We start from the raw sequence: 72,089 nt of genomic DNA on the forward strand, positions 1-72,089 counted from the left end.
CGACCTTGATGGGATTGTATCCTTCCCGGACCTTAAAACGACTTTTGACCTCCCCGAAATGGAACAGTTCCACTACCTGCAGCTACGGCATTGGCTCCTCCAGCCAGAGGTGAGTCCAAAGGTGAGTACGAAAGGTGGTTGGTGAACAAGACAACAGATAAGAAAATGATCTCTGAACTGTACAATATAACATGCCCACAAGCTCCCCGGGTAGCCCTACAGCCAGCCAGAAACTACGGGCAAAGAAATTGGGTGGATACCTTACCCCAAAAGAATGGAAATATAGTTATTATCGAGCAAACCATATGGTGCTTAACACTGCTAGCAGGGAGACAGCAGTTATGGCAGCCACATATTGGTACCTCACACCAGTCTGCCTAAATAAAGGGAACCCAGAAGGTATTCTGCCTGCAGGAGGGTTTGCGGGGAGAGGGGTACACTTTTTGATTTGCTCTCGGAGTGTAAAGATTTGGCGGGATACTGGCAGGCGATTTTGGATGAGGTTGATAGACAATTTGATATGCAAATACCGAGATTCCCAGCCTATGTAATACTTGGATTACCTAACCCCCTAGCATACTCTTAGAGATCTTAGAGATTGGCCTTGTATTGGGGGCCTCCCCTTAAAACGTCTTATCGCACTGGGGTACAAAGATAAAACCAACATACATAGGTTTATTTTTCTTTTTACAGAGTTTTATACAGTGCAAAGTTTACCCGAATCGTGTATCAGAGCGCTTTACATAGCACCAGTTGCATTACATGAGAACACATTCATCTTGTGTTGTTAGGCACAGGGATATTAAGTGATTTGCCCAGAATCACAGGATGTTCAGCGTCTTTGCTGAGACTCAAACCAAGTTCCCCAGATTCAATTGGCCTAGCCATTAGGCTAACTCCCCACCCTGGTTGCACAGGTTGTGGTATATTCTGGGGATGGAAATGATACAGGCCTCTCTCACTAACTCCATGACAAATTTCAACAACATCTGGCAACCAATAGTATCTTTACTGGCCACTGAGATGAATGAGGTCACATGTCCAAGGTACCTCCAACTCCTCCTCTTACAGACCCAATTACACCACCTGCCGGCTCCTGAATCTTACCCTTGCTCCTGTCAGAAAGAAAATTCAAAGTAGGCCTCAAGCACATCAGTTCGTGGGAGGGAGGGGATGGGGTGGGGATTATGTTCTTATTTCGTTTTTCTTGTCTCTTTTTTGACATAGCTGCTTAACTAGGATCGATTATGCTGCTGGCGCACACAGAGACTACATGGACTTTCTTATGGCTGAAGTCGGGAATGACTCAAGAGGCTCTGGTGTCTCATCAACAGATCTTGATATTTATGGGCCCTGTAGGGCAGACAGGCTGGGGTGTGGTCACAGTACTGTTATAAATGTTGTTTTATTGCTGCAGAATGTCAATAAAATCAAAATCAAACTTACTTGCACTACCTTACCTTTCACTAACACATACTTTCCTACTTGCACTACCTACTGTCTCCATAACACACTGTCCTACTTGCAAAACTGCCCTACTTGCACCAAGCGACCTCTCTCTTACACACTGTCCTTCTTGCACTAACATATCTCACGTTAACACATTGTTCTACTTGCACTATCTAAGCTCTAATTAACACAATTTTTTTCTTACACTGACTTACCTCTCAGTACCACTGTCCTATTTCCACTTCCTTATCTCTCATCAACACACTGTCCTACTTGTACTACCTTCCCTCTCAGTAATTCATTGTCCTACCTGAACTGCCTTACCTCTCACCAACACACTGTCTTACTTGTACTACCTTACCTCTCCTTAACAAACTGTCCTGTTTACACTGCCTTACCCCTCACTAGCGCACTGTCCCACTTTCACTACCTTATCTTTCATTAACACTGTCCTACTTGCACTACCTTACCTCTCACTAACATACTGTCCCGCTTACACTATCTTACCTCTCATTTACACTGACCTACTTGTGCTACCATATCTCTCATTAGCACACTGTCCTTCTTGCACAGACCTACCTCTAATTAACTATCCTACTTGCACTTCCTTACCTCTCATTAACCCACTGTCCTACTCACACTATCTTACCTCTTATGAACACTGTGATGATTGCACTACAGTACCTTTCACTCATGCCCTGTCCTACTTGCACTACCATATCTCTCATTAGACCACTGTCTAACTTGTACTACTTTACGTCTGATTAACAGACTGCCCTACTTATACTACCTTACCTTTCACTAACACACTGCCCTCGTTGGGAAACATCCTTTACAACGCAACTTTTACAACGCACTACCATTACGTCGCAACTTTTACAACACATTGCGCTGGGGGGCGCTCTAGGACAGGGAATAGTTTAATTACTATCCAACACATTCTCTACTATCCACGGGGACTGGAGTTGGAATAGTAAATTAAACTATTCACTATCCAGCGCCCCCCAACGCAAGTCGTTGTAACGACTTGCGTTGTAAAACCTGCATCGTAATGGCATGCGTTGTAAAAGCATGCGTTGAAACGTCATACATCCCCCTCGTTGAACTACCTAGCCTCTCACGAGCACACAGTCCTCATTGCACTATTTTCTCTCTCCTGCACACTACCTTTAGTATATAGAAAAATTTTGTCTTATATTTTCACCAATTTTCGCTGGCAGTCGCGGCGTGATAACACATTTTGTGCATGATTTAAAAAACAATTTTGGACGGATAACTGGTGTCCCTAAGACCCCCATTTCACAGAAATGGGGTCAGAGTACCTCCACCCTGACTCCTTATGTTAGCTTTCACAGACATTGATTAAATATCAGCCGTTACTTTCTGTTCAGGTTGCATTCAGCCAGTCACAGCATTCTTGATGGCACATGCATTTGCTATTACTCAAGAAATCTTTGCAATATATCCACAGCTGGAGATATCACCATGATTTTCAACTTAAATTTCTTAAAAGCAACTGAATGGGTTTGCACAAAATACCAAAAAGAACAATCCGATTAACAGCACCTACCTTTCTGCCTAAATTGTGTACTTCCATTCAGTGATTAGGGCTGTAGTTGTGTTGTCAGGTTCCTATGGCAATTAACAATAAACACACACCCTTTTTTCAACCTCTTTTTTTCTCAGGCCTTCACATCATGAATCCCTGCAACACTTTCCACTTGCAAGAAGAATCACCGGAACACTTGTTTTGTGACAATTTTGTGAAGATTCGTCAAACTGCACCAAAGTTAATGGCAAGATGAAAAACTGTTTTCCAATGGAAACGTGGTCCTAGCTATAACGACTTACGGGCGTGAAGTAAGGGTGCGTTGGTAATGTTAATTCCTATAGGAATGCATTGTTCAACTTTCAGCCAGAACCACTGGACGGTAAAGCACCAAATATGGCAGAAAGATAGATGGTGTTATGCAGATTGTCCCTTTTGTTAGTTTTGAAAAATGTCAGCCAAATTCATAGATATAGTTCTGGCTGCGGTTATTTCAATTCCAATGAAAATGCTCTGATTGGCTGGACGCAGCATAATTAGGAAGTTGTGGCCACCATTTTATCTATGGGGAATGTTACCAGGGCCAAAGTTTTCTGTGAAAGCAAATATAAGAAGTCAGGGTGGAAGTACTCTGTCCCCATGTTTGTAAAATGGAATTTTTTGTGACACAAGCTATGTCTCCAAAATTGATTTCTTACATTATGTGTGATATTCGCAACAGCAATGTGGTCCCATGCATTGCCCCCTGTACTATTGTAGCGACATCATGAATATTGGTGGAAATATTTTAAAAAAATATCAGTAAATCATTGATTTATATTGAGGTACTGATAAATGTTTTTATGGAGTTACATACGTAGTGATTTATCTAGTGTGATTGATTGAATCAAATATATTGTTATATTTTTTAAATATGGTGGAGGCTTTTGAATTCCTGCTTTTGCTTTATGGATTTCACAACGTATCAGCGGGGATCATGCTTACCGACATCAACATGATCTCCGGTCGACACACAAAATACATAAAATAGGGTGTAGAGATAGTTGTTTTAGAAAAACACTGGAGAATCATGAGTTCGTAGGGTACAGTAATAAACCCCTAGTGTGTAATATCCTGTAATATGTGTGCATATATGTGTTTTTCACTTCATGGCAAAGCGCAAATAACCGCAAAAATGGAAAATAGGTCTTAAAGATGGATTTTAAAGAAACTTAGAACAAAAACTTGTGTTTCAACATGTTTAAAGAAGCATAAATAAACAAAGTCATTTAAAAAATATGAGTGGACATTTCCAAAGATTACAAAATAATGAAACTAAAACTCAAACTATAATAAGAATAACAGTTTACAAAATCTATATAACAAGAAAGGAAAGCATGGAACATAGATGGACACACCTTAACCAGAACACAGAAGCAGTTTCAGGAAATCCGAGCCAGGATGTTTCATAGTAGAGTAGTAATAAATCTACTGAGAACTATGAAAAAGTATAGAAGCAGGGGAGAGGCACTGAAACAGAAAGAAAGAACAAGTTGAAAGAATAGTTAATAAGGCCTTTGCGTTGAAGAGGAAGCTTTTCATTTTCTATTCTTAACAAAATGGGTGTGTACATGAGGAGACAAATCCAGAAGAAAAGATTAGTGAGTAGAAGTAACTTGTATATAGTTTTTAATGGAGAAGGGATACATACTTCTACTACTGTGCCTTTCTTTAATGAAGACAGCTATATCCAAGATAAAACAATGGTTCATGCTTTTAATTACATGGCACCATGCCATGAAATGTAGAATGGCACTCCTATAGCGAAACAGGTGATGGTACCTACAAATGTGGAGCAAGTTATTGGAGGAGAGGTACAAGGAAGGGGGAGTCAGGCGCCTGTATACACATGGAAGTGTAGCAGTGTTTGTAGTATTAGACAGCAATCCATTGATATAATAATGACATTTCTATTCATATTTCCACGGCGAAGTTTAAAACATAAAATAGGTACTTTACAAGGAGTGGATCCTTGCAAGATTAGAAAGCTTACACAGTTGCAGGGACACTCACTATCTTGTTTATCAAAGAAAGTGTTCCAAAGAGGAGGACTTGCAGAACAGGACACAGATAAAACAGTTGATAGTTTTGAAGAGATTTGAAAGTGTATCACAGTGTGGTGTGAAAACCAGAGAAATATTATGATTGTATATGTGTCCACGCACTCACTACAAGATTCAAACATAGACTGTTGACTTTTATTTAAAAAAGTGAAAAGGAAATAATGATGACTGGACAGAATTAACTGCATATTTAACTGTAGAGAAACGCTTTTACTTGTCACAATGGCAAGTTATATATGTATGTACTGTTACATTAAAGTAGAAGATAATAAAATGCCTAGTAATGTCGAAAAACTATGAAGGGCCAAAAATTAAAAATAAAATCAACATTTGTGATTCTTTGCAGCATTGCAAAGAGCTGGTATTGACTGCTCTCAGGCACTCAGTCCACTCCACATATTATGCAGTATGATGCCATCCGGGAAAACTCTGGAGCCAAATCTTGAAGTTGAGATTGGACATCTGAAGGGACTCTCTTTCCGGAGTTGTTGTGGCTTCTATTTAAGTTGTGGGTCCTTCAGTCTTCAGTTGGCTTGTTGGTGCTTTTAAACAATGGCATGGTATGTTTTTAGATAGTAAAGCAATGACATAGTCCAAAGAATATTTTTTATTTGTACCCCTTGACAATGTCTTTTTAAACCAGTGAAAGTACTTTGTTTTGTAGTTGTGTTCCAATGTTGAAAGTTATTTTTTTAAACTGTTGCTTTTTTACAAATGTTTTGGTAAAATAAAGTTTAACCATAATGTTACTAAACAGCTAGACTCAAATATTTTTGTAAGATATTTTTATATCTCTTTTTTACACTTCATCAAAAATAGACAGTATTTGCAGTGTGTCCTTTGCAATTGCACTCATAACATCACACAAGCATTACCTATGCAATCACACAATCACTCAGGCACTACTCATGTACTTAGTAATTACCCAACAATTAAACACTCACTCACAGACCCATACAGATATTCAAACACCTAGTCACCGACCTATACAGCCACTCACACACCCACAGCCAAAGTTTACAGTTAGGAAATAAAATATAAAATACCTTTGAAATTCACTGAAAAAAACAAAGGTTACAGGGACATTATAGTTAAGAATTAGCATTTAAAGAACCTTTAAAATGTACTAAAAAACAGAGGTTACAGGGACGTTGTAGTTAAAAAAATATAGTTAAAAAACCTTAGAAATTCACAGAAAAAATAAAGGTTACTGAGACATTATATTTAGGCTCAAGTTTCACTGGTACAAAACCCTTGAAAATCAGCAGTTATAGTTAGCTGACCTAACTATAACTCGCACCCTGCTATGCCCTGCTTATAACCTCACATCACTCTTCACTTCGTCAGTGACATCATTGATGACATCACTGATGATATCTTGAATGTCATCACTGATTACATCACTGGTAACATCATCCACTTACTGGGAGTGTTTTTTTAAAAGTGTTACATATATATACCAAGGTGTATTGAGGAATCAGTTGGTGTATGTGTGCCAGTATGGATGATTCAGTGAGTGTGTGACTGACTGTATACGTGGGCTATTATGTGTCTCAGTTAGTGCATGGGTAATTGACTAAGTTGTGTGAATGTCTGTATCAGTTGGTGTATAAGTGGCTGGATAGGTGTGAGTGGGTATGTGAAAGGTTTTATGATTGATTCAGTGGCTGTCTGCGTACCTGTATGGATGTATGAATGTCTGTGTGGGTGGGTGAGGATATGTGTGACTGCCTCTTTGGATTCGTGAGTGGGGGGGGTCAGTGGCTGTATGGTCAGTGAGTGCATCTGTGAGGATCTGTGAGGAGCTGTATAGATGAGTGGGTGAATGGATTTGTCAGTGGTATAACAGTGAGTAATTCTATATGTGAAAGGAAGTATATGTCAGTGTTGGAGTACATAAAGTGACTGTGTGAGTGAGTGATTGTGAGAGTAGTTGTATGGGTGAGTTTATACTTGTGTCACTGACAGTAAGTGTATGAAGGCCTGGTTTGCAATGTTATCCAATAGGCTTGTTTTGAGGGTTGTCAAGAAGTGCTTTTTAGGGGATTCTACTTGCTCGGAGGAAACAGCTTCTGTTAATGATGGGTTTGGATGTTTGGAGTCTGTGCAATTTTTTGGAGCGGAATCAATCCATGGGAAGGGTGTTTGTAAGCAATGTCCAAATTGACTCTGTGAGTGAGTGAGTAGGTATGTGAGTTGCTCTATGGTTGACTGACAGTGTGTGAGTGTCTCTATGGGTGTATACATGGTACTATCAGTGGCTTTATTAGTGAGTGAGTTGGTGTATGAGTAGCTATATGCATGCATGAGTGGAAGTGGGTGTGGACCTATGGATCCGTGAGTGTGTGTGTAAGAACTGGTACTGGTCAATGGTTTTGAAAATGGTAGTGTGGGATTTGGATTGGTTGTAAGAACAGTGATATGGGGGTGTGAGTGGTGCATCAGAGTTTCTGTGGATGATGTCATCATTGATGTCATCAGTGATGTCATTTGAGATGTCACTGACCATGTCATCAGTGATGTAATATGTGGGCCATAAGCAGTGTATTGCTGGGGCATGAGTTATCTCTCAGCTAACTATAACTGCTGGATGTCACTAGTTTTGTAAAAGTAAAACTTGAGCCTAACTATAATGCCTAGCCTGAAGGGTCCTGCAGTCTCTGCTGGCTTCCTGCCTCCTGCAGGAGCCGGCATTGCTTCTAAACGGAGGGAGCTGCAAGTCCAAAAGCAATTTGGCTCCACTTGTCCTCCGAAGATCTCTCAGCAATCATGCTGTGTGGGCTTTCTTGGAGGTAATAGAATGGCATGTTGGCCGTCAGGAACCCTCTGGAACCAAGGGGACTTCATACTGCAAAGATCAGTGCATCGGGAGATGTGTTTGCAGAGCGGTGGAGAAAGGGGGCGTGGCCTCCAATGACCTCTCAGCAATCCTGAGGGTCCTTGGGGTGAACAAACACTCCTTTTATCTCCAGTAAGTCTACACAGTGAGATTGCTAAGAGGTCTTTGGAGGTCAAACCCCCTTTCTCCACCACTCCGCAAATACATCTCCTGGTGCACTACTGGTTACGGAATGAAGTCCTCTTGGATGCTGAAGGACCTTGGGATCAAGAAACCCTCCTGGTACTTTCTATAAGTCCTACTCAGTAGAATTCCAGAGAGCTGGTCAAAGTCCACCCCTTTATCCACCACCCCGCAATGCCAATCCTACTAAAAAATTTAGAAATTCACTGAAAAATCCAAAGGTTACAATGACGTTTTAGCTAGCAATTGTAATTTAAAAAAAAAACTTTGACATTAGCCGAAAAAAACAAAGCTTGCAGGGCTGTCATTTAGTTATGCTAATGTTTCTCTTGTACAAAACGGGTGAAATTCAGCAGTTATAGTTAGCTGAGCAGACATTTGCCATTTTCCATGCGGACAAGAAAATTATGCAAGTGTTGGGGATGATGGCAATCATGAGGAAGGGGTTAAGGGCTTTCTAGGCTGAAAATGTTTACAATCAATGCAGTGGGTGTTTTTGAGGTTGTTTGATACTTAAGAGGCCTTTTAAAAATATCTTTAAAATGGAGCTAAAATATCAGGACTAGAGACAAATTATCTACTTGACCTAAGGTTAATGCACTCATCCCTTAAACTGGACACACTTTGGTTTTGAATCATTATGTAATTTGGCTTGCACAAACAATATATAGTCAGTAAAGCTTCGATGAAAATGTGAGCTGCGTAGTGAGGGACGTGTCAGAGCGAGAGTTAACATTACAAGCTCTCCAGCCAAGTCAGAGGCAGAGGGCCTCGCTGAGATGAAAATGGGGTTGGATGTTTTATTGACGTCCGGCTAAAAGTAGGATCTTATCTTATCTTATCTTATTCGGGATTTGTTAAGCGCACGGACACCCAGAGGTTTCATGGCGCTGAGAGACAGATGGTGACTAAAGAGACAGATGGTAACAATGCTCTAGCCGTGCGCTTGTATGAATAGCCAGGTCTTCAAGGCTCTCCTGAATTCTACTAGCTTAGTGCAGTTCCGAATAGACAGGGGAAAGGAGTTCCAAATTTTAGGGGCAAGGTAGGCGAAACGAGATCCACCTAGTCGTTTCTTTTTAAACATGGGCAGCGAGAGAAAGGACAAATGGGCAGAGCGAATATCCCGGGTCGGTTCGTATTTATTAATGAGATGATTGACGAACTTGGGGCTTTTGCCGTGGAGGGCTTTGAAGGTTATGCAGCCTACCTTAAAGGTGATCCGTTGGGCTATAGGGAGCTAATGGAGGGAGGCTAGCAGAGGTTTGGCCGACTTCCTTCGATTGCTCTTAAAAATTAATCTGGCCGCTTGATTTTGGGCAATCTGCATGCGTTTAACGAGCGCGAGGGGTAAGCCCAAGTAGATGGAGTTTGAAAAATCCAGTATTGAAAGGACCAAGGCGATTACCACCTGAATGAGAGCAGAATGAGTTAGCAAATGAGCTATTTTTTTGATCTTTCTTAACTGAAAAAAACAGGAAGAGATCACTGTTCCGACCTGGGTTTTCAATGAGAGGTCGGAGCAGAGAGTGACCCCGAGGCTTTTCACTGACTGAGAGGGGGAGGGAGGGGTACCCATCGAGACTGGCCAAAAGTGGGGGCCCCAGCTTAAGGCGCTGTTACCGGGGAGAACAAGCTCGGTCTTTCCTGGGTTAAGCTTAAGATGGTTTTGGTCCATCCAGCTCTGGATGTGCAGCATGGTGGTTTGGAATTCCTTAGTAGAGTCCGTAGAATTGAGGGGGAATATCAGCTGTAAATCGTCCGCGTAGTTGTAGATAGTGACTTTTCTGTGTTTTAGAAAGTGCAAAAGCGGTTTGAGATATAAGTTGAAAAGGAGGGGGGATAATGAGGAGCCCTGTGGGACACCGCAAGAGGTGGAGAGTTTGGGTGCTATAAAGTTCTCCAGCTTTTCTGCCTGGGATCTGTCCATTAGAAAGGACTTAATCCAGTCAAGGGCTACGCCGTTGAGGCCGGCTTGTTCGACACGGTGTAATAAGATGGTGTGATCCACCGTGTCGAACGCAGCCGACAGGTCAAGGAGTACGAGGGCTTGGTGAATTCCATTGTCGGCGTTGGTCCTTAAAGTATTCTGGACAGCGAGGATTACCGCCTCGGTGGAGTGTGCCTGGCGGAACCCGGCTTGGTTAGGCTCCAGGTAGTCGGATGTTTCTATAAAATTGGATATGCAGCTGGTAACATGGGCTTCGAGCAGTTTGGCGCCATAGGGGAGAAGGGATATGGGGCGGTAATTGGAGAGATTGGAAGGATCAGCCCCCTGTTTCTTAATAAGAGGGACTAAAGTAGCGTCTTTAAATGAGTTGGGGACTATTCCTTGTAGTAGGGATGTGTTCAAAAGGGAGAGTATGCCTTGAGGTAGTGTGGAATAGACTTCCTTCAGTATATGCGGAGGGCAGGGATCATTGGGGGACCCAGATTTTACACGGTTCATCAGCTCCAGCAATTTGGGTGGGTCGATGGAGGGGATTTCCTGGAGTGTGTGTGAGTTACTGCTAATGTCCGGGTTGTCTGCCATGACATGGTTAGTATGAATACTATTTTTTATGGTGTCGATCTTCTCCTTAAAGAAATCATTGAGCCGGTTGCACATAATTTGGGATGGCGATTGAGAGGGGGAGGTTCTAGAGTCGTTGCACAGATCATTTACGACTCTGAAGATTTCTCTCGATTTATTTTGAGCATTAGAGATTTTTTCAGAGAAAAAGGCTGCTTTGGCAGATAGGATAGCGCTCTTGTAATTTGTACGGGCTGTTGTGTATGATGCTCTATCTTCTTGGTGGTAGCCATGCCTCCATTTCCTTTCCAGTTGGCGAAGTTCTAATTTTTGTTTTTTTAGGTCGAGAGAGAACCACCTATGGGCGTCCATGCGGCGGGCGCGGGCAAATCTGGTTAAGGGAACATGGGGCATATTACCAACCAATAGAGATAATTTTTGTCTCTAACTTGTTTAGAGACAAAAATGATCGCCGCAAATCGGCGATTTTTATCGCAGATAAACCTTGCTATTAGCAAGGTTTATCGCAAATGCGATAAAAAAAGGCCGCAATGCATGAATATCGCTGGAAGTCAGCGATATTCATGCATTATCGAGCAAATGCTCTTAGCCATGTTATCCACCTCCCATTGGATAACCTGGCTAAGAACTGCTCAGGGCAGGTGTTAGTTTTTGGAGATATTCGCGCCTAGCGCGAACATTTCCAAAAGTTGGTAATAGGAGATAGCGATGTTAGCGAATGTTTCCAGTCGCTAACATCTTGGCACGCCCACTTTGCATGTCATTAGTGATAAATATCACTGACATGCAAAGTGGGGCCCGAGATGGTCGCTATCTCCTACTAGCGGTCGCTAACTGGTGTTAGCGACAGCTAGGTAATAGGGAGATAATTTTATCTTCGCTTTCTTGGCTTTTAAAGCCAAAAAAGCGGAGATAAACCCCCTTGATAATATGCCGCTGTGTCTTCTTTGACTGAAACTTGTTCACTCTAACGCATCTTGGCACGCCCACTTTGCATGTCATTAGTGATAAATATCACTGACATGCAAAGCGGGGCCCAAGATGGTCACTATCTCCTATTAGCTGTCACTAACTGGTGTTAGCGACAGCTTGGTAATAGGGAGATAATTTTATCTCCGCTTTCTTGGCTTTTAAAGCCAAAAAAGCAGAGATAAAGCCCCTTGATAATATGCCCCCATGTTCGTTGCATGCAGATAGAAGCCACTCGGTGTGTGCCTTATCCATAGAATTGATATCAGAGGCCGAAGGGGGGGTAGAGTTAGTCAGGGTGGATAGGAAATCTTGGAGATTTAAGGATCTCCATTTCCTGGCTAACCCTCCCAAGGGCGCATGGTTTTTAAGATTGCCTTCAGAGGTAATGGAGAATTTTAGAAGATGGTGGTCAGACCATATGCATGGTAAGGCCGTGGGGCTGGAGGTAGGAATGTTATGAGACCAGATGTGGTCCAAAATATGTCCTTTTTCGTGGGTGGGGATCAAGACATGTTGACGGAAGTTTAGATTAGAGAGGAGCTCAAAAAGTTCTGTAGCAGGAGGTCCAGCTTCCAGACTATTATACCAATAGTTAAGATCTCCTATTACCATGACTTTATCGTAGTCAACGACTAAGTCGGCCAATTGCTCAGTCAGGGAGACTGGGAAGGAGGGCATAGGAGTAGGCGGTCGGTAAATTAGTGCTAGCACCATGGTTCCTATGTCAGTGTCATATTTGAGAACTAAGTTTTCAGTTTCTGATAAGTCTAGAGAGGGTAGAGTGGTGAACGTATGGTCTTTGTGGATGATGGCAGCGACGCCACCTCCAGATCTTCCTGATTTTCTGTTTGCTGACAAGATGTAGTAGTCAGCAGGTAGGGCAGTGAGGATGTCTGGTAAGGCGTCTGCAGTGAGCCATGTCTCAGAGACAAATAGTATGTCTGGTCGGTCTGACTTGAGTAGTAGAAAGATGTCTAGTTGGTGTTTGACCAGGGATCTAGTATTCAGATAAAGACAGCGTAGGGTCATGGTCTTGGGACTGGAGGGAGGCTTGGAAGGGTTAGGACTTTGAGGTAAGGTGGAGGATGGCTCTAGCATATGATTGTAAGGATAGATGTTGTTGGCCTTGAGGCGAGCGAGTGTGGTCGAATCAACAGAGGGGGGACTAGTGTTCTGTAGAGAATGCAGTTCATGGGAGGAGTACCTAATGAGTTCTCCATTCTGCCTGGCCCCTTGGCCCGTCCAGGCGCGGACGGGCGCAGACGGGCTTGCCTTAGGCGCGCCTTTGGCGCCCAATCGTCGCGCCCGCTGCGCTCGTCCGCTGCGCTTCCGGTGCATACACATCTTTGTAGAAAAGGGAAGATGGGGGGGTGTGGCCTCGGAGTGGGCGTGTCCCGCTGAAGGCGAGGAGAATGGCGGATTGAACTTTAGGCGATATCGCCCTTTACAGCGCTCGTTTTCCCAAAAGATCAAGTGCCTGCACACACCACTGATGTAACAAGGAAGGGGGTGAGTGAAAATAAAATACACAAAATGTCAAGTTTTAAAATCGTTAGGCTTTACAATGCAACACAACTCCCGGCTGTGCCTCAGGAGGAAATAGCTATCTGTCTAAGCGCTAGCAGTCAGCGCTCTTTAAATGCAGTCTGAGAAGGGGGGGCGTGGCCTCGGAGTGGGCGTGTCCGCTGAAGGCGAGGAGAATGGCGGATTGAACTTTAGGCGATATCGCCCTTTACAGCGCTCGTTTTCCCAAAAGATCAAGTGCCTGCACACACCACTGATGTAACAAGGAAGGGGGTGAGTGAAAATAAAATACACAAAATGTCAAGTTTTAAAATCGTTAGGCTTTACAATGCAACACAACTCCCGGCTGTGCCTCAGGAGGAAATAGCTATCAACCAGGAAGGATCTTCTTTTTACTGTTTGATGATGAAATATAGTCATAAGTTCATATGTAGTATTGAAACTGCTTGCAATAATAATAGATCCACAAGATAATTTGAGCCAATAGTTGAGGGTGGGGGGCTCCAGCACTCATTTTCAGGGAACACAGTGTTTGTTCCTTAACAGATCTTGACCCGGAGCATGATACACCTTCCTGCACAAAAACAATGCCTGAGGCAGTTTCCTCTTCCTAGGTGTGCCGCAGACTGTAGTCACAATGAGAAACTAAGATATTCCTCCTTGTTACTCCTCACCTGGGAAGGTGTATCTTTTTGGCACATTCCCAGGTGTACCAGTGATGGTAAATATGGGAATGTGTCAACATCCGTGGGAGTTGTGTGGGAACACCCATGCAATGCCCATAGAAAACCCACCCAGGGTAGTGTAACACAACACGGCGATTGGAGCCATGCTGTGTTTCTCCTGTTTCATTAAGCCAATCAGGGCCATGAAAAGAAGCCTTGAATGCTTTCATATATCATACTTTGGAGTTTGCATCACACATGCACCATGTTGCATGGGGCTAACACGATGCAACCCCTTGTTAATTATGCCCCACACATTCTTTGTCCCACCTCACACTGTCATTACACTCATGTGGTTTGTTCCCACCCTGACACCGTCCATTCAGCTGCCCATTCACTCTCTCTTTACACCAGCCTCCTATCCCTGCTCTCACTCACACACTAATCACTGTCAATGCTTTCATTCATCCTCATTCACTCACTGTTCATCAACCAATGTACTCATATCTCCATCAATTCATCCAACCATTGACCCATTCTTATAGTCACCAATTCACAAAAATACTCTCACAAACTTGTAGGTCAATGAAAAAGCAATTTAAGTTTTACAGAAAGAAATATAGGATTTGCAATGTTTGTTTCATTGTATTTCTTTTTCATCCAGTGTTTGTTGTAAAACAATGTTTCTGTAGGATTAAACTTGTTTTATAAACCTATCTCAGCCATAGAAACATAATTCAGTTGTGTTTGTGTCATCACTGTGAGCACTGGAGCCCAGATTTATCACGGGCTTGTGCAGCCCTTGACTCAGGTGAGGGGACACAAGACAACAAGAGCACTTAAGTCAGATTTACTAAGCCACACGGATCAAATTTTTGTTTATGTCACTGCTTCTCTTTATATTTATATTATTTGTTTTATAATGTGCATTAATCATCCCCAGAGTGATATCTCGGTGCAGCAGGAATAAAAAGCATCAGCAAAAGCCCAAAGGTTAATAGTTAAATTTGTAATAGTTTCCTAAAATTGTAGAGGGCAGTACATTCTCGTAGGTGGAGGGGAAGTTTATTCCAAAGATTGGGGGCTAGGAATGTGAATGTGCGGCCTCATGATCAAGTTTTCTTGATGTGTGGTATGGTAAGGAGAGACTTGTTTATAGATCTTAAAGACCATATTGGTTGATAGGGAATATATTTTTCCATCAAATAGCTGGGTTCCTTGACACTAAGCATCATATTTTAAAGGTGATACACTTTCTCACAGGCAGCCAGTGTAGTGCACGTAGTAAAGAGCCCAAGGCAGATCTTGCTGGAAGATTGTGTATTAAGCGAGCTGCTGTATTCTGAACCACCTGGAGTTTCTCCAGGAGAGATTTGTTGACCATGGCCAGAAGAGCCTTGACATAGTCCAAGCGACTGAGCACCAGTGCCTGGACGAGGGTCTTGCGTACTGACAGTGGGAGCATTGGAAAAACTCTACGTAGTAACCTCATGACATGGAAGCAGGGGCCGGTGGTAGGCAACACCTGGTCTTTCATGGTAAGATTCTGGTCAAGTTTTATTCCGTGATTTTCACGGAAGATTTTGAAATAGATGGTGATCCTAATTCGGGCGCCGACCACTCTGGAGCAACAGTCAGGCGGCACCAAAAAGCATGACTTCAGTTTTTACACTGTTTAGCTGGAGAAAATTTGCAACCATCCAAGCTGTAATAGCGTTCATGCCTTTAGTAAAATTATCTTTTGTCTCAGACGAATTTTTAACAAACGTTAGCAGAAGTTGAGTATCGTCCGCATATAGGATAGGTATGAAACTATGAGCTGTTATGATGTTTGCAAGAGGAGTAACATATATGTTCAACAGTGTGGGGCTCAGACAAGAGCCCTGGGGGACTCCTTTATTAATTGTCAAAGTGCGTGACCGAAAAGGACCCAGGTGAATCGTCTGTGTTTGGTCCAACAGAGTGTTTCTGAACCACTGTAGCACCAGGCCCTGGATGCCTATCTCTTCCAGTCTCTGGAGCAATCGTGGATGAGATATTGTATCGAAGGCCACAGACAAATCTAACAGCACCAGAATATTTTTTTTAAAGAGTTTTATATAGTGGAAAGTAGACCAGAGACATCGGGTATCAGAGCATTTTACATGAGCACCAGTTTCCTTACAGACGGACACATACATTTTTGTTAGGCACAGGAAGCTTCAGTGATTTCCCAGAATCACAGGATGTTGAGCGTCGTTGCCGAGACTCAAACACGGTTCCCCAGCTTCGAGGTCGACACCTCTAACAGCAAGGCTACATGTCTTGGCTGCATCTAATGTGGTCTACAGCAGCTAAGAGTGCAGTTTCGGTGCCGTTCATTGGTCCAAAACCTGACTGAGTGGTGTCTGGGATCCTGTTAGACTCAAGGTATTCCACAAGTTGTTTATTGATATCACTTTCCATTATTTTACTTGCCGAGGGGAGAAGCGACAGGCTGATATTTAGAAACCTCTGTAGCAGGAAGGTTGTTTTTTTTCTGAATCAGAATGACCTGAGCAGCTTTCTACTCAGCTGGTATGTAGCCCGGGCTCAGTGAAAAAATCAGTAAGGAACTAATAGATGAGGCCAGTCGATGGGATAGCCTGGCCACTCTCCTGACTAGAATAAAATCCAGAGGAGAGCCTGATTTAACAGCTTCAATGGAGTTTAGCAGACTCCACATTGAAGGGGGCACATTTTTCAAAGGTGCAAGTGCAAGTATTCTCACTAACAACAAATGCAGACTCCAAGTTGATGCGGTGTATCAAACTTGTAATATTATTATAGATTACATTTGCTTTATCCTCCAAATTGTCTACAATCTGGTTGCAAAGTATTTGTGAAGGATGAATGTTGGTTGTGCAGTCCTCGGGATCGGTGAAGGAATTAAGGGTTTAGAAAAGTTCCTTGGAGGAATGACCCTCTTTGTCAAGATGCTGAGAGATGACATTTTTCAGTGCTTTTCTAATATTATTGTGATAGTGCGCTAGGGATGTTTTATAAGATTCTCTATAGCTCAAATTGGGAGTGGTCTTTCCAATTTTTTGCATTGGGTTTTCTCTACGCATAAATCAGACGTGTACCAAGAGCATGTGGAGTTAATCTTGTCGAGGAATTCCTTTTCAGAGGAGCCAGACATCACTGGCTATATTGAGAGAGATGTGGAATAAATTAAGAGCTCTCTGTATATCCCTTGTGTCTCTATGTTAGGGGTAATATATTCTTTAGTAAAAACATCAGGAGAAATTTGAGTGTTTATAAATGTTCCTCCACCAGGTGGCGCCAGCAGCACACACTCCGGGGTGCCTCTGCCCCTGTCCATGGATCTGTCTCTCTTTTTGTGCAGGTCTCCCCTCACTTCCATCACCGTGTCCCTCACTCCGCAGTAATATACAGCCGCGTCCCTCACTCCGGCTCCGCGGACCCTCAGAGTGGTGGACAGGCGGTCCTTGGTGATGTGCATCGAGAGGGGTCCAATATCTGGGGGAGAGCTGTACCCCGAGATCAGGAGCTCAGGGGATCCCCCAGGACGGTGCTGATACCAGGCAAGATAGTCAGGGTTGGACATGGTGTGGTTACAGGTGACCTCTGCAGTCCCTCCCTTTGTGACCTCCAGTGCCAGGGGCTGCAGGACCTGCTGACTGGTGTCTGCACCTGAGGGGAATAAATAAGAAGAAAATTACAAGGTGTTCGAGCTGAAAAGGAAACAAGTCTTTACTATTCACTTGTCGATCAACAACATGTTGAGTCACACAGGAGGCATAAAATGACAAAACAATGTTGTATCAGTAAACACAATGCACAACAGAGAGCAGCCCCTTGTGTGACCCTCGGCATGTGAAGAGCCACAACTTACATACAAGCACTGCAGCCAGCAGCAGAGCCCTAACACACATGGTGGTGTGTTCTAGAAGGGACAGACTGCACCTGTGATCCTCAGCTGAGGGTGTTAACTGAGGGAAGCTGAGGGCGGAAATATAAATACACCAGGGAGGAGGGAGCCCCGCCCTTGAGAAGTGTGGTCACAGAGGTGAGAGTTTCCTTCCTGACAGAAGTGAGTTTGTGGCTCTATCAGCCATTCTTCAGGGCTTATTTGTTTTGAGTTACCTGATCAAAGTTGCTTTTATGAAGAAGTAAAGGCTGTCACTCTAAATTACCCTGGACCTGATTCTGTAAATGTTGAACAGTATAACACTTTTAACCAAACTTTACCTTCTATTTTCACCAAATTAGCTGCTATAATTGGCAGCTTCAGCTCTGCAGAAAGATACTACTGTTGTTGCCTACTTTAGTGCTGATTCCATTCGGAGGCCCAACTTCCCAGGCACGTCATGATTTAGCAGCTAATGTAGGGGTGGCATCCTTAATGGGCCGCCTCTACTGGAAGTTTTGGCAGAAAAAGGCTCTAATTAATCTGAACGGGTGGATTGATGGATGAGTGACACAAAGGAGCAAGGGATAGGTTTGTGAATGAAAAGGAGGATGGGTGAGTGAAAGGGTGGAAGGATCCATGGATGAATGGATGGATAAATAAGTGTTGCATAACAGAGGGCATGAATAGATAAGACCTTCCCGAGGTCCCTGACTCCCTGGGCCTAGCATGACCCCGGCCCCAGCGAAACTTAGACTCCAAGGCGCGCCAGTCCTGGCTGGGGGGTAAAGGGCTCCCTGAGTGAGATAAGACAGGGAGTTTTGATTGCACCTCCGGCCTCCCCTGAGAGACTGGTTTCTCTCACACCTCTGGCCTCCCCGAGAGCTGGCTCCAAACCCTGCTGTGCATCTGGGAATTCCCGGACGCATCTTCAAAAGGATCAAAGGGCCAACCGACGGACCTCTCCAAAGACCAGCCCCCAAGGCCCGAGGCCCGAGACCTCTGCCTGCGAGGGTCCGGACATCAAAGGGCCACTGGACTATATCAAGGCCCACCCAACAACTAGCGGGCAGTTGTATCCTGGACAAGAAAGCCCTGCTGATCTGATCACGGCTGAACCTTGGGGAGAACTGAACCTCAGAACCCTTCAAGCCCTGCTGACGCTGTCGCGGCTCCTTCTCGTAACACGGAACTGGAACATCGGAGCCCTGCTGTTGTTGTCGCGGCTCGTCCTCGTAAAGACGGAACAATAACCTCGGAGCCCTGCTGACCTCGTCGCGGCTCGAGCTTGAACTCTAGAGATCTTCGTGAAACCTCCTGAGCCCTGCTGATGCTGTCGCGGCTCCTCAAGAACACCTCCGGATCGAGCCCTGCTGACGCAGTCGCGGCACCTCAAGAACACCTCCGGATCGAGCCCTGCTGACCTCGTCGCGGCTCGAGGAGTACTCTGGTCCGGCTGGACCATCGACGCTACCAACACGACCTGAGTCAACTCGAAGTGAGTGAAGCAGTCAGTACGACCATCATCTTCCGTATCCCCCGGCTCCAGGATTGAGAGCTGTGCGCAGGGTACGCTTCATACTGGCCTAAAGACGGAGACTGTCCTGCTTCCCTCTTCCCGAATTCGTGAGACTTTACGATCCCTCGATCGCTTGTAAATAAGAGTGCTGTTTCCTTTTTACCGTTCATAAAGAACTTGTTACTGAAAATCTACGGTGTGGTGTCCGTTGTAAGTGTGGTGTGAGCTCAGTGTGTACGATCCTAGACCCGACGTCCTCCCCGGCGAGGACCTCACGTTAAGACTCGGCATTATTTGTAGGAGAGGTGGGTCCCAGGGTGGTCGGGTGAGCATAACCTGGCCCTCTGAGATCGCCCCTTCTAACATTGGTGGCAAGCGACGGGATAAGAGCCTACGTCTAGGGATCGTACAGTAAACAACTGACACACTACCTGAACGTAGAACAACCATGAGTCTCATTGTGACAAGCGAAAAAACCACGTTCCAGAAGGATCTTCTGGAAGAGTACACCCATCGAGAACTGAAGCAATTCTGCAAAGATTTCCATATCGCTACCACTGGGTTGAGTACCAAAGAGGACTTCCAAAAAGCCCTGACAGCTTGGGTAGAGGCCGGAGCCCATCTTCCCCCGCCAGAAGGACACGGTGGGGAAGGAGGGGCACAGACCGAAACCCGTGATCAAGAGGGTGAGGGAACCAACTCCCTGACGCAGAGTCCCAGCACGGAGAGAGGTCTGTCACCGGAGGAGATGACAGACCGAGAACGCAACCGAAGCCACGAGCTAGAACTGGCATGCCTTAAAATGGAAGGAGAGCTCAAGTTGGCTGATAAGAAACTGGCCATCGAGCAGTTACGGCTGCAAGGAGAACTGGAGGAGAAAAAGCTCCAGAGAGAACACGAAGGCAAGAGACTCCAGCTGGAGCACGAGCGCGGCCTGAAGGAGATTGAACTAAAGGCCCGGAGCGGAGACAACCGAACCACGGAGAACCGAGAGGCCGTTCACCCGGCAGAACCAAAAGTCCACATCACCAAGGATGTGGTAAAAGAGTATTACAAGAACGATGATATCCAGCAATGGTTCAAGGCCTACAAAGTCTCCATGACCTCCCACCGAGTACCTCAGAAGGATTGGGGAGCCGGGTTGTGGGGTCGATTCCTGAGCGAGGGGAGAGACACCCTACTCGATCTACCATCCTCCGAGCAAACGTCCTACAGCCAGATGAAAGAGGCCCTCCTCACGAGATTTGGGCTCACCCCAGAGATGTATCGACAACGGTTTAGAGACTGCAAGAAGATCCCCGGCACCACATGGGTAGAATATGTGAATTTCTACAGCCGGGCCTTGGCAGGGTGGATCAAGGGTAGCAAGGTGACCACTTTTGAAGGACTCATTGATCTCATCGTCTATGAACATTTATCCACCGACTGCTTTGTGGAACTGAGACAGCACCTTCTGGACAGCAAGTTGGCCGACCCCCGGAAGCTGGCGGTCGAAGCAGACCGTTGGGAGAGCACCAGAGTCCCCCTGGGGCCCGGGGGAGACTAAGGCCGACACGAGCAAGGATCTTCCCGTCAGTGGGGAGGGGGAGGTCAGGGTAGACAGAGGGGATCCCAGGCAGGGCCCCCACAAAGCCCCCCCAGAAACCAGTCCGGAACATCTCCTCCCGCAGCGAGAGCAGGGTTTCCCCCAGCTAGACAAGGACCCAGAATCACCACCGCCTGCTACAGATGCCAGTAAACAGGGCATTATGCCAGTGACCCCAAGTGACCCATGCTCAAGAAACAGGCTGCTGCAGGTCCCCCAGCGCGCCGCTGGCCGCAGTAGCCTTAGAGGAGGAAGAGATTGAGGATCTGGAAGGGTGGGGACCAGCAGCCATGACTTTAGTCTCCCTGGGTGATAGGGAAATGGTCCCCGGAGCCCCCTTGCCAGACAACACTGAAAAATACCGACAGCCGGTGACTGTCAACGGGCAACGCATAGGTGCGCTCCGAGACACGGGGGCCAGCATTACTGCAATAAGGTGTCAACTAGTTTCAGAAGACCAAATTGTACCCCACGCCTCCTGCAGGGTGATCTCAGCAGACAATTCCGTCCGCACCTGCCGAATAGCTCAGGTCCCGTTCGAGTGGGAGGGCGTCTCCAGGGAGTTACGAGTAGCAGTCCGCACTGACATGCCCGTGGACTGCCTACTGGGTAACGACCTGGAGAGCTCCCCGTGGAAGCAGGTAGAACAAAGGACTCACCTGGAGATGTTGGGCCTGCCCGAGTGGGCCTGCATGAACACCCGATCCATGACCGACCCGACTGCCCACCCCCGAGGGGGTGGAACCCGAGAACCCTTGCCCGGTCGTTGACGACCCGGAGGGCGGCGGGCCATCGGAAGTCCCCGAACTTCCCCCCAGTGAGAGCATTGACCCCCCCTATGCCCTGTCGTCGAACAGACCACAAACTTGGACGACCTTCCTGAGTTAGCACAGTGGCGCCAGGAAGGCGGACCTTCCCGAGAAGAATTCTGCCTGGAACAGACCTCCTGTCCTTCCCTAGTTGGGCCGCGGCAGCAGGCCGCCGTTGACCAGACCGGCTCCCACCTTGTCTATTGGGAAAACGGCCTATTATATAGTGAACAAAAGTCTGCCGAGCTAGGGTCAGCCCGGGTGCTGGTGGTACCCCTACGCTTCCACGGCTTCCTCCTGAACCTGGCCCATGATGTGCCCCTGGCGGGACACCTGGGACAAGACAAAACCTACCACGGCCTGGTCACTCACTTTTACTGGCCCGGCATGCGCTCCGATGTGGAGGTCCACTGTAAGTCCTGCCCCACATGTCAGGCCAGCGGGAAGAGCGGGGGGAGGCGCAAGGCCCCGCTCCAACCCTTCCCCGTGGTCAGTACCCCATTTGAACGGGTGGGAATAGATATCTTGGGGCCTCTAGACCCCCGGACCTCCTTAGGCCATCAGTTTATCCTCGTCCTGGTGTACCATGCCACCCGATACCCCGAGGCCATTCCCCTCCGAATGGTGACAGCCCCCATAGTGGGGCAGGCCCTCATGGGGATCTTCTCCCGAGTGGGATTCCAGCGAGAAGTGGTGAGCGATCGAGGGACGAACTTCATCTCCAAGTACATGAAGTCCCTCTGGCAGCAGTGTGGGGTGACGTACAAGTTCACCACCCGATACCACCCCCAAGGTAACCGCTTGGTTGAGCGATTCAACCGGAACCTCAAGGGAATGATCATGGGTCTCGAGGAGCCCCTGAGGCGCAAGTGGGACGTTCTCCTTCCCTGTCTCCTGTTCGCGTACCGAGAAGTCCCCCAGAAATCCTTGGGGTTTAGACCCTTCGAGCTGCTCTATGGGCACCCCGTCCGGGAGCCCCTCAGTCTGGTCAAAGAAGGTTGGGAAACGGCGGCCCCAGAGCCCCCTCCGGATGTGTTTCGATACATCCTGGCCCTCCGAAATCAGACTCGGAAGTTCCGAGAACTGGCCGAGGCAAACCTCAAGGCCAGTCAGGAAGAGATGAAACGCTGGTATGACCAAAATGCCACTCTGGTCGAATTTCAGCCCGGACAGCAGGTCTGGGTGACGGCCCCCGTGGAACCCTGTGCCCTGCAAGACAAGTGGACAGGGCCCTTCAAGGTGGTGAAGCGCAAGAGCCAGGTGACATACCTCATAGATGTGCAGTCCCCCAGGAACCCCTTGAGGGTCCTTCATGTGAACCGCCTCTAACCCCACTTCGTGCGGTCCGAGTTGAGTTTGCTCCTCGCCACCGATGACGGAGCGGAAGAGTACACGGAGCCCCTCCCCGATCTCCTGTGTGCGAAAGAAAAAGATGGCTCCGTAGAGGGAGTGAGTCTCTCCTCCTCCCTCACCCCCGAGCAGCGCGAGGACTGTCGCCAGTTACTGGGATAGTTCTCTGACCTTTTCTCCCTCACCCCCGGTGTCACCAGCTGGTGTGTCCACGACGTGGACACCGGGGACAGCTCTCCGGTATGGCACAGAGCCTACCGAGTCCCTGACAGAGTCCGGGCCTGTATCAAGGCTGAAGTCTCCAAGATGCTATCCCTGGGAGTAGTCGTAGCCTCTGACAGCCCATGGGCCAGCCCCGTGGTCCTGGTTCCAAAGGCAGCCACCCCCGGCACTGTTCCCGAGCTGAGGTTCTGCGTAGACTACCGTGGGCTCAACGCAGTCACCAGGACCGACGCTCACCCCATTCCACGAGCAGACGAGCTCATTGACCGCCTAGGGTCTGCTCGCTATCTCAGCACTTTCGACTTGACCAGCGGATACTGGCAGATCGCCCTCACCGAGGGGGCCAGAGAGAGATCCGCCTTCTCCACCCCGGATGGTCACTACCACTTACGGGTGATGCCCTTCAGGATGAAAAATGCCCCCGCCACCTTCCAAAGGCTGGTTAACCAGGTACTGGCTGGGTTGGAGGAATTCAGCCCGCATATCTAGACGATATCGCGGTGTTCAGCTCCCACTGGACCGAGCACCTCCAGCACCTCTGGGAGGGCGGGCCTCACAATTAAAGCAAGCAAATGCCAAATAGGACAAGGGTCCGTGGTCTACCTGGGGCACCAGGTCGGAAGCGGCCTAGTAGCTCCCCACCAGCCCAATATCGATGCGATCGTGGCCTGGGAGGCTCCCACGACCCAGACGGAAGTGCGGGCATTCCTAGGGCTGATGGGGTACTACCAAAGATTCATAAAAGGGTAGAGCAGCATCGTAGCCCCCCTCACGGAGTTGACCTCCAAAAACCAGCCGAAGAAAGTCAGCTGGACACCCGCCTGACAAGAGGCGTTCGAAGCATTGAAAGACGCCATGTGCACTGCTCCTGTACTCCAGGCCCCCGACTACTCCCGAGAGTTCGTGGTCCAAACGGACGCGTCCGAACATGGCATCGGAGCGGTCCTGTCCCAGATGAACGAAAAAGGCCTAGACCAGCCAGTGGCATTCATTAGCCGGAGGTTACTCCCTCGAGAGCAAAGGTGGAGCACCATCGAGCGGGAGGCCTTCGCGGTGGTTTGGGCCCTGAAGAAGCTGAGGCCCTACCTGTTCGGTACTCACTTCCGGGTCCAAACTGACCACCGACCCCTCCGGTGGCTTATGCAAATAAGAGGAGAAAACCCCAAACTGTTGCGATGGTCCATCTCCCTCCAGGAGATGGATTTCACTGTCGAGCACCGGCCTGGTGTTGACCACGCCAACGCAGACGGCCTGTCCCGATTCTTCCCCCTCATTGAAGAGAACCCCCAAGGGGATGGGTAGTTCTCTCCGCCTTTCAGCTGAGGGGGGACGCGTGTTGGACCTGGCCTCATGGCGTGGTTCCCCCCCGTTCCTCAGCACCCTGTTAGCCTAGCCCTGCACCCAGAAGCCCCTGGTCGTCCTGCTCCCTTTACGCCCAAACTCCCTGCACGAGCCCGCCAGCCGACGACCAGCCCCGTATACCCCTGGCCTCCTTCCCGGCTCCGAGCGCCCAAAACTTGCATCACCCCACAAGGCCCCCGGCAGCCATTTTCCCTTCCCGAGGTCCCTGACTCCCTAGGCCTAGCATGACCCCGGCCCCAGCGAAACTTAGACTCCAAGGCGCGCCAGTCCCAGCTGGGAGGTAAAGGGCTCCCTGAGTGAGATAAGGAAGGGAGTTTCGATTGCACCTCCGGCCTCCCCTGAGAGACTGGTTTCTCTCACACCTATGGCCTCCCCTGTGGGCCGGTTTCGATCACACCTCTGGCCTCCCCGAGAGCTGGCTCCAGACCCTGCTGGGCATCTGGGATTTCCCGGGCGCATCTTCAAAAGGATCAAAGGGCCAACCGACGGACCTCTCCAACGACCAGCCCCCAAGGCCTGAGACCTCCGCCTGCGAGGGTCCGGACATCAAAGGGCCAATGGACTAAATCAAGGCCCGCCCAACAACTAGCGGGCAGTTGTACCCTGGACAAGAAAGCCCTGCTGATCTGATCGCGGCTGAACCTTGGGGAGAACTGAACCTCTGAACCCTTCGAGCCCTGCTGAGGCTGTCGCGGCTCCTTCTCGTAACACGGAACTGGAACATCGTAGCCCTGCTGACGCTGTCGTGGCTCGTCCTCGTAAAGACGGAACAATAACCTCGGAGCACTGCTGACCTCGTCGCGGCTCGAGCTTGAACTCTAGAGATCTTCGTGAAACCTCCTGAGCCCTGCTGACGCTGTTGCGGCTCCTCAAGAACACCTCCGGATCGAGCCCTGCTGACGCTGTAACGGCTCCTCAAGAACACCTCCGGATCAAGCCCTGCTGACCTCGTCGCGGCTCGAGGAGTACTCTGGTCCGGCTGGACATCGACGCTACCAACGCGACCTGAGTCAACTCGAAGTGAGTGAAGCAGTCAGTATGACCATCATCTTCCGTATCCCCCGGCTCGAAGATTGAGAGCTGTGCGAAGGGTACGCTTCGTACTGGCCTAAAGACTGAGACTGTCCTGCTTCCCTCTTCCCGAATTCCTGAGACTTTACGATCCCTCGATCGCTTGTAAATAAGAGTGCTGATTCCTTTTTACCGTTCATAAAGAACTTGTTATTGAAAATCTACGGTGTGGTGTCCGTTCGTAAGTGTGGTGTGAGCTCAGTGTGTACGATCCTAAACCCGACGTCCTCCCCGGCGAGGACCTCACGTTAAGACTCGGCATTATTTGTGGGAGAGGTGGGTCCCAGGGTGGTTGGGTGAGCATAACCTGGCCCTCTGAGATCGCCCCTTCTAACAATAGGTATGCAAATAAAAAGGAGGATGGGTGAGTAAAATGGTGGAAGGGTCGATGAAGGGATGGATGAAAACAAATTTGAGTGGATGAGTGATAGAAGTCTTGATGGCTGGATAAGTGGAAGAATGGATGAATAAATGAAAGGGTAGATGGATGGGTGGATGGATGGATGGAAGGATGGATGAAAGTGTGAATAGATAGATGAGTGGAAGGGTGGATGGATTGATGAGCGAGTGAAAGGAGCATTGCATAGGTGCTAAAATGAAGAGGAAGATGTATGATTGAGAGGTTAGAAGGGTTGAGGGGTGGATGAATGAATGAGTTATGTATACAATAGTGCATGGATGGATAAGTAAAAGAATAGATGAATGAATGAAAGAATGGATGGATGGATGCATGAAAGGGTGAATGAATAGATGAGTAAATAAAAGGATGGATGGATGAAAGGGTGAATGATTGGATGAGTGAAAGGTTGGATGGATAGATGAGTGAGTGAAAGGAGCATTGGACATGTGTGCAAATTAAAATGGGAATGATTGAGTGGAAGGGTGGAAGAGTCAATGGATGGATGAGTAAAAACATGAATGGAAGAGTGATGGCTAAAAGTGTGTCTGGATGGATATGTGAAAGAATGGATGAATGCTTGATAGGGTAGATGGATGGATGAAACGGTGAATGGATGATGGAGTGAAAGGGTAGATGGATAGAAGAGTGAGTAAAAGGAGCACTGCATAGATATGTGAATTAATAGGAGGATGAGTGAGTGAAAGGGTAGATGGATGGATGAGGGAAAGGGCGATGGATGATGAGAAAGGATACATGGATTAATGAAGAGGTGGATGGATGGGTGAAGTGAAAGGGTGGATCGATGGAAGGAATATAAGGGTGGATAGACAGATGAGTAAAAGGATTGATGGATAAGTGGATAGATGAATGGATGCTGGGCCGTCATGAACCCTCAATCTCTAGTAGCTACAAAGGGATGGAGTTCTCAATGGGCCTCTTGTGTCTGCAACTTGGCAGCCAGAGGGGAGTGAGTGAGTAAAAGGATGGATGTGTGAAAGAATGGATGGATGAGAGAACATAAGGGTAGATAGATAATAAATGGATGGATGGCTAAGTGAAAGGGTGAATGAGCAGATGAATGGAGTGAAATGGTCTGTGGAGTGAAAGGGTGATGAGGGAAAATATGGATGAGTGAAACAATAAATGAATTAAAGAGCGGATGAATGAGTGAGAGGGTGGATGAATGATTGAGTGATTGGATAGATGGCTGAGTGAATGAGGGTGGTTGTGATGAGTGAAAGGAAGAATGGACATATGGATGGAGTGAAAGGATAGATAGATGGTTGGACAGAAGGAAAGGGTAGATGGATGAGCAAAATTATCAATGGATGTGTGAAAGAATGGATAGATGAGTGAAAGTATAAATGAATGAAAGGGTGAATGGATGAATGAAAGGGAGGGTGGATGGAAGGATGAAAGGTGGATGGATGAGTAAAAAAATGAATAAGTAAAAGGATGGGTCAATAAATGGATGGATGGATGAGTGAAATAATGGATGGATGATTAAAAGGGAAGGTGCATGGATGGAATTTCTGCAGAAGGTCAAGGACATCCTCTCTGAGATAGACAACACTCCCGTAAATCACAGCCCCCCACCCCTGCCCCAAGATCCATCCCCATGTCAACTGCTTACCACTTTTCCCAAACTGGACTCTGCCTCCCTAACACTACTAATGAGTCGGATCAAATCAGGATCTCCCGCTGACCCCTGGAGACCAGGTGCCTGCCATCGAACCTGAAGGAAGCCAGACTCATACCCGTGCTGAAGTAGCCAGGGGCAGACACGCCTAACCCTAAAATCTATAGGCCTATTTCCCAGCTTCCCTTCCTGGCAAAGGTTTTGGAACAACATGTCCTCAAAACACTTTCATCCTTCCTGGAGGACCACCAGCTACTCCAGGGGCGCCAGGCAGATTTTAGGGTACACCATAGTACTGAGCTGGTAATGCTGTCAGTACTTGATCAACTCAGAGTGATGGCTTACAGTAAAAGACCGAGTGCCCTGATTTTATTAGATCTATCAGAGGCATTCAATACTGTCAGCCATGCACAACTACTGGACAGACTCACTGCTCTGAGCATCGGTGGATTGGCATACCAATGGCTCGAATCCTTTCAATCAGGTTGGTCCCAGAGAATTCAGTTGGGTGAACGGATATCAGACAAGGGTATGATTAGCTGTGGAGTCCCTCAAGGCTCGGCCCTGTCCCCACTCTTTTTTTAATATATATTTGCAGCCACTGGTAGCGGCTTTAGCCAATTTGGACTGTAGAATCTTTAACTACGCGGATGATACCCAACTCATCCTTAGTATCAATAATTCCCCCATGCTCAGGACCATGCACAAAAGATCCTCAGATCTGCAGTGAGTTGGATGACAGCAAAGTCACTGAAAATCAACCTGGACAAGACGAAAGTCCTTGTTATTCCTCCACAAGCTCCCTTTGGAATGATCATTTCTGGCCCGAAGGGCTAGGCCTCATCCTCCTACCTGTGCCGGTCGTGAAGAGCCTTGGTATAAAAGTAGATTCCGAGCTCTCCATGGCCAACCAGGTCTCCTCTGTGGTTGGCAATTGTACAGGCCTGATACGGCAGCTGTGGAAAATCGTCCCTCTCCTTTCCACCACCTCACTGCAAATGATAGCGTCGGTCACTATCATCTCATGGTTGGACTGTGGTAATGCCTTAGACATTGGTCTTCTGCAGAAACTGGCTAACAAACTACAGATGGTGCTGAATGATGCAGCCAGGCTAATCTTCAGACTCCCTAGAAGGTCTCATGCCACTCCGTTGTGATGCAAGCTGCACTGGCTCCCTATGAGGCAAAGAGCAAATTCAAGGGCTTCTGTATTGCCCATAAAGCGATCCAAAATATATCAAAGATCTCCTTGAGACCTATGTTCCTGGCCATACACTGCGATCCTCCAAGGCCTGCCGCCTGTCCTGCCCATGGTCAATACTGTATCAAAAGGGGGCAGAGCCTTCTCCGTCCTGGTCCCCCAGCTTTGGAACCAATTACCTGAATATCTCAGAAAGGAATCTACTCTCTCCTGTTCAGGAAGCAGCTTAAACACTGCTGTTCAGAGAGGCCCTTAACACAGTCTAAATTCTGTTTCACACATGCATTGTTCCTGATTCCATCTATCAGCTACGCCCAATCACCCCTGAGCGCAAAGAGACCTGACGGTGATTTGACACTATATAAATACCAATTAACATAACATAAATATACCTTGCAGTTTACACACGGGTCTTTGATGGCAGTTAATAGCTCAATGTTCTATACTGCGATTTTGACTTACAAATGACAAATATCAAAAGGAGCTCTCTTACAGAAGCAGTAACCCACTGACCTACTTACCATACATGCACTTTGTTATCTGCATGTTATCTGCATGAAACACGTTCTTAACAGCAGGCATTTTAACCCTCTGCGCTACCTTCGGTGTCTTTAATTGATGCCTACAAAACTAGATGGAGGCCAGGAACGCACCAGCAGGTTGTGGGTTTTAAAATGATAATATTACTTGTAAAAATGACACCCCCACCCCAATTCAGTGCCCGGTGCGGTGACACCAGTCGCACCACCCTAGAGCAGGACCTTCTGGGCTCCCGGCCTGACAGTCGGATCCCTGATTCACTGGGCTATGTCTTTGCAGATGTTTTCCATTATTCAGAAGAAGAAAATAATGATGCAAATGTTGGGTGTCATCAAGGGGTTAAGGGCTTTCTAGGCTGATGGAGTTACAATCAATGCAGTGGGTGATTTTGATGTTGGTTGACATTTAAGAGGCCTTTTTTAAAAAGAGCCTATAAAATGGTGCTTAGCAATGAAGACCAGAGACTTGAATCATCTACTTGACCTAAGTTTAATGCACTCAACCCATTAACTGGACATGGGTTAGTTTTAAAATGATATGTCAGCCGGCTTGCATGAACAATATATAGTCGATGAATCTGCAATAAAAATGCGAGTTGTGTAGTGAGAGGCGTGTCAGAGCGAGACCCACCATTACAAGCTCTCATATCAAGTCCGAGGGCCTCAAAGAGATGCAAATTGGGTTGGAAGTTTTATTGGGGTGCAGCTAAAAGTAGGATCCCCCAGGAAGGATCTTATTTTTACATTTTGATGATGAAATATATTAATTAGCTCATATGTAGTATTGAAACTGCTTGCAATATTAACCAATCCCACAAGTTCATTTGAACCAATAAATGCAGGTTCGGGGGCTCCAGCACTCATTTTCAGGTACCAGTGCTTACTGTTCCTCAACAGACCCAGCACATGAGACACCTCCCTGCACAAAAAAGCATTCCTGAGGGTCATTTTCCTCTACCTATGTGTGCTGCAGACTGTAACTAACATAGAAAGAGGAAGTAACAATTACAAATGAAGATATTTCTCCTTGTTACACCTCACCTGGGAAGGCCTTTCTTTTTGGTTCATTCCCAGGTCCACAAGTGATGGTAAATATGAGAATGCACCAAAGTCCTTGGTTGTTTCATTGGAACACAAAAGGAACACCCATAGAAGGCGTCCCTGCATAAATCATATTTTGGAGTTTGCATCACACAAGCACCATGTTGAGTGGTGCTAACATGACGCAAACCATTGTTAATTAAGCCCCACACATTCTTTGTTCCATCTCACACTGTCTTTACACTCATGTGGTTTATTCCATCCTCTGACTGTCCATTCATCTGCCCATTCACTCTCCCTTGACACCAGCCTCCTATCCCCGCACTCACTCACACACTAAACACTGTCAATGCTTTCAGTCATCATCACTCACTCACAGTTCATCAACCGATGTTTGCATCCATTCATCTAAGCATTCACCCAATGTTATATTCACACATTTACAAAAATCGTCTCACAGACTTGTAGAACAATGAAAACACAATTTCAGTTTTACAAAAAGACATATAGGCTTTGACAATGCTTGTTTCATTTGTGTGACATTCTCCTTCTTTTTCATCAAGTGCTTGTTGTAAAACAATGTTTCTGTAAGACTAAACCTGTTTTATACACCTATTTAAAGATTTAGAAACATATTTCATATTTGTGTTCGTGTCATCACTGTGAACACAGGGCCCAGATGCATCAAGGGCTTGTGCAGCCCTTGACACGGGTGAGGGAACACAAGACAACACCAGCACTTAAGTCAGATTTACTAAGCCACACAGAGCCAACTTGTGTTTATGTCTCTGCTTCTCTTTGAGTGTTTATAAATGTTTCCACCAGGTGGCGCCAGCAGCGCACACTCCGGGGTGCCTTTGCCCCTGTCCATGGATCTCTGTCTCTCTTTTTGTGCAGGTCTCCCCTCACTTCCCTCACTGTGTCCCTCACTCCGCAGTAATACACAGCCGCGTCCCTCACCCCGGCTCCGCGGATCCTCAGAGTGGTGGACAGGCGGTCCTTGGTGATGTGCATCGAGAGGGGTCCGATATCTGGGGGAGAGCTGTACCCCGAGATCAGGAGATCAGGGGATCCGCCAAGATGATGCTTATACCAGGCTAGATACTGGGTGCTGGTGATGGTGTGGTTACAGGTGACCTCCACTGTCTCCCCCTCTGTGACCTCCAGCGCCGGAGGCTGCAGGACCTGCTGACTGGTGTCTGCACCTGAGGAGAATAAATGAAAAGAAAATTACAAGGTGTTTGAGCTGAAAAGGGAACAAGTCTTTACTGTGCGCCTGTAACTCAGCAGCATGTTGAGTCACACGCGAGACATGAAATGAAAAAACAAAGTTGTATCGGTAAACACAACGCACAAGACAGAGCAGCCTCCTTGTGGCACGCTCAGTGTGTGAAGAGCCACAACTTTCACACAAACACTGCAGCCAGCAGCAGAGCCCTGATACACATTGTGGTGTGCTCTAGAAGTGACAGACTGCACCTGTGATCCTCCGCTCCGCTGTCAATTGTGGGAATCCGAAGGTGGAAATATAAAGCAGCCTGAGAGGGGCTGAGGAGGAAGCCCCGCCCTGGAGAAGTGTGGTCTCAGAGGTGAGAGTTTCCTTCCTGTAATGAAGACCTCCCAGTTTGAGAATTGTTATTTGTTTGGCCTTTTTTCTCATTTCAGATATAGATCTGCTGCATTGCATTTTGTTGGTATTAAGTTCATGTTTTTTTCTTTGAAGAGGAGAAAAACTATGTTGAAAAAGAACAAAATTGAATGCTCATGGGGAGACTGTCATTTATTCTCTAATGCATAGGACGGTAGTGATGGCTAGAACAGTCGCACATCAGAGTCTTTCAGTAACCCAAAGTTATTCTGTAGATATCAGGTAAAGAGATTACGTTGCCATTCATGGTAACGCAGGCATCCCACTACCAAGGATGTCTGACCCAAAAGTATAAAATACCTGTGATCACATGTCTTAAGAATTAGTTGTACCTCTGCACTCTAATATTTAGACTTCAGCAATTTGCAATATTTGTCATAAGGTATCTAAATGAATGGCCAGTATTCAGAGTTTTACAAAAACATATACCTCATAAGTAAAGGGACATTATAGTTGTCTTTGACAAGAAGAGAACATCCAAGAATTCGGGTATTTGACGTGTTTGATTTAATGTATACTCAAGAGTATTTAGACACCACGTAACATTGAAGATCAAGAGGCAGAACAACAGGTAATCACAGTAAGTACATGATACATCGATGAATTGAGCACATTGAGCACTAAAGACAAGAAGTAATGGCCAAGTGGGGGTCCTAGTCCTGGGGCCTTCCCAGTCTTGATAGTTGGAAGACAGCGGATGACAGCCGACACGTGTTTCGTTACGTATATGTAACTTTCTCAAGGCTTTTGCTAGTAATATCGTATAGTAGTAGACCACTTTTTCAATAAGATGGATCTTGCTTAGCTCTCTTCATCATGCTATGACATACTCGACTTCAAATCCAAACGGGAACCATATGACTTAAGAATCCCAGAACTTTCTCTAATTACGTACCAAAGCCAAGATAAATTGGATGGGACAATCTAGTATTATACCATATTACCAGCAAAAGCCTTGAGAAAGTTACACATATGTAACGAAACACGTGTCGGCCGTCATTGGCTTTCTTCCAACTATAATGTTCCTCAATTTACTTTGCTTAGTTTCTGTTGATTTTTGTTTTTGTTGCTTTTTCTTGAAAGAACAACATCTATGTTAGACATTGATACATTTGTATTATAACTTACCCCTGCATGAGATATGTTGCATCTGATTAATAACTGTTTTTAATGAAAGTTTGGGTGTTTTTACTAATATTCAATCCTTTTTTACCATCTTCACATTCTTTGGACAGTTCTGAAACTTTGCAGGCTTGTTCGTATTAGGTCTGCCCCAATCTTTTCTATTTCTGTTTTTTACTTGGCATCTAAAATAACTTGAAGCACTTAAATAAAAAATCTGAAGCAAATGTAAGTCAGTTTTGTGTTGTTACACAATTATCAGTCACAATATCATAACAATATCCATCTTGATATGCCAGGCAGCTAAAGGAAAGACATTGGTGACATCACTGCAGAAACCAGGATCTTCCCTTATCATATGAAGGGATGCGTAGAGTTGGACATCAAACTGTACACAATACATCACAAAGGCCCTTTTCAGAGCCACCCTACTTCTACATTATCTGATTGTTTTTAGTGAAAACTCCATATTAACTAATTGAGGTTTGCTCTAGCTTCCTCGCAGGAGTGAGAACACCCAAATAGGATCCTGCCCCTTATGTATTTGTTCAATTCACACAAGAGACTTGCAGGTTCAAACATCCTATCTAATCAAACTGACAGAGAACTATTCAATGCACAATACAGTAAGAAACATCCATCTCTGCCAAGACATCTTCACCAGTGTGACAGGCATCCATAGTGTTTGGTACTCTGGGGGGAGTGATTGGCCTCTCCACTGTCACCTATCTCTTGAATGACAGGTGTGTGTACTAGTGTGTGTGGAGGGATTGGTCTGTCCCCTGACACCTCTCTCTTGCATGACAAATGTGGGTAGCAAGCTGTGAGGAGGGACTGGCCTCTCTGTTGACAGATCTTTCTCGGAAGATGGATGTGCATAGTATGGTGTAGGGAGAGAATAGTCTCTCCCATGACACCTCTCTTATAGACGATGGTTGTATACAGTAGGATGTGGAAACAGACTGGTGTCTCTGCTGAGATCTCTCTCTTCCATGACAGAAGTGCCTAGTAGGATGTAGGTAGGAAATGGCCTCCTAGCTAATACCTCTCTCCTGGTGGACAGATAAGTGGCAGGGTGTAACAAGGACTGACATCTCTTCTGGGACCTCTCTCTTCCATGACAAACGTGCACTGTAGAGTCTGGGTATTGGCTGGCTTCTCTACTAAGATCTCCCTCTTGGATGACAGGTGTGCTTAAGAGGTTGTAGAGAGGGACTGGCCTCTCTGCTGAGAACCTACTCTCTTGCATGACAGGAGTGCTTAGTAGGGTGTGGGGAGAGACTCTGCTTTGATGGCAGAAGTGTATAGGGGTTGAGGAGGGATTGCCTTCTCCGCTGTACCCTCTCTCTTGGAAGATAAATGTGATTAGTAGGGTGCGGGGAATGACTTAGCGTTTCACTGAGACCTCTCCCTTGGATGATGGGTTTGCATAGCAGAGTGTAGGGAGGGAATGGCCTCTCAGGTGAGACCTCTCTCTTATATGAACAAAGTGTATAGTAGAGTGTGGGGAGGATCTGGCCACTCTACTGACACCTGTCACTTGGATGTCAGGTGTGGGTAAGGAATTGGCATCTCCTCTGAGACCTCTCTCTTGCATGACAGAAATGTGTTGTGGATAGGGACTGCCCCCTCCAATGACCCCTCTCACTTGGAAGACGGGTGTGCCTAGTAGGATCTGGAAATGGACTGGTGAGACCTCGCTTGTGGATACCGAGTGTGCATAAGAGGGTTTTGGATTTCCCCCTCTATCTTGATCTCTCTCTTGAATGATGGGAGTGCCTAATAGGGTGTTGGAAGGGACTAGCCTCTCTTCTGAGAGCTCTCTCTTGCATGACAGAAGTGAGGAGTAGGTTTTGGGGAGTACCTGGTCTCTCCATTAACACCTATCCATTTGATTATGAGTATGCATATTAGAGTGTAGGAAGGGACTGAAGTCTCCACTGAGAAATAGGCCTGGATATAAAACTCTTCTCCGCTCCCAGGGTTCAGCAACTCTGCGAAGAACGCAAAGTTACTGATAAACTCTGCACTCCACAATGGAATGGAGCTTTTTTTATTGTATGCTCAAAATGTCCTTTCAGGCATGTAGGCAAGACTTGCTGTGTGCTTGCAATCACCCACGAGATTTTTAAAGCCATTTGAGTGCTCCACAAGATTTTCTAGCAGGCCACATGCTCCCTATCAGTTTTTACAGTCACCAACACATCATTCGGGTGCACCAGCGACTTCCAGCGGGAGGTTTCCTGACATAGGCAATTGGTGGACTATAGTTTCAGTAGGGGCCTAGTAATTTTTCTGCAAGTAATTTTCTTTCTTTTATAAAGGAAGAATGTTGCACAGTTCGCCTACATGTTCTCCATGTTTTTTAATACATTAGCAATATTGATTTAATTCACTGTGGCCTAGTCTGCCGATCGTCCTTCCAGCCAGTAGGCACAGTGCTAATCATGGGTGCATTAAACAACTCTTTCTGTGGTGTCTGTTGAATTGAAACATCATTTAGGCCATAGATGGATTTGAATTAAAATACAAACAGTGTATAGGGTGGTGTAATACCTTCAGAGGATGTGTGCTGTTGTAACTTGTAAACATGTTTTGCCCTGTTAAGTTCCATTTTTGGCATTGCTGTTTAATGCTATGCAATCTTTACCATAACTTCTGCGTCTGGCCAGGGTGTGAGTGTGTTTGCTATAGGTCACCATTTGTCTTTGTTCACCATGTGGCCCGGGTCATTTTGTATAGTCAGTGTCCATAGGCTTGCATGTGTTCTTTGTTTTCCAGGCCTCCTTCTAGTTGTTGGGACCATGTGGCTGCCGGCCAGTTTGTGTCGTCAGCCAGTGTGCTCTTACCATGTCTTCTCTTTACTCCCCATACCTTCTTGCATGTTGTTGTGACCATGTAGCCAACCAGTGTACTTTTGCCTTAGGCCTACATGTGTTGCTCTTCTATATGTTATGTTACAGCCATGCCTCCTTGCTTGCTATTTCACCAGTGGTCGGTCAATAGCCATTGTGTGCAGGCAGCTAGTGCGCTTTTGCCATAGGTCTGAATGTCTTCTCGTTGTCCCCAATGCCTTCTTGCTCAGTAGTGTTGTTGTTGATGACCATATGGCAATGGCAGGCAGCTATTTTGTGTGTCCAGCCAGTGTGGCCCTTTGCCATATGCTTGCATCGCTGGTTGAGCAATAGAATAACAGTTTAATAAATTAAAATGATATGCTTGAGGATATTTTCACTTTAAAATATTTTTCAATTTTTGTTTTTAGTTTTCTATTATTTTTTAATATTTATGTACAGTTTTTACATTTTTAATATATGTTTTTAATTTTTGTTTTGTCTGGTATAGGTGCAGAACAGCCTTCATTGTCTAAGGATGGTTATATTGTCATTTGTCAGCTGCACCTCCCTGTGTGCCACATCCCTGAGTGCACATAAAGCAAATAGCTACATCTGTATGTTTTGTTGCTGTTACTCCTTCTTATCCTTCCTGAGTGTACAGTCAGTCACCATAAAAGTTTATGTTGGTGTGGTTTTCCTTTTTCTGAATAGATGCACTGTATTGTTATTCATTTAAAAAAGGACTTAAGTAACCAGTGACCACACTAAATGATATTCTTTGTTTGTAATACTAATAGAACTGCAGTAATGGCATGTTTCACTGATATTCTTCTTGCTTCTTTGCTTTTAGATGTATAGGAGGCAAGACATCTTCCACGGTACTGCGAACCAGCAGGCCGGTCTCCGATGTGATGCGTGAGTTACCCACACATCACAGACATCTCTTCAACTTGGGAAGCTAAGTGGCACTGCTGACAGCTTTAAGATGGCACCAAAGAAAGGAACTACCAAGAAAGTGGGTCCTGAGAAGATGTAGCTTATCACTACTGGCAGGTTGAACCAGACCGTTTTGGGGGGAAAAAACTGTGCCTGCCACAATGGCTGCCTCTGGGGAGCAAGCTGGGAGCAGCACCCCTGCATCATTGCACCCACCCAAACCTAGGCAAAAGCCCATGTATGTCAAAGAGGCATCCAGTCTTATCACAGCAACGCCGACAGGCAGTGGTGTTAAAATGTACTTATTGAGAAAATTAACTTCTCTCCATCGCAAAGCTTCTCCTTTAAGATTTCCCCCTCCTTCCGTTCTGTACCAGACAAGTGGAAAATAACAACAAAAATCGCTAACACAAAAAGTAGTTCCTCCCGTATTGATGAGGAAGAGGAAGAAGAGGAAGCCACTCTTACAGAAGATACATTGTCTTCCAGATCTCCTGGAAGAAGTAGGAGGGTTAGTGCATCATCTTCTTCTCCAAGCCCCCCTTCTGATGATGCAGACACTACTTAGATCCCACCTCAGTCAGAGAGTGAGACACACCATCAAAGGCAAGGGAGAAGAAAGGTTCCTGAAAGCCTTGGACTTTTAGGTGCAGATATAGAGAATGAGTATGATGATGAGCCAGTCATCACAGATATTGGCCAACCCCAGTGGAGATCAATGTTACCCCATCCTAACTTGCTGTGAGGTATTTGGCACCATAGTTACCACCACTGCCAGCTGCCATATTTGCAAAGTCCCAGCAATGACCTACATCCATAACCACCTCAGTAGAGTGGGTACAGCAGAGAGTCAAACATCAAAACACCCACCTATAGCCAGTTCATCAGACATCGGCAGTGGAACCAGAAAGCTGACAACCCCAGTTTGGGACTTCTTTATGGTTAGCAAGAAGGAGGTTAACCTTGCAAAAATGCTCCATTTGGGGAACAAGTGTACGTCGGGGTAAACTTGTTACAAACTATGGTACCGGGGGCCAAAATATCAATTTGAGAAAGCACCTTATGATCAGGCCTGGGCATAGTTGGCCTAGTTTGGCTACGTGGAACACCGCAAAGTTACAAAAACTCAGCGAAGTTCCGCAAGTGGCTGAGTGCAGTGCAAACCGCAGTTTGTGAAGGTATTCCTGCCGCCCGAGTAGAAAATCTACGTGAGCGGCAGCACACGCATGCAAACTTACCGTTCACAATCAAGAACTTACCGTTCACGATTGCGAACGGGGAAAAACTACATTGCAAATCACAAAGTTTAATTTGCTGCACTCCGCAAGCTCTGCGGAGTGCGGAGTGCAGAAAACTCCGCAAACTCCATGAGCGGAGGGAAGTGCACTGCCCAGGCCTACATATGATCCAGTGGCAGGGGGACCTTAGAGGTCCAAAATTATACAAGTGTTGTTGGTGAAGGGGCTGAAAGGCGGAGCCGGCAATCCAATCCGATCATGGTGGAAGGTGAAGAAGAGGAAGACATTTTTGTTACACAAAGCAGCCATGTCCCCAGCAGTGCAGTAGTATTACCCACATAAGCAACATTGCAATTGCACAACACGCAGGCTGAGATACCAATGCAAGAGAGAACAGTGACTGCCCCACTGAAATGCACATTGAGTCTACCACCTCCTGCTCTCAAGAAGTCACCAGCATCAGTAGCACCAGAAAAGGAAAACATCAAGGCAACTATTCCTGCCATGTTTAGGATGGAGGGGAAGTATGAACACAACCACCAAATGGCCCTTTTGTACAGCGTGAAGATGGCTATAAGGATAGCGCTGGACCTTGTCCCTTTTTCTTTTGAGGAACGGTGGATTTTTTTGAATTTGTAGCAGCCATCTGCCTAAAAAGGAAGTTTTCCAGCCTGTCCTATTTCATCAGAGTTGATGTTTCAGCGCTACATGATGATGTGGTGAAATTGCATGGGCAAGCTGAGCACAGGGTGCTGTTCACACTATCCACCTGACGACAGACACATGGACCAGTTGCTAAGCCACCGATTACATGTGCATCACTGCACACTGGATCTCTTTTGTTGGGGTGAGAGAAAATATATCTGCATGTATTGACACTGCTCGAATTTTTAATGGTGCTCGGAAGCAGGCAACAGTGGCCATGTACTACATGAAGAAATCCCATTCTGCTGCAAAGATTTTAGAAGACTTTAACAACAAGGTCTTTGAATGGCTGAAACCACGAGAGATTTACATTTGATTTGTTGCCATGGACAATGGCAGAAATATAGATAACCCCTTCGCTGTAGGGGTAATTCCCCCGCGGTGCGGGCGGGTGAGCGCCGCGCCGCGTTGCTCATGACAAGACCAGCTCGTCATGAGTCACGGTGGAGCTGTGCTCCTGACAAGCTGGTCAATCAATCAATCAATCAATCATAGCATTTGTATAGCGCACTACTCACCCGGAAGGGTCTCAAGGCACTTGGGGGAAGGGGTCCGCTATTGCTCGAGCAGCCAGGTCTTGAGTTGTCTCCTGAAGGCGAGATGGTCCTGGGCCAGCCGAAGGTGGGTGGGGAGGGAGTTCCATGTCTTGGCCACCAGGTAGGAGAAGGATCTTCCTCCGGCGGTGGCTCTTCGGATGCGTGGTACGGCGGCAAGGGCGAGGCTTGTAGAACATAGCTGTCGGGTGGGCGTGTAGAAGGTCAGGCGGTCGTTGAGGTACTTGGGGCCCAGGTCGTGGAGAGACTTATGTGCGTGGGTGAGGAGTCTGAACGGGATTCTCTTGCTGACGGGGAGCCAGTGCAGGTCCCTCAGGTGGCCGGAGATGTGGCTGCTTCGGGGATGTCCAGGATGAGTCGGGCGGAGGCGTTCTAGATGCGTTGGAGTCTTTTCTGTAGCTTGGCTGTGGACCGAGCCCAGCGCCAGGACCCCTATTCCCCGCACCTGCCATGACGACCGACGCCACTACAACGCCAGCACCCTCCTCACACTCAACACCAGATGAGCACACACCTGCTTCCTGGCCACCCCAAAGCGCACCCAAGGACCTTTCACCTGCCAGAACTGCAACTTCACCAGCCTCCAAGCCGCCCAACCACCCGACGCAAAAGAACTCAACCACCTCAGTTGCATCCTACTGAACACCAGCTCTGCACAGAAACACGCCATCGAACTCTGGGACCTGCTCGACACCTCCTTCCCGGACGTTGCCTTCCTGACTGAGACCCGGATAAATGCCTCCTCGGCCCCGGATATCGGCTTAGCAATCCCGGCTGGCTACAAGATCACCCGCATGGACCGCACCAACGGAGTAGGAGGGGGAATCGCCATCGTCCACAAAAACACCCTCAGGATCACGACCAGCACCGACGACACCCTCAGCACTGCCGAACTCCTGCACTTCCAGATCCACACTGACCCCAACACCACCATCGGAGGAACACTCCTCTACAGACCCCTGGACCACGGCCCCAGTTCAGCAACACCATCGCCAACTTTGTCAGCCCGCACGCACTGGCCTTGACAGACTGCATCCTCCTCGGAGAGCTGAACTTTCATCTCGAGAACAACAACGACTCCAACTCCACCACCCTGATCGACAACCTCGCCAACCTCGTACTCAGACAGCTCGTCCCAACACCCACCTATTCTGCCGGTCACACGCTTGACCCCATCTTCTCCGCAAGCCCCTACATCACCTTCAGCCACACCTCCGAGCCCCCTGGATCAACCACCGCTGCATTCACTTCACGTTATGGAAACCCACCATGCACCACCGCACCCAACAGATCCCTCGCTGCAGCTGGAGCAAAGCCCGAAGCCCACTTGCCGATCCCACCGACACCGACTCCGCCTCCTGCAACCTCATGCGCTGGATCGACGACTGTGCCAACACTCTCGCCCTGCCCAAGAAACCCTTCAACAGATGCACAGACAAGAGAGCCAGCTGGTTCACCTCAGACATCCAGGCCTCCAAACAAACCTGCCCGAAACTTGAGAAGAAATGGCACCACAAACAGACACTGGACAGCCATGCAGACTACAAGAACGCCATACGCAGACAACATCACCTCATCAGATCCGCCATGAGGACTTCCTTCAAAGACCGCCTCAACAACAACGCACACAACAGCAACAAGCTCTTCAACATCGTGAAGGAACTCTCCAACCCCAGCTCCAACACCAACGACAAACCACCATCGCAAGACCTGTGTGACTCCCTTGCCACCTTTTTCCACTGCAAGATTGCCATCATCCATGACAGCTTCAACAACCAGACTGCCCTGACAGCCACCTACACATCAGACCCCATACCCACCATCGACTACGACCCCCTACTTGCCTGGGTCAACGTGAACGATGACGACACCATCAAAACCATGAGCACAATCCACTCCGGCTCAACGTCAGACCCATGCCCGCAGCACATCTTCAACAAAGCCAGCGGCATCATCGCAGCCCACCTTCGCAAAGTCATCAACATCTCCCTTGAGACCGCGACCTTTCCAGAGAGCTGGAAGCACGACGAGATCAACTCCCTGCTCAAGAAACCCAAGTGGATCCGAGAGACCCCTAAAACTTCCTGCCCTTCTCCCTGTTCCCGTTTCCAGCTAAAGTCATCGAGAAGATAGTCAACAGACAACTGACCCGCTACCTCAAAGAGAGCAACATCCTGGACCCGTCCCAGTCAGGGTTCCACAGCAATCACCGCCACCGATGACATCAGGAGCCTGCTGAACAATGGCAATAACGTGGCCCTCATCCTCTTGGACCTCTCAGCCGCCTTTGATACAGTCTGCCACCGCACCCTATGCACAAGCCTCCACAACACAGGGATCCAAGACAAGGCTCTCGAATGGACCACTTCCTTTCTCTCCAGCAGAACCCAGAGCGTCTGCCTCCCCCATTCCGATCTAAAGCCTCTGAGATCATCTGCGGCGTACCCCAAGGATCGTTCCTCAGCCTGACACTGTTTACCCAGGCCCTCGTAGCTAGCAGGCTGGACTATGGAAACGCCCTCTACGCGGGAGCCCCGGCCAAACTCCTTAAACAACTACAAAGTATAGAGTACGCCTCTGCATGCCTGATCCTCGACGTACCCTGCCACAGCCACACCACTCCCCTCCTGAGAGACCTACACTGGCTCTCTGTCAACAAGAGGATAACCTTCAAGCTCCTCACCCATGCACACAAGGCACTCCTCAACACCTGTTTGGCCTACCTCAACAGATGACTCACCTTCTACACCCTGAACCGCCAGCTCCGCTCAGCCGACCTCGCCCTTGCCACCATCCCTCGCATCCAAAGAGCGACTACCGGTGGCAGATCCTTCTCCCACCTCGCTGCCATGACCTGGAACACTCTCCCCCTGCTCCTACAACAGACCCAGGACCTACTAACCTTCAGGAGGCTAATCAAGACCTGGCTTTTTGAGCAATAGCAGCACCCCCCCTCAGTGCCTTGAGACCCTCACAGATGATTAGTGCGCTTTACAAATGCATTGATTGATTGATTGATTGATTGATGCGTATATGCATGGTGCAGTCACCACGCATACGCATAAGCAATGTCTTTTCCTACAGGACTGCATCATCTACAGTACCGACTCAATCTCAAATGTGAACACTGCTGTCTGCAGTGTAGGCCAGAGAGAGCATTCACAAGGGCCAACAGCCACGTGGCATTGACTTGAGCTCCACAGTTTTCAATGCGTGAAGCCACAAAGACCGTGTGCGGAGCCAGCAATGATGCGTATGAATGGTGCAGACAGAGCGCACTATAGCAATATCTTTTCTTACAGGACTGCATCATCTACAATAGACACTTGATCTGATTTGTGAACATTGCTATATGCAGTGTTAATTGAAGGCGGTATTCACACACACACAACCATGAATACTTTTTCTCACTGCATCTTCACAAAACACAATAACATAAATTACAGAAAACTCTGCAATAAAAAAATCAAAACAATTCAAATTGCAAATTCATCTGTCCACAGTCTACACTATTCACTATTACTTTTGACTTGCAAGATGAATATGGTCACTTTACTAAACCGCTAACTCATCTAAAAAAAGTTCTTCAAGCAAGTATACTAAAACAATATTGTTTATATTTCAATATAATACTGAAGTTACTTGACTACTGGTTTCTGAAATTAAAAAATTACCACTCAATCTAAATTGTGAACCCTGCTAACCGCAGTGTAAGCCAGAAGCACAGGTCAATAACACCTCAAAGCCACGTGATTTTGGATTCGAAAGCACAGAGTTAGTTGCACCTGATTGGAGGGGAAACACAGAAATCAACACTGACTTTAACTTATGACATCCTCAATCATAGAATCAAGACCCTGTTTCACTGTTCGGACCTGCTGTACCGCGGTGTACTCCACCAACTGGTGTCAACAAAGCACAATCATCATGTGCAGGGGTTAGCTATGCAAGCACAGAGTCTGATGAACCTCAACGGAGGGTATTCAGTGAAAATTAAGCAAAAGGTAATATCAGACATATTCCATTGTGGGATCAAGACACTGTTCCACTGTTGGGACCTAGAGTTGGTTGCACCTGGTCGAAGAAAGTACCTTTATCTCCACTCTCAGGTGCAGCTCTAACATTATGCATTGTGGGATCAAGACACCATTCAACTGTTGGGACCTAGAGTTGGTTGCACCTGGTCGAAGGGAGTACCTTCATCTCCACTCTCAGATGCAGTTCTAAGATCGTCCATTGTGGGATCAAGACACCGTTCCACTGTTGGGACCTAGAGTTGGTTGCACCTGGTCGAAGGAAATACCTTCATCTCCACTCTCAGATGCAGTTCTAAGATTGTCCATTGTGGGATCAAGACACTGTTCCAATGTTGGGACCTGGAGTTGGTTGCACCTGGTCGAAGTAAGAACCTTCATCTCCACTCACTGATACAGTTCTAACATCGTCATTGCATTGCGAGATCAAGACACTGTTCCAATGTTGGGACCTAGAGTTGATTGTACCTGGTCGGAGGGGGTACACAGAAATCATCACAGACTTTATCTTCTGACATCCTCATTCACAGAATCAATACCCTGTTTCATTGTTCGAACCTGCTGTACTGCAGTGTACTCCAGCGACTACACTCAATCAAGCCCAATAATCATGTACAGCAGTTAGCTACGGAATCACAGAGTGTGATCCACCTCAACGGAGGGAGTTCTATCAAAACCAAGCTGCAGATAATATTGGACATCGTCCATTGTGGGATCAAGACACCGTTCCACTGTTGGGACCCACAGTCCGTTGCACCTGATTGGAGGGGGTACACAGAAATCAACACTAACACTAACTTCTGACATCCTCAATCATAGAATCAAGACCTCGTTTCACTATTTGGACCGCCTGTACTGCAGTGTACTGCACCGACTGGTATCAACCAAGCACAATAATCATTTGCAACAGTTAGCTACGCAAGCACAGAGTCTGATGCACCTAAACAAAGGCACTTCTGTGAAAACCAAGCAACAGGTAATATGAGACATCTTCCATTGTGGGATCAAGACAGCTTTCCACTTTTGAGACCTAGAGTTGGTTGCACCTGGTCGAAGGGATTACCTTCATCTCCACTCTCAGATACAGTTCTAGCATCGCCTACTATGGTATCAAAACACCGTTCCACTGTTGGTACCTGTTGGACTACTGTGTTAGAAGTATACAGAGCACTCCACTCTCCTAGGCCTCATGCTGGGCGCTGTGTGCCTCTCTCGCAGTAGCCAGCAATAATCTCAGGAGCCTTCCGAGCTCACAGACCGCAGCCCAGGAGCTTCCGCCGCCACATGGTGGGCCCTCTTTCACTTACGGCGGTGTCAAAAAGTGAACTGTGGAGCACATGTGCATCGCAGCGGCCTTTACGGTTTCTGGATACCAGCACGCTGAAAGCATCATTCATGCAGTCACCTTCGCTCACGGCATCAGCCTCGTGGCGTTGTAAGCTGGCAGACCTAGCAGACAGGTTTGCCAATCCGGAAGAGAACCACACCCAGAGAAACATGCCTTTTATTCATACTCCTATGCTAGCCTCGCATACGCCGAGCCAGCCCACTACCCTAAAGATTTGTGGGGGGGGGAGGCACGTACGCACTACATTTCAGTAATCTTCCCTACAGACTGCACTATCATGGTTGCGTCCACTGTCCACATCATCGAATAGACCATCATTGTATGTTGACATATACATGTCTATCCTCTGCATACTCAAGTTTGTCCGGCACATCCCCTCAAGACTTTGCATTGTATACTTTAATAATTGAGAACTACTTGCCACCTTCGCACCTACTTTGCTGCCATCCCCGCATTCTGCATTGTGTGTCAGAGGTGGCATGCAATGTTTGCATTGTGTACATGGCTAGCCACGGTTCCCACAATACGTAGTGTTGTTGTGTCTGCTAGGTATACATGTTGTTTGTTATGTTGCATGTGATTATATAAGGTAGCGTGTTTATTTACGAGAAGTGGTTTCTCCCATTTACATATCGCTGTCTTAAAGAGCATACAGAAGTTTTTCTCACAGGTGAAAAGTGCGACCACAATGGCAGTCATTCAATACCATCCAAGAATGTTCAACTACACTGCGCTTCTAAGCTTACAGCCCCCAATCTTGCATGCTTTTTTAAAAGCATGCCAACTCCCACAATCAAACCAACATTCACACAGCTTTCTTAAGGCAGTTTTCTCCTTCTCATTAACATGCACTCCTACGGAATGTGAGCTAGCATACCACATGTCCTTACTGTTTCAAACCGAGTAACTTCCTGTTGCAATGGCTATCCCCACCCACAAAAAGTAACTCCCAAACTTCAACTTGACCTTCAATTCCTACTTTGAAAACAGATTTCATTAAACAGACCTAACTGAAAGCACAGAAGGCTCCTTCACTGCTGCAAAACGCATTTATCAACTGCAGATACCACAAACTTCAAGTAAAATACACTCCCTTTTAAATACGAACCTCCAATTACACATCTCACATTCAAGGTCTGACACACTCTTTTAACACGGTCTCCTGCGGCCTTGATGCATTCTTTCAAACAGTTTTTCTTTTAATAGCAGACTTCATTCATTCGATCATCTGTTGAATGACAGGAACAGTGTCCATAAGTCTTGCTCTCTTTACGGCCATCCTACTACTAATTCTGCTTGTTAAAAATGGCTACACTCTCTGTGGTAACAACTATGTCTGACAGAATACGCCTATACGCCAAGCTACAGCAAAACTGTAAAAAAATTGAAAAACAGTTTTGCTACCTGCGTCTATCTATTATCGGAACCAGCTACAACATAACATTTATTTACACAAATGCAATATGCGTACAACCATCTTTTCATTGCAAAACTTGCCAATTCGATTGGCGAATGGAACTACACCATGCCAACATCCCAACAATCGCTCCCGTTATCCAGCAGGTAATGCAGTATTTTGCAAACCATGAAAGTGATTGTTCTGGCAGTGGAGCAATGGCGAATGCAATGCAAAAAGGTATTGGGCGGAATGGGATTACTGCGCAGCCGCGAAAGATCTCCTGCAATGTGTGACCTTTCACAACATCACAGATTGTCTGCCAATTCAAATTGCCGCTCCAACATTCGGGGAACATTACTGTCCCTTCGAGGATATGAATTGGATCGCTTCGCTTTTCTCCCATGATAACAACAATAGCCTCTTGGAACATTACGCATCTCAAGCAGCTGAAGAACTTCTGGACAGCAATCTCCAAGACTTATAAGGAACTCACGATATTCTTGGATGGATTTTTTCCATCTTTTTTGATTTTTTTGTTTAAATATTTTATAATACACTTCAATTCTACTACATTGATATAATAGCTTTCTAATTATACTCACACATTTGAACTCTGTCTTCATTTTGCCCCTTACGTCTCCACTCTAACCAGGGATGGGTGATGTATGACCAATGCAAGTACACTATTTACTTGCTAAATGAATCTTAACCCTACACCCATTTAGAAAACATGTCTATTCTTTGTGCACACACCTCTCTGCCTGCCTGTTATCTACAAAGCCCTTTCGCACAAACTTACCCATACTAAGCCTCTGCTCACAACCTGACGATAAAAATGAAAAAAAGATGACTTTGTTCAGGAACTGGTTAGCACAGTGTGGTAGTCGTATCTTACCTTTATTTTCATTATACAATTTAGTCATTCAGGTCTAATAGCTATTGTTTATGTCACAGAGAACTATAAGATGTAATGTGGAATTCACTGATGCAGGAGCTTTGGTTTGAATACAGCAGAAGCGGTTGGAGTTTGCTTCAGCTCGATGCCTTAGCTCTCTGCACAATAATGTTTTTTTGAAACAGCTGAAGACAATAATGTATGGTTTGACTAGAAAGGAACCGAATGTGCTTCTTGGAAGCTCAGTCTTTCTATTCGTCCTCAAAGTTCCAATGTGGGTAGGACTAGTACCAATTCTGACACACACCACATAGAATCTACTGTACAACACGTTGCTGACTGTTTTACTGTTGATAACTTTGTGTTATAAAAAAGCAGTACCAGAGTACCTAACAGCTTGATGATTACATTTTGCAATGTCTTTTTTTTCTTTTCTTAAAGGATACATGTGGTAATCATACCCTACCTTTATTTTCCTTATACAATTTAGACTCATTCAATTCCAATAGGTTTTGTCTATGTCACATGGAACTGTAACATGTAATATGGAATTCACTGATGCAGGAGCTTACGTTTGAACACAGCAGAAGTGGTTCAAGTTTGCATCAGCTGGATGCCCTAGCTCTTGCACCAGTGGGTCCAATTATGGCACTTAAATAAAGACACTTTATTACACACAGCCACTTTCTTGACACACCTGATTTCACCATTTGTCTTCAGGGGCATTGCAACATTCTTCATTATATTCTTCACGATTATTTCTTTGTTCCTGCTTGCTAAAACACTGCATTCGAGTCTTCAGACCAGTGGGGGTGAGTAGTTTGCTTCCCATTCCCTGTATAGTATAAACGCATACTAACACTACTTACACAGGTATGCTACAGCGGTCAGTGACTTACAGCGCCCACAGCACATCACTTTACAGCAATCAGCTCACGACTTAGACTCACAGTTTCATCCTTGAGTCTTCAGACCAATACCAGTGAGTAGTTTGCTTCCCACTCCCGCTATAATCTAAATGCGTACTAACACCACCTGCACAGCCATGGTACAGCAGCCAGTATGCTAGAGTGCCCAGAGTACATCAGTGGTGTCATCAGTGATGTCACTGACCATGTCATGAATGATGTATTATATGATGTAATCAGCAGTGCATTGCAGGGGCACAAGTTATAGTTTGCTGAACTAAGTATAATCACAAAATTTCTCTGGTTTTGTACAAGTGAAATGTCCAACTAACTATAACGTGCCTGAAACCTGTGGTCTTGATTGCCAGGATGGTGTATCAAGGCCACACATTATAGCAAGCTGCACACGCTCTCAGCTCTGGTGGCACTAACTCAGTGGGACTGAAGTCATCGCCATGTGCTGAAAGGTCCGTATCGGGGGCGTCGTCAATCTGTGAATCACAGCCTGCTAGACAAAAAACAAGATAAGATTGTGCGTCATGCGTGCATCAAAGGAGAGACAGTGATAGAAAGAGTGAGACGGAGGAAGAGAGAGAGGAAGAAAAAAGAGTGAGAGAGAAAAACGGTTTAGGGAAAGGAATAGAGAAAGAGAGGGATAAACAGTGTGAGACAGAGGAAGAGAGAAACAGAAGAAGAGTGAGAGAGAGAAAGAGAGAGAGAAAGAGTAAGAGAGAGAGGAAGAGAGAAACAGTTTGGGAGAGAGGAAGATATAGAGTGAGAGAGAAAGGAAGAGAGAGAGAAAGAGTGTGATAGAGAGAAAGGAAGAGATAGAGAGGGACAGTGAGTGCCTACACTGTGGACAAAACCCTCAGCTCACCTCAAGCTTACTCATCTGAAACGTAGTATGGAATCATTAATGGAAAAGTACGTACAACTGTGCAGGCTAAATCGCTGTCCCGAATCTGTGCATCCAGGCTGCTTTACCCCATCCACTTCCACTGCCCAGAGGTGTTGGCCCACTGCTGCGCACCCAGGCAGCTGCATCCCATCTACTCCCACTGCCCGGAGATGACTGCCTGCCACTGTGCACCCAGGTTGCTGGACCCCATTCACTCCCACTATCCAGAGGTGACTGCCTGCCGCAGCGCAAACCGACCTCTCTGCTCACCTTTCGTAACGTACGTGTAGAAAACAGGGCCTACAACGTGCCGCTGCAAGCCCCAAACCCAGGGACCACGGACAGGGCACCCTCCATATCATGCAGCTCCGCTCCGAAGGCTACCAGGTCTCACATTTGGTGCTGAGTCTTGATTTCTCCATGGCAGAAGAAATACCAGTGCACCTGGCTTTTCATTGCAGGCTGCACACCTGCTCAGCCCTTTTGGTGCCACTAACTGTGTAACCAGCTAGGCAATGCCAAGTAGCAGTAGGCCTGCGCTGTCTGATGGCTTAGGCCTACACTGCGGTTCAGCAGGGCACAGTACACCTGAGCTGACCAGAAACCTGGGACGGGGCATCATCGCAGACTGCACACCCACTCAGCAGTTACGGTACCCACACATCAGTGGACCTAAATTCACCGTCCTGTGCCGGTTGGCCTGTGCCGGCCACAGTGCATCCAGTGCCAGCAAGTCTGAAATGGAGTAGAGCATGTGCGCCCGGTATTTTCAATTGGCAGGTTCACGTGTCCTATGGCACCTGTGATGGATGGGTGTGGTGTGGGTATATACCAGCAGTGAGGGAGTGGCTGTGGCATACTGACAACTAGGCCGTGACCAGGAGATCACTGCGACTAAAATCTGGGCCGTGAAGTGTTGATATCCTTCCCTGTAAGCGTAAGCGGAGTGGGCTGGCCTGGTGTATGCCAGTCCTGCATCAGGCTGTGAAGAATGACTACGGAGCGCTGGGCGTGGCTCCGTCCTGGGCTGTATGAGGAATCAAGTGATGCGGGTGTCTCTGTTGTGGTGCTGCCATCACCTGGGTCGCAAGCGTCAATGTGGCAAATCTCACAACATGGCCAACATGGAAGGTACAGGGAATCACTGACCCTACATTCATCCATAGTTCCACACATGAAAGATGGTGGACATGCAAAGTTCAAGTTTCAGTTTTGGCACATGGATGGCAGCCAATTAGAGCCAAGCTTGTGGTCGGGGTTAGGCTGTGCCAACATATGTTCTCATACAATCACTCCGCCAATCCCTAAGCACTTATAAATTCACTATACACTCTCCTTGCAGTACTCTAATGAACCAGTCTCTACGCACGTACTTGTACAATGACAGAGACAAAGTTACATAACCGAAATTGTCCCCACTGCCAGAGGTAACATGGTTGCATTTGCTGTCCACAGCACAATGTAATGTGGTTGGGGCCAGGGGCAGCATCTTGCATACATAATGAAAACACAGGCACACTTACATAGCTAGTAGATCTGGGTACACGCATGTGCGCTTGACTCCTTTTTATTACCAGGGTCACATGTTCAGTGATGTCTGTGCTGGATACATGCCGGTGAGTGTAAGCCAGCCCTCAGGGAATGGTTGATGCTGGAAACAAGTACAACAGTAATTATCAGCTCACACACGGAGATTCAATCATAAAGGGTCTATGACTTGTGCTGCACTATGGTAGGGGCACCAGATGTGAAATGATACACACATTTTTTTATAGTAAAGGGTCCATGACTTGTGGTGCACTGAGGTAGGGCCAACAGATCTGAAATCATACACAAAATAATCTATCATAAAGGGTCCATGAGTTGTGGTGCACTGAGGTTGGGGCATCATAAGCATTAAGCATGTGCGCAGCCAGCGATGATGGGTGGTGCGGGCGAGCCACACTGGGAGCAATGTCTCTTGCCTACTGGACTGCGTCATCTGCAACCGCAACTCAATGTGAATTGTGAGCCCTGCTATTCGCAGTGTAGATCGAAGGCAGTAGTCAGCACAAATATCAAGGAATGCTTTTTGTCACTTCCTCTTGTCAAAATCTGAGGACAGCGAGCACAGTTCACTCTACAATTAATAAATCAAAGCTGAATTCAAATTGTGACCTCTGCTGTCTGCAGTATAGACTGCCATTCAGTGTTCCTTTGGAATTCATGAATTTGGTTGTGTACTAAAGCTATAACTAATATAAAACAATTTCTTGAAGCAAGGATACTAAAAGGATATTTTAAGTTTTAGGAACTTTATACGTAGTTGCCTACTGGACTCTGCAATTAATGAATCAAGACTGATCACAGTGTATGCTGGAGGCAGCGGTCAGCAAGGGCCCACAGCCATGTGCTTGACTTCAGCTGCACAGAGTTAGTGGCTCCTGAGGCACTCAGTGTGTGCGCAGCCAGTGATGATGAGTGGTTCGGGTGGACTGCACTGGGAGCAATGTCTTTTGCCTAATGTATTCTGACTTAATAAGTCCACATGGCATTGACTTGTGGTGCACTGAGTTAGTGGCGCCTGAAGCACTCAGTGTGTACACAGTCTGCAATTATGCATGGTCAGGGCAGGCAGCACTGGGATCAATGTCTCTTGCCTACTGGACTGAGTCATCTGCAATCGTGACTCGATCCGAACTGTGAACCCTGCTGTCTGCAGTATAGATCAAAGGCAGTAGTCTGTACAGACATAACTCTGCAGTGCTGTGCCGCTGGGTTCGCAGGGGGCCTGTGTCAAGGAGGCCTGCGGTCCAGACGGGGGCCTCATGGCAGGGTGAGGGCTGCCATCCTGGCAGATGCTTTGGCCTTCCCACGAGTGAACCACTCCCAAAGCCCCGGCCTATTTACTCATACTTCTATGCTGGAGTAACGTACGTTGGACCAGCTCACTTTGCTTCTGCTTTTGGGGGGGGAGGGGGGTGGGACAACACAGCTACATGACCGAGATCTTCCCCACTAACTGAGGTAACATTGTTGCGTCTATTGTCCACAACACTATAAGTGCCAGCAGTATATGTCCACATTAGGAGGTTTGTGCTTTGCATAGTCAGGTCTGTCCAGCACATCACCGCTACACTTGGTATTTTGTGCATTATTATTGATGGGTTAATTGTGTCCTTCACACATATTTGGTTACCCAACATTCAGCTATTGTGTGGCTGAGGGACCATGCCATTTTTGGAAGGTCCGCTGTCCTGTTCTGGGCTGCCTCGGTGGAAGTAGGAAGGTGGGTGGTCCGGAGAGAGGTCCTGAGGTTGGTGGCAGTGGGTGTTGTGGCCTTCTTGGGTGTCAGAGCTGCATGATCAGTAACACTATGATATGTGTTGGTCTTTAAATATGTTTCTGGGCTGGGCTCCCTTTCACACTGTAGGTAGTCGTCCTGCTTTACATCAGTAAAAGGCAGATGTTAAATTCCTACTCCTATTACAGCTTATCGCCTGTTTTTGGATTGCATGCCAGAATTGGCTGCTCTTTGAAAATATCGGGAATTGGTGTTTTCATGTTATTTTGGCACAGAAACGCCTACTCTGCATATTATTAGCAGTAGTTGTCGCTTTCATTTGTAGTGATTTTTTTTGTTGAAGCTATTTCTGGAAAACTGGCGATATTGGCTGTTTTCACTAGGTTTGGAATGGAATGATAATTTAAAATCACTGAAAAAAACATAGTTTTAATGAACATTATAATTAGAAATTAGCATTTAAAAAAAAGTTTGAAATTCACAGAAAAAACCATAGGTTTCAGGGACGTTATAGTTGGAAATTAGCATTTAAAAAACCTTAGAAATTCACTGAAAAATGCACAGGTTTCAGGGACAGTATAATTAGAAATTAGCAATTATAAACCTTTGAAGTTCACTGAAAAAACCATAGGTTTCAGGGACATTATATTTAGTTGGACATTTCACTCGTACAAAACTATAGAAATTCTGCTGTCATAGTTAGTTGAGCTAACTATAACTCGTGCCCCGCAATGCACTGCTAATGATGTCACATATTACATCAGTCATCACATGGTAAGTGACATCAATGATGACATCAATGATGACATCTCAAATGACATCACTGATGACATCATCCACATGAACATCTGATGCACCTCCTCACACCTTAATAAATCCTTTGAGACACCCACTCTAAAATACAGACAACCATTTTCGAAACAATGGAGACACCAATACCAGTTACTACGTACGTACTCCCTGATACCTAGGTCTACACACACATCCACTCATTCACCCATACAGTCACTCAAACATGCAGTGACTCATTAATACAACGCTATAATAGTCACTTCTACACTAATACAAACACTCACACACCACCAGACTTACTCACACATCTAGTCAGTCGAGCAAAGAATCAACCACAACTCTATTTACTCACCTATACAGTTATTCACACAAAACCTCACTTATTCAAACAGATACTAACATATAATTACTCTCTTACACAATCACTGATACAAGTACACACTCAGCCACTCTCACAATCACTGACTCTCATGTATAGTCATTTATATACACAAACTCTCACATACACTGCCTTTTACATATGTAGTTACTTGTACATGTAGCACTGAGATATCCATTCACTCACCAACATACCCATACACTCACTCACCTACCTATACAGCGGTTTCCACATGCACTATTGAACCCATACTCCCAGTGAATGAAGGACTCACACATATATGCACAGTCACACAGCTCCCACCCACCAACACACACACTCAGGCACCCATACAAACACTCAGGCAACCAATCAATAACCCATATAGACACTCATGTAGTTACTGACCAACAGATGCAGCAGCTTACACAGCAATAGACAGGCTGATACAGACATTCACACAGTTTAGTCACTAACTCATGCATTCAGTAAGACACATTTAATCACTCACTTACACTGTCAGTCACGCACCTACTAAATCCTCAATCCAGACACTTATACACCCACTCATTCTTCAATACATCTTAGCCAATATATATATAACACCGTATTATTGAAATGTATGATTAATTGTATGATTAATTAATTAATCATTTGTATTAATTCTTATTAATGAATTGATGGATACTTATATTAATTGTGTTATTTTTTTAGTAGTGGGCTGTAGGTTTATAGGGGATTACAATGAGAAGTAATTTATTGTTTCAAAATGTTTTTATTAAAATTTCTCCTCCATAAAAGCAACAAAAGCATTACATATGTCAAATGTCAAAGGTTCTTATATAGCGCCTTATCACCGCAAGGTCTCAAGGCGCTTGCTTTGGGAACCCGTCTTGGCTTTTCCCTGTGAGATAACCCCTACTGGGCATCCCCAAGGTGAAACCCAGGCATCCCGCCGCTGGGGGGCATAGTGGAGATTAAGCAAGCTATTGCCCAGAGTTGCAGAGTGTGAACCCGCGATTCGAGTAGGCACCAAAGCGAGAATTATCGAGTCCGTGGACATTTGGGATCAAGACCCTGCTGCGTCGGGAATTGAACCCTGGTCCCGGGTCTGACCTCTGCTTCAGGGTCTGCCTCCTCTAACCAGTGAGCCACACTTCTCCACACATGCAACAATTCTCAATATTAAAATCCGTTCAGGTACACAGTTTGTTCATCAAAGCTTAATTTTTCCCTCATGAACAAACGGAAGCATATTTAAATATATGACACAGTTTCAACAGGACATGCAGCATATCTGGCAATGTAAGCTAAAAGCCTGCTACCCTCGCTAGAGAGTAACATGAAATGGAAACTTAATTAACCCTAAAAAAGAAAATAAGATAAGAAGAAAAAGAAGATAAACCGAGATGTCATGCTGTAAATAAAAAGTAAAGAGAAATGGGCATGAATGTGGGGGCAACGGAGTCAAGCCACGGTGGTCAGTGCAGTACTTATACCTCTCTGCTGTGTTGGGTAATTAGTTTAGGAATAAGTGGAGGGGCCTAAGCCTTGGGTTGCAAGCCATCCAAGGGAGCCCCTCCAAAAGATATCTGTACAATGCTGACCAAATATAATCAAAACCTTTGCTGGAGTCCTCCACTATCTCAGTCAATCGTTCTAGAGCCAAAAACTGCCACAATCTTGCATGCCATTGGGTTAGGGATGGTGCCTCTTGTTTCTTCCAGGCTGCAGCTACTTCCATTTTGGCTGCTCCCAAGCAAAGCCAAAACACAGACTTGTCACTCTGTGTCTGTCTTTTCAGAAGTGGGTCCCGAACCACCAACAAAACCTGTTCCATAGAGGTGGGAATGGGGTAACCTAAAATAATTTTTATTTGGGACAGAACCTCCTTCCAGAAATGCTTGATTATAGGGCAGTCCCACCAAATATGCCGGAAATCACCTAGCAGTTCACATCCCCTCAAGCACCTATCAGAGGCTCCCGGAAAAATTGTGTGTAGTTTCTGAGGGTACAGATACCAGTCGTACATCCTTTTGTTGTGTGCCTCTCTAAGATACATAGAACAATTGAATTTCACTATATCCCTACTTAAATGTTCTCATTTCCTATCTTCTAATGGGGCTTCCAGCAGATTATTCCAAAAGTGTCTGTAGCGCAGTGTTACCCTGGGACTCAGTGCTTGAATAAGAGCATATAAAAAGGAAATACTCCCCTTGGAAGAGGACCCTGACTGAGCGAACCTTTCAAAAGTGAGCAATTTCCTTGTAGCTGCCTGCCGCACCAGAGGTTACTGCATCCAATGTTTCAACTGCAAGTAATGGTATTCTTCTTTATTAGTTAATGCAAATTGTGTCTTGCAGTCCTGGACGGGGAGAAGTTCACCTCTATCAAAGAAGTGTGAGATCAAGAGACAGCCCCCCTCCCACAAAGCATCAAAGGGACTTTCTGTTGAGGCAGAGGGAACGCTGCGTTAAAGTGTATAGGCGTGTGTGGGGATAGAAATGTCATGAGCCGCAGTCTGGAGGTGAGTGTCCCAAACCTTGAGGGTGGTGGAGGTAGGGGTGCTGATATAGGCATTGAGGGGTCTATCCTGCTTCGGTTTCCAAAGGAGATCCCAGATAGTGCGCCCACTTATCTGTCGATCTATGTAGAGCCAATGCTTTTCGGAGACCATCAATGACCATTCCATGATCACTCACATTTGCAGTTTGTATGGAAGTCTTGCTCTCTTTCCCAGCCAAATAAATTTGGTCAACATAATTCACAGTTCCCTAAAAAGTTCTCTCTCCACTGGAATAGGAAGCCCTTGTAAAAGGTAAAGTAAACGGGGAAGAACATTAATTTTAACAGCGTTCTTCCTGCCCAGCCATGTGATGTAGGCCACAATCCACTTGCCCAAATCGCTCTTTAGCTGCCGCGAGAGGGGGTAGAAGTTCGCCTGATACGGGTCCCGCACCCGAGGGGTAAGCTTGACTCCCAAATAGGTGATTTCTTTGGAGGTGCATCGGAACAGGGACATCCCTTTGATCATCCGCCATTCATCTTTGGGTATTGTCAGTTTCAGTAGAAACCCAACACCCCCTCAAACATCTCCAGCTCTGACTGAATGGCCGGGAGAGAGACCTGGGGTTCTGTCACCAAAGAGGAGCACATCATCGGCAAACAATGGTATCTTATGATCATCTGTGCCACAAGGGATACCCCAAATCTCTTCATTACCCCATATCGTGTGCTCCAAAGGTTCAATTCTCAAGGCAGAGAAGAGAGGGGATAAAGGACAACCCTGTTGCGTCCCACGAGCCAGGTGGAAAGTAGAGGATGCCACTACATTGACAAGGACCCGGTAGCAAGGAGAGTGATAGTTAGCATGAATCATTCCAATGAAGGTGTCGCTGAAGCCAAATCGCTGAAGCACATTAAAAAAAAGGACCATTCCACGCTATCAAAGGCTTTCTTCGTATCTTTTTTGCGAGCCTTTTCGATGGTATGAATGATACGCCTCAGGTTAGCATGCGTTTGTCCCCCCTTAATGTACCCAGACTGGTCCAGGTCTATGAGAGCGGGTAGAACAGTTTTGAGACGAGTTGCCAGGATTTTAGAGTAGATTTGGGCATCAAGATTTAGCAGAGCAATCGGACAACAGGAGGAACAGTAGGCTGCGTCCTTTCCTGGTTTAGGTACTACAGCCACTAGTGACTCTACCATCGAAGGAGTAACCCTCTGCGAGTAAGCTATGAAATTAAATAATGTAGTTTGGAAGGGGACAAGCTCTGGTGCAAATGTACGATATAAGTGAGCGGAGAATACATCTGAACCAGGGGTTTTCTGTTTTTTTAGGGAATCAATCGCCTTTTGCACTTCTACGGCTGAGTTGGGTTGAGTTAATTCCTCATTGGTGTGCGCCCCTACCTGAGGAAGGTCAAGTGAGTCCAGGTAGCCCGAGGGGTCGATCAACCCCTAGGACCCCAAGGTATAAAGGGCTCTGTAAAAATCCTCAAATGCCCTAGCTTTACCCTCCTACGACCTGTGAGAAATGCCATTGGTGTCTACTATGTGTTTGATGTATACTTGCTACTGTTTGGCCCGTAACTTGCGCTCCAATAAGGCACCCACCTTATTCCCACTCTCATAGCCCTTGGAGTGTAATCATAAGATATATTTTTTGGCTCTATTTCAATAAATGGCCTGTAACTTCCCTTTTAGGGCTGTAACTTTCCGAAGGGTTGGAGCTGAAGGTTGGCCCTTATGTGCCTGTTCCGCAGTCTTTAGTTCACTTTCTAGGTGGAGATGCTCCGCACATTGCTGGGAACGGCCATTTTAATGCACTTGCCCTGGGTTATCACTTTAAAAGCATCCCAAAGTATTGGATTGAGAGGTGTACTCCGGGTCGTTCTTCTCAAGATACTCTTTAATAGTCTGCCTGAATTTCTCTCTAAGGTGTCTGTCCCTACAAAAAAAAGTTGGGGAAAAACTAAAAGGCAGGTTATGGCGTGGGTTTGGTCAGGTAACCACCGTCACCAAGGGAGCATGATCCGATAAACAGATTGGATGAAACTGTGTTTGTAGCACAGATATTAACAGGGATTGGCTCAGGAAAATGTAATCAATACGGGAGTAAGTTCTATGGGAGTGCGAGAAGAATGAGTAGTCTCTGATCATGTGATTGGCATCTCTCCAGACATCTACCCACCACAAGCACTGAAGTTGTGAGCGCAACGCCTTACCCCTCTGGAGCTCGGTGTGAGTGCAATTTGTCTTGGTCCAAATCCCTGACTAGCTTGAAATCCCCCAAGAGCAGTATGTCCCCCTGGGCAAAATGTTGTAAAGTCAGAAGGAAAGAGAGGATGAACACCCGTTGACCCGTGTTAAGTGAATAGAGTACTGTGAATGTACATCACCCCATCGCAAGACCTCTGCAACTCCCTCGCCTCCCACTTCCACAACAAGATCGCCGACATACACAACAGCTTCAGCACACAACCAACGCTCCCCACGACCGCACCAACGCCCCCCACCACCACCCTCAGCGCCTGGACCCCGATCAACACAGAAGACACCATCCGCACGATGAACTCTATCCACTCCGGATCTCCGACCGACCCCTGCCCTCACCCCGTCTTCAACAAGGCCGACGCCGTCATCGCACCCCACCTGCGGGATATCATCAACACCTCCTTCGACACCGCCACCTTCCCTGAGAGCTGGAAGCACGCCGAACTCAGCGCTCTACTAAAGAAACCAACAGCGGACCCCACCGAACTCAAGAACTACCGCCCCATCTCGCTCCTCCCGTTTCCAGCCAAAGTCATCGAGAAGACCGTCAACAAGCAGCTGGCCGCCTTCCTCGAGATGAATGGATCCCTCGACCCTTCTCAGTCTGGCTTCTGAGCCAACCACAGCACCGAGACCGCCCTCATCGCTGCCACCGATGACATCCGAGCCCTGCTGGACAACGGAGAAACAGCGGCCCTCATCCTCCTAGACCTCTCCGCAGCATTCGACACTGTCTGTCACCGCACCCTAGTGCAGCGCCTCAGCAACGTCGGAATCCAGGAGAAGGCACTGGAATGGATCATTTCCTTCCTCGACGGAAGGACACAGAGAGTCCGCCTACCACCGTACAAGTCAGAGGCCAACAAAGTCATCTGGTGCGTCCCCCAAGGGTCCTCGCTCAGCCCCACCCTCTTCAACAGCTACATGAGCCCCCTTGCGGCCATCGCACGCCAACACAACCTCAACATCATTTCCTACACCCAGCTGATCCTCTACCTGACCAACGACCCCGACGCCGCCAGAACCAACCTACACGAAGGGATGAAAGACATAGCCGAGTGGATGACGACCAGCCGCCTGAAGCTGAACTCAGACAAGACGGAAGTCCTCATCCTGGGCTCCTCGCCCTCCGCCTGGGACGACTCCTGGTGGCCCCCCGCCTTGGGCACCGCACCCAAACCTACAGACCACGCACGCAACCTGGGCTTCATCCTGGACTCCTCCCTCTCCATGACCAGACAAGTCAACGCCGTCTCCTCGTCGTGCTTCAACATCCTACGCATGCTACGGAAGATCTTCCGGTGGATCCCCATCGAGACCAGGAAGACGGTCACCCAGGCCCTCGTCACCAGCCGACTGGACTACGGCAACGCCCTCTACGCCGGAACCACCGCCAAGCTCCAGAAGAAACTCCAGCGGATCCAGAACGCCTCAGCCAGACTCGTCCTCGACATCCCCCGACGCAGCCACATCTCCGGACACCTGAGAGACCTTCACTGGCTCCCCGTCAACAAGAGAATAACCTTCCGTCTCCTCACCCACGCGCACAAAGCCCTACACGACCAAAGCCCGAGTTACCTCAACAACCGCCTCAACTTCTACGCTCCCAAACGCCATCTCCGATCTACCAGTCACGCCCTCGCCGCCGTCCCCCGCATCCGAAGAGCGACAACAGGAGGAAGATCCTTCTCCTACCTGGCCGCCAAGACCTGGAACTCCCTCCCGACCGTCCTGCGCCTGACCCAACACCACCTCTCCTTCAGGAAGAAGCTAAAGACCTGGCTGTTCGAGCAGTAGCGGACCCCCCCTCCCCAAGCGCCTTGAGACCCTCCGGGTGAGTAGTGCGCTTTATAAATGCCTTGATTGATTGATTGATATGTACACCACCGAAGCTCCCCCCTGACCATGATTAACCTCAGTTTGTGTCCGATTTGGTACCTCGAGCCTGAAATGGAATCCCCACATGGAACAACAGTGCCACCCCATTTTGTTTAGTGGAATGTGAGGACCTGAATATGTGAGGGTAAGCCTTATGTTGCAATCTCTGATCTTCGTTTTTTTAGGTCTGTTTCTTGAAGAGCTAATATTTGAGCATTATGGTCAAGCATGTACTTCCAGAATCGCTGACGCTTGTTTCCATGGACACTACTCTAACCGCCATGAGTACATAAGTAAGAATGCTGCCCTAGAAATGACGACCACCATCAACCCGACCCCCTAGTAAGCCCCACCTCCCCGCCCAAAATTAGTAAAAAATAAAAGTACCATGACATCTAACCAAATGAAAAAAAACAGCAACAAGCAAGTAAATTGAATGAGTGGAGTCCCCCTACTGGAGGTGAATTCCTAAACTAGAATACACTCTAGGAACATTACCAAATCCCATCCCCCTGCCCTTGTCACAGATGAAAAAACAGGCATTCATTGAATGCTGAAACTGCCCCCCCATCTGAGTATATATTAACAAAGATGTGTAGAACTCTGCAGTGAGTAAGCTCAACAATGTCCCAGGTTAACAACTTCAACTTTCATTACCGAGCCGGTCCTGGACTTCACAAATCAACCCCATGAGGCCTCCCCTCTCCATGTGAATGTAAGGCACCCCCCAACCTAAGTTCACAAAGACATATAGTTCATGTGTTGCCCAAGTCAGGCACAGGAGTGAAGCCACAAGTGATGTTGGGGCAGAAAAATCACCACAAAACATGTGGAAGTTGCAAGTCCTCTGCTCCCACCAGATCTCCGAAGCCCCCAACATGACCTATGCGTGGGCGCAAGTGAGCATCGTTGAGAAGTGCCATCACTCTGACCGCACCAGGTGCTGTAGATCTCGCTGCTCACTTAAGACCGAGGCCTCATTCCGGAGCTCTAGTGACTTTCCTGCCCATTCTGTGCCAATGTCCGCTGTTGCAACGTTCCGTATGGCTTTGTCCTTCGTGGTCAAATGAGGTTTTGGATAGTTCCAAGCCCAGCAGGGCCGCCATTTCTGAAAGCTCTACACCGTGATGCTGCTTATTTTGACACAGAAAGGCAATCCCAAAGGGGAATGTCCAACGGTACCTGACGTTTTTCTCTCTTAGGAATTCAGTGACTGGTTGGAACTGCTTTTGATGCATAAGAGTGGCTTGGGCTATGTCCTGGTACAGGGTACAGGTGGTGTTTCGGAAGGTAAGTGATTCAATGGCCCTAGCTTTCTGTAGGACTAGCTCTTTCATTTTGAATTATTGTTGATTATTGAACTGTGGTCGACGATTCTCCCCTGGTAAGCGCTGGCCAACTCTATGCACTCTCTCTAGCTGAACCTCCGGGCCGTCTTCTCCGAGGGCAGAGGAAAAGAGGCCAACCATGAACGCCTCCAGGTCTGGACCCTTGCAATCCTCCTCAAGGCCTCAGACTCTTATGTTGTTGCGACATGAGCGATTTTCCAAATCTTCGCATTTGAGTAGTGAATCACGTAGTTGCTTATGTAGGTCAGCCATGTGTTGTTCCCAAATTTTGACCATACCCGCTGTCTCCTGTTGCTGCGCTTCCAGATCAAGTGTACGTGTACCCACGGAGTCAAAATCTGCCTGGATAGATACTAGTTTTGCGCACACCTCCATGCAGAAGGTTTCGGAGGAGGCTTCCGTATCTGCCTTGATGTCCGGCCAAAGCTTGGTACGTAGTTCTGGTTTGATTTCGCAAAGGGAGGACAAGAGATCGTCCAAGGTCAGTACCATGGTTGCTTCCTCCTCCGTCGGGCCCCTTCCTGCCACTGGGAAGTAGTTGGAAACCCTGTCATTGAGGTACTTCTTGGGTGGCATAGGGGGGGCTCCACTTGGTCAGCGCACTGCCGCCCCTCTCGCAAGTGGAATCTATACCTTCCTGGTTGCTGTCAACAAGGACTCCCAAGCTCGCTCTCCCAGTACTGGAGTCACCTTACTCGCCCTCTCCAGGCACTGTGTCCAGGCAACATTCTCGCCACAGTGCTCTGTATTAACTCTCCCCACGGGCACTAATGCTTGCTTTCAGATCCCTCTCAGTGCTCACTTACTCGCCAAGAGAGTCCATGTGGTGGCCATGTTGGGGTCAGGCACCCCTCTGTTAATCAGCCTCAGCCTGGGTCAAAGGCCCCCCGTATATAGCTTCAGTGTCCCCCAGCAGCTCCACTGCAATCATACCCTCATGGGAAGAGGGGCCCACAATTCCTTTGCATGCACCGCTGCAGCACTATCAGGACCCCAGGGGGATGTACAAACTCACTCAGTCTCTAGGGGGAGGTCTCGCACTAATTAGCAGTCTGTTAAACATGCATTGAGGGGGATAGTCGGGCGTGTGTGGATTGAGCTGCTTCAGCTGGGCCTCCTGTGGTGAACGGACACGGTCCTCTCTCAGCGTCCGCCCGCCATCTTACAGCGCTCTGCAGCTGGCCCAGAGCAGTCCATAATTATTTTATTATTAAGTAATTTAAAAAATGGTTATTAATATAAGTCAATTAATAGATAATGATATTAATTGTATTATTTTTTTAAGAGCGGGTTGCGGGCTTATTGTGGAATAGGGTGGAATGTAATTTAATTATAAAAAAGGCAAATACTATTTTTTATTTATTTTTAAATTAATTGATAACAATATTAATAGTTTTTTAGGAGCAGGTTGTGGTTTAATAGGGTAATAAGGTGGAGAGTAATATAATTATAATACATTACTTATTAATATTTATTGATTAGTATTTATAATTAATTTATTCTTAATTAATTATGAATTGGTTATAAAATTTCAATAATTATTTAATTGAGTATGTTAATTTTAACCCTCTGCTATCCAACACTTTCCCTACTGTTGCACTCACTTGAGTGGGAATAGTAATTTTTACCCCTCTGCTATCCAACACTTTCCCTACTTTTGCACTCTCTGGAGTGGAAATAGTAATTTTTACCCCTACGCTATCCAACACTTTTCCTAAAAAACATAGGAAGAATAGTTTTTACCCCTATGCTATCCAACACTTTCCCTACTGTTGCAACCTCGGGGGTTGGAATAGTAATTTTTAGCTCTACGCTATCCAACACTTTCCCTACTGTTAATCTGACTGGAGTAGTAACAGTAATTTTTACCTCTACGCTATCCAACACTTTCCCTACTGTTGCACTCACTGGAGTGGGAATAGTAATTTTTAGCCCTACACTATCCAACAGTTTCCCTACTGTTGCACTCACTGGAGTGGGAATAGTATTTTTACCTCTACGCTATCCAACGCTTTCCCTATTGTTGCACTCACTGGAGTGAGAATAGAAATTTTTACCCCAACACTATCGAACACTTTCCCTACTGTTGTACTCACTGGAGTGAGAACAGTAATTTTTATCCCTACTCTATCCAACACTTTCCCTACTGTTCCACTCTCTGGAGTGGGAATAGCAATTTTTACCTCTACACTATGTAAAATGTATTATTTAAAATATTTTTTGTTTTTTATATTTAATGTGTTATATATGTTTTTTTCTTTTTAATGCATGTTATTGGTGTATGTGTACATATATGTATTGATAATTTTTAATATGATGTTTAACAATTCATAAGTTATTAAAATAATTATTTATTAATATTATTAAGTATATACATATGATATTTTATACATATGTGTTTCTTTATTTTTACATGATATGTATTACTTATAATTTTAAACATTTTCTAATAATTTTAACACATTTGTTTTAATTATATGTATTATTTACTTTACATTTTTTTTAAAACATGAAAAATACAATATTTTTTACAATAATTTTTTTCTTTGATATTTCTGAACTTACCATTATCTAGATAGGACTTCTATTGATATTGTGGACATCAATATTTTTGTGTTGAATATTTTTGTACCTCGATATTCTGACAGTTGATATTCTGTCAGTGATTCATCTTATGGGTAGGGATATCACACAATATTGTGTTTGTCTCTTCTTTGCTCTAGGTTTGATCCGGCTTTAGGGTTTAACACAAGCAGGGTCTGGATCTTTTCAAAGATCTGGCTGTGAGTGAAAAGCTGTGAGTGTTTATACCATTCTCAGCAACAGGGAAAATCAAGAACATTTATTGCAAAGCCTTAAGAAGCACACATATTGTTTATAACTGCTGTAAAGTCAATATTATACATGTTAACAGAATATATGTATAACTTATAAATTGTGTTTTTATGAAAAATAGAACAAACTCTTTTTGAACTATGTTTTTACTTCTGCAATACAACATAGAAGATTGTTATTTTTGCCTCAAACATACTCCCATATTTCTCATTTAAAACGTGTAGAATATTCCAGCAAAATTATAGACATTACTACAGCTTGACATTAATGCAGTATGAAACTAGTTAGCACCAATGGTTACCTAGTCTCATATAACATGTGTTCCACCCTGTATTACAAATGGTCTGTATTTGGGGGCCTGTTTCTTGCATCAGTGACAAGAAGAGTTTTACCCAGATGTGAACAGCTCATCTACTTTCAAGGATGTGGCGCCCTCGTGTGGAAGTGTCAGATCATTGCATCTCAAAGTGTTGTGAACAGTTACAATTCTGAGACTTGTTCTTCACTAACCCCGCCCTCTGAGCCCTGTACATCCGGCTCCTGCAGTGTGACGTCATCATCAGTGAGGGACAGTGGGAAGGGCGGGTATAACTGGGGTTTTGGTTACAGTCTGTAAGAGCTAAAGTTCTCTCCAATGAACTGAGGCACCTGCTGTAGAGATGTTTGGGGAGTCTGAACTGACAGGATCGAATCCCAGGGGTTCATTCAGACATTCATCCTTCCCAGGTCTATAAAAAGATCCATTTGAGCTGGGCAATTGTCAGCACCTATGGTCCTCACAGGTGCTACAGTGTGCAACATAAATGTAATAACTAGTATTTGTTTTTCTATCTCACTTAAGGGTGAAGAGGCAGAAATCACCACCCACAGCCTCATCTCTTAAGAGACTCACTCAGTCACTGAGGGCTGAGAGGGAGTGAGCTCCTCTCTGCCTGGAGAGGGAAGGAAGTGCTCAACTCACCCTTCACACTCCTGCTCTCTCTCACTCATGTTCCTCCAACTTTTCACAGAGTTTATTCAGTCTGACACTTTCACTATTTTTAATTATGGAAATTACAAGTGTGTTTTATGAGAAATGAACTATTAAAGTGACTCATGGCCACCGAAAAGAATGTCTCCTGGGGATCAGGGCCGGTTAGTGCATTGTGGCTCCTGGGGCAGGAAGTGAACTATCCGTACATGAGACAGAAAATATACAGATAAATCAGGCCTCAAGGCTTCTGGACAGGGAGTGAACTATCTGTATATGAGAAAGAAAATATATAGATAAACGAGGCACTAGTAGTGCCTCGAGGCTCCTGGGGCAGGAAGTGAACTGTCTGTACTTGAGACTTAAAATATATAGTTATATTAGGTACTAGTCACTGTGGCCACTGTTACAGTAGCTGACAGTGGAGAAGTGTGGCTCAATGGTTGGAGCGGCAGACTCTGAAGCAGAGATCAGGCCCGGGACCAGGGTTCAATCCCCGACGCTGCAGGGTCTTGAGCTCAATGTCCGCGGACTTGATAATTCTCGCATCGGTGCCTACTCTAATCATGGGTCCCACTCTGCAACTCTGGGCAATAGCTTGCTTAATCTCCACAACGGCCCCCACAACACTGGGATGCCTGGCTTCACCTTGGGGGTGCCCAGGAGAGGCATCTCACAGGGAGAGCCAGGAAGGGTTCCACAGCGTTATACAGCGCCGGGACGCCCCGTTGGGGCAGCTGTGCGCTTTACAAAATACACTACAGATACAGATACCGACAGTAGACAGGAAGCTTTAAGGCGCTACGACAAGGGGCCACCAGGGTACAATAAAAGGCCTCTAAAATGGTTTGGTTACTAGGCAAGGGGCAGCGCCCTAAAGGGACAGTCATTTCCAAGGGCTGGCAGAGAAACATACGTCACTGTAGCTTCAATACCCACTTCATGGAACCTGCATGGACCCTGCATGGACTCTACATGCACCCTGCATGGACCTTGCATGGACCCTGCATGGACACTGCATGGACCCTGCATGGACACTGCATGGACCCTGCATGGACCTTGCATGGACACTGCATGGACCCTGCATGGACCCTGCATGGACACTGCATGGACCCTGCATGGACCTTGCAAGGACCCTACATGGACCCTTCATGGACCCTGCATGGACCCTGCATGGACACTGCATGGACCCTGCATGGACCCTGCATGGACCCTGCATGGACCCTGCATGGACCCAGCATGAACCCTGCATGGACCCTGCATGAACCCTGCATGGACCCTGCATGGACCCTGCATGGACCCTGCATGAACCCTGCATGGACCCTGCATGGACCCTGCATGGACCCTGCATGAACCCTGCATGGACCCTGCACGAGCCCTGCATGGACCCTGCACGAGCCCTGCATGGACCCAGCATGGACACTGCATGGACACTTCATGGACCCTGCATGGATCCCGCATGGACCCTGCGTGGACCCTGCATGGACCCTGCATGGACCCTGCATGGACCCTGCATGGACCCTGCATGGACCCTGCATGAGCCCTGCATGGACCCTGCACGAGCCCTGCATGGACCCTGCATGGACACTGCATGGACACTTCATGGACCCTGCATGGATCCCGCATGGACACTGCATGGACCCTGCATGGACCCTGCGTGGACCCTGCATGGACCCTGCATGGACCCTGCATGGACCCTGCATGAGCCCTGCATGGACCCTGCACGAGCCCTGCATGGACCCTGCATGGACCCTGCATGGACCCTGCATGAACCCTGCATGGACCCTGCATGGACCCTGCATGGACCCTGCATGAACCCTGCATGGACCCTGCATGGACCCTGCATGGACCCTGCATGGACCCTGCATGGACCCTGCATGAGCCCTGCATGGACCCTGCACGAGCCCTGCATGGACCCTGCATGGACCCTGCATGGACCCTGCATGAACCCTGCATGGACCCTGCATGAACCCTGCATGGACCCTGCATGGACCCTGCATGGACCCTGCATGAACCCTGCATGGACCCTGCACGAGCCCTGCATGGACCCTGCACGAGCCCTGCATGGACCCAGCATGGACACTGCATGGACACTTCATGGACCCTGCATGGATCCCGCATGGACACTGCATGGACCCTGCATGGACACTGCATGGACCCTGCATGGACCCGGCAAGGACCCTGCATGAACCCTGCATGGACCCTGCATGGACCTTGCATGGACACTGCATGGACCCTGCATGGACTCTACATGGACCTTGCATGGACACTGCATGGACACTGCATGGACACTTCATGGACCCTGCATGGATCCCGCATGGACACTGCATGGACCCTGCGTGGACCCTGCATGGACACTACATGGACCCTGCATGGACCCTGCATGGACCCTGCATGGACCCTGCATGGACCCTGCATGGACCCTGCATGGACCCTGCATGGACCCTGCATGGTCCGTGCATGGACCCTGCATGGACTCTGAATGGACCCTGCATGGACCCTGCATGGACCCTGGATGGACACTGCATGGACCCTGCATGGACTTTGAATGTACCCTGCATGGACTCTGCATGGACCCTGCATGGACCCTGCATGAACCCTGCATGGACACTGCATGGACACTTCATGGACACTTCATGGACCCTGCATGGACCCTGCATGGACCCTGCATGGACCCTGCATGGACCCTGCGTGGACCCTGCATGGACCCTGCATGGACCCTGCATGGACTCTACATGGACCCTGCATGGACTCTGCATGGACCCTGCATGGACCCTGCATGGACTCTACATGGACCCTGCATGGACCCTTCATGGACACTGCGTGAACCCTGCATGGACTTTGAATGTACCCTGCATGGACTCTGCATGGACCCTGCATGGACCCTGCATGGACCCTGCATGAGCCCTGCATGGACACTGCATGGACCCTACATGGACTCTACATGGACTCTACATGGACCCTGCATGGACCCTGCATGGACCCTGCGTGGACCCTGCATAGACCCTACATGGACCCTGCATGGACCCTGCATGGACCCTGCATGGACCCTGCCTGCTTCATAGTAGGTATTCATATCATAATACATATTCAAGGTAGGAATGGGGACCCAGCATGTGCCCTGCATGGAGTGTGAGCTATTTATCAAGTAAAAGTGTAAAAATAAAAAATACCAAAACCATTCTTTGTGCTAATGATTAAAACCCTCACTCACATTTCTGAACACAGACAATTTAACAGCAATGAGGGGCTTTGTTAAACCTCCAAATTCCGTGCATTCGCGCTTCGTAGTGACGTCATCGTTGTAGTTTACAAGGACCCTCTCTTAGTCGTCGGAGCCCAGAGGTGGGTCTGGGGTCCGGGTCTGTAGTGGCCTCTGACGCAGAGAGCGCTGTCGGTGAAGCGTTTGTTTGCTTCGAGGTGTCTATAGTTCAAACATATCATTAATCGTTTCTCCAAGTCAATCATGAACTTTAAAAGTCAGAAACATTGATGAAAGTTTGCCTCTTTCTGTTTATCAGCTCTGGGGTCTGAAAATGAAGCGTCAAATCTGGGAAATGTCCAGTTACTTGAATTCACTTTACTTCTTCCAGGCACATAAAAGAGGCGCTGGGCTCTGCGCTGCGCCAGGAAAGCCCATCTTGATACAGCACGGATGGCGCTGACATGTTTCTGTGCAGCGCAGAGAGGAGGACAGTGTCACCGGCTGGTTTATGTGCAGTGCAGAGAGGAGGACAGTGTCACTGGCTGGTTTCTGTGCAGTGCAGAGAGGAGGACAGTGTCACTGGCTGGTTTCTGTGCAGTGCAGAGAGGAGGACAGTGTCACTGGCTGGTTTCTGTGCAGCGCAGGTAGGAGGACAGTGTTACTGGCTGGTTTCTGTGCAGCGCAGAGAGGAGGACAGTGTCACCGGCTCGTTTCTGTGCAGCGCAGAGAAGGGGACAGTGTCACCAGATGGTTTCTGTGCAGCGCAGAGAAGGGGACAGTGTCACCAGATGGTTTCTGTGCAGTGCAGAGAGGAGGACAGTGTCACCGGCTCGTTTCTGTGCAGCGCAGAGAAGGGGACAGTGTCACCAGATGGTTTCTGTGCAGTGCAGAGAGGAGGACAGTGTCACTGGCTGGTTTCTGTGCAGTGCAGAGAGGAGGACAGTATCACCGGCTCGTTTCTGTGCAGCGCAGAGAAGGGGACAGTGTCACTGGCTGGTTTCTGTGCAGCGCAGAGAGGAGGACAGTGTCACCGCCTGCTTTCTGTGCAGTGCAGAGAAGGGGACAGTGTCACTGCTGGTTTCTGTGAGCCCAGAGGGAAGGCTGGTGTCTCAGGTGCTCACAGTGAAGGGCGGTGTGTTTCCTGGTTTCTGTGCAGCTCCCAGCGCCTCATCACACACTGTGTCGCTCAAGCCGCACAGGTACAGTCCTGAATCCCCCACTTTACTGCTCTCCTTCCTCAGGTGAAAGGACTCCATCGTCTTATTGTGGGGGTCACTGAACCCCCTCACCTCCTTCTCCCCGAGGTCCTTCAGCAGGAGCCGCGGGGCTTCACCCAGGGGCTGGAAATACCAGAAGAGATAGGGGTACCCCGAAGATTCATAGGTGCAGTTTATGAACAGGGGGGTCCCATCCCACACCGACAGCTTCCCTGGGGACTGAGACACCGACTGCGCCCCACTTTTACCTGAAACAAAGAGTTAAAATTGTAAAAAAAAGGAGCAGGACGTCAATGCATTAATGCACTGGGTGTTATCAGGATGACAGACACAGAAATAACAAAACAAAGATAAAATCTTTTAAAACATTGTTTATTTAAACCACCTGAGACTGTTTAAAATATTACTCTGTGGCAGACAAGTTATCCACCAAAGTATTTATAATAATGCGCAGGCTCCTGCTCTCTGTCGCAGTTGAGCACACAGGAGCCTGTCGGGGCATCCGTGCAGCAGGCGCATTACCCCACCAGACTATATAGACACATCAGAGAACTCTGATTTTCAGGTGCAGATGAACTCACAGCAGCGGTGCAGGATATCAGGTAAAATAAACATAATAGAACATGTTACACATAATAGAACATGTGACATAAAATAGAACATGTTAGACACAATAGAACATATTACACACAATAGAACATGTTACACACCTGATGTCCCATGTAAAATAAACACAATAGAACATGTAACACACCTGGCATCCCATGTAAAATAAACACAATAGTACATGTTACACACCTGGCGTCCCATGTAAAATAAACACAATAGAACATGTTACACAGAATATAACATGTTACACACCTGACGTCCCTGGACTCTGTTCGGAAAGCAGAGAAGAATATCAGGTAAACTAAACACATTAGAACATGTTACACACAATAGAACATGATACACGCCTGACATCCCCAGGTAAAATAAATAAAATAGAACATGTTGCACACCTGACATGTCAGGTACATAAAACACAATAGGACATGTTATACTCAATAAAACATGATACACATCTGACTTTCCATGTAAAATAAATGCAACCGTACATGTAACACACAATAGAACACGTTACACACAATAGAGCATGTTACACACACTAAAACCTGTTACACACCTGTCACCAGGAGCAGGAGGGTCACGTACAGCAGAAGAGAACACATCTCTGCAGGGCGGAGCTGAGATCAGAACTGGTGCATCCACTGCCTGCACTGAGGCTGAGTGAGCTCAGCCCCTCCCTGGCATCATGCCCAGGGGTGCCAGCTGCTGACTTCCTGCTGACGTCGTAGCCGCAAGAGGAGGTGTAATATGCTGTTCATCATCCACAGGCTGATAAAAATAGAACAATTATAAACCTGTTTAAAGATCCCAGTCCTGTGCTCTGAGCTGATGCACCTGCTATAAGCCTCAGCACAAGTGCCAAGAAGCTGCTGCAGCGCTATCTGCGCCGCTAACAAAAGAAGAAATGTAAATACTCCACCTTGCTCACCTTGCGCCGTCTATCGCTGTTCATCTTTGCACTTGCGTCGCCACATATCACTTGTATATATTGAGCACCAAGTTTTGTCGGTTGTCATTTGAATTATTCTATTCTGTTCTGTATATAATCATTTCCATATAAAATGGTTTCCCTCCCTTGTTGAATATCAAAATATAACAAATTAATTTTAAAAACTAATTTATTTGAATAAGTGTCTCCTTTCTTTGATCAATGTAATGCTTTGTGCATGCAATATAAATTGCCTTTTCATTCATACCCTCTGGGATATTGTTTTTCCTTTATAAATTTCAACATTCCACTGTGCACTTCACAGAAGAAATAATTGGAAGAGCACCTGTTTCGCAGCATCGTGAAAGTCAGATATGGTAGTTGCGATAAAATCAGGGTTAGCTTCGTCGGAACTACATTCCCTCACTAATCAGGTTAGTGTTAAACTTGTAGCTAATATAAAACATTCTGTGCGAAAAGGTTATTGTGTCAGAGATATATTTCCATTTAAAAAGGAAACTAAGTCGGAATATATTTTCCTTTCAGTAAAAGCTTTCCTTAGCTGAGAAGATTAAATAAAAAGCTTTTTAAATCAAGCTGTCTTATACAGCTGTTCCAGAATCTGTCAGACCCGGGTGTGACCTTTCAACACACTGTGGGGCATATTACCAATGTTAAGCGATATTTATCGCTAACGATGCTTAGCAACGAATTTTCTACCGCTAAACATCGTCAGAAATTATCGCAGATAAACCTTGCTATTATCAAGGTTTATCGCAAATGCGATAAAAAACTGCCGCAATGCATGAATATCGCTGAAAAGTCAGCGATATTCATGCATTACCGAGCTAATGCTCTTAGCCATGTTATCCACCTCCCATTGGATAACCTGGCTAAGAACTGCTCAGGGCAGGTGTTAGT

The sequence above is a fragment of the Lissotriton helveticus genome, chromosome 3_1 (genome assembly GCF_964261635.1).
Source record: "Lissotriton helveticus chromosome 3_1, aLisHel1.1, whole genome shotgun sequence".
Taxonomy (NCBI): domain Eukaryota; kingdom Metazoa; phylum Chordata; class Amphibia; order Caudata; family Salamandridae; genus Lissotriton; species Lissotriton helveticus.